A 72,089-nucleotide genomic window follows, 5' to 3' on the forward strand; every position below is an offset into this window, starting at 1 on the left:
AGACCTCTCTGAATACGGCGAGCAATATGCTCGCCGTATTCAGCATTGCACCAGCAGCTCACCAGACCGCCAGCAGGGGGGTGTCAATCAACACGATCGTACTCGATCAGGTTGGTTTCCGGTGATGTCTGTCCGCCTGCTCAGAGCAGGCGGACAGGTTATGGAGCAGCGGTCTTTGTGACCGCTGCTTCATAACTGCTGTTTCTGGCGAGCCTGCAGGCTCGCCAGAAACACGGGGCATCAAGCTCCATTCGGAGCTTGATAAATATGCCCCTATACCTTTAACTTGACTTGTACATCTGTTACCAATCCTGAGTTTATGAGATTTTTGGTGTTTTTTGTGTACATGAAAAATTCATGACATCTGCTTCCCAGTATTAGCTATGCAATTGTTAACCAAGTGAACATTTTCACACTGATTAAAATAAAGAACACAATTCCAAATACAATACTCTTTATTACATTTTCTGACTGCTTTAACACTGAGTCAATCCATGACCCAGCAAAATATAATGGGCTAGATTACAAGTGGAGCGCTAATTTATCGCACACCAATAAATGGGAAAATTCGCCTGTTTACGGGCACGCAATAAATAACCAGGCATTATATTAGATCTCTGGTTAATTTTAAAAAGTGCCCCAATTGGCCCCAAACTTTAGTGTTTGTTAGTGTTAGCATCTTTATTTATTTTTATTTTTAAGTTGTATGAAGCAGTTTTATGGGGTAAAATGTGTGGGGTGTATACACATATTAACACATAAATATATATGTATATAATCATATACATATATATTTATATTTGCTGCCCATTGCTGCGCTACATACCCCCTTCACTGCGCTAGTTCTCATGTTGTGTCACGGCTCCCATTGGAGCTCGTGAGCGCAAAGCTTCCGTGCAATATGATTGCAAGGTCGCATTCGCATTGCACCTAACTTGTAATACCAGCACACATTTGCGTGGGCTGGTATTACTAAGTTTAGCTCAAATATCTCATCCTATTGGCTGATTTGAAAATGTCAGCCAATAGGAATGCAAGGTACCCCATATTTAAACGGGTACCTTGAATTCAATTCTCAGTGTGCGGCGGTGATTGTACAAAGAGGATCTCCACGCTCGATCGCTCCGTGTCGCCGGTCTTCTGTTCCGTGGTCACCTCCACTCCGGCTTGGTCCTAGATGAAGATAGAAGAGGTCACTGTGATAGAAGAATATATCGCCGCTTGGAAGACTTTCTCCGCCGGACTTCAGGAACGGTGAGTACCAATTTGGGCGATAGATTTAGGATTTATTTTTTTTTTTTATTTTTTTTTTATTTTTTAGATTAGGGATTTCATGGGTACTCGTAAAAGAGCTGAATGCCCTTTTAAGGGCAGTAAAAAAGCTGAATGCCCTTTTAAGGGCAATACCCATACAAATGCCCCTTTAGGGGCAATGGGTAGTTTAGGTTTTTTAGTGTTAGGTTTTTTATTTTGGGGGTTTTGGTGGGTGCGAGTTTTAATGTTAGGGGGGACTTAGTATTTATTTAATATAAAATAGCTGTTTAACTTAGGGCAATGCCCTACAAAAGGCCCATTTAAGGGCTATTGGTAGTTTAGTTTAGATTAGGGGGTGATTTTATTTTGGGGGGGTTTATTTTCATATGGATTAGGATTATTTTTTTATTTTTTGATAATTTGGTTTATTATTTTCTGTAATGTTAGACTTTTTTATTTTTTGTAATTTTAGATTAATTTAATATAAACTTTTTTTTTTTTTTAAGTAATGTTATACTTTTTTAATTTGAATTGTAACTTAGTATTTTTTTATTTTAGGTATGTGGGGTTAATTTAGGGGGTGTTAGGTTAGGGGCCTAGTAATTTTAATTAGTTATTTGCATTGTGGGGAGTTGGCGGTTTAGCGGTTAATAGTGTTGATAGGTAGTTTGCGTTATGGGGGGTTGGTGGATTAGGGGTTTTTAGTTTTATTAGGTAGATTGCAATGTGGGTGAATGGCGGATTAGGGGTTAATAGTTTTATTCGGTAGTTTGCGATGTTGGGGTTGGCGGGTTAGGCTTTAATAGCGTAATTAGGTAGTTGGCGTTGTGGGTGAATGGCGGATTAGGGGTTAATACATTTATTAGTTAGATTGCGATTTGGGGGAATGGTGGATTAGGGGTTAATAGTTTAATTAGTTAGATTGCGATGTGGGGGGTTGGCAGATTAGGGGTTAATACATGTATTATTAGTTCCGATATAGGGATGATGGTGGATATAGAGGTTTTACGTGTCGGGTTTATTTTTGGGAGACGGGTTAGACTTTTACAGGAGATTTGCCATTTTTTAATTTTCTTAGGCGCCGGCAGTTTCTTAAGTGCCGTAAGTCACTGGCGACTCCAGAAATGTGTATTAACGCACATTTCTGGACATCGCTAGTTTATCCGATTTACGGCAGTTTATGAACTGCCGGCAGGATTTATGTGATTCCTCGATGTGAAATTACGGGCATCGTGGGGTTCAGCAGTTACACTGAAGCCTGCGGCTGCCCCGCATATGTAATCTCACCCAAAATTGACAGGCCCTTCATCATAAACTCTCTCCTGTCAATCTCTAACAGGAGGGACCCCCAAAATAAGAAAATTAGTACCTCTGAGGGCAAGCACTCTGCCAACCCTCTGTTACTTAATCTCCTCAGTACTTTGGGGAGTGTCTTCTTGCACATTTACCTTCTAATTGCCAGCAGCTTCAATTTCCCAGACCTTAAATGGACAAACAGCTAATTATATCATATTCAAATTTGTGCAGAAAAACCCTTTCAAATATGTTGGACTCCATCTACTACTCCCACTGGGGTTGATTTGTGATGCTGCCTCTTGTTTATTTAGCTTTTTCTTATCAATACTGCAGTACTGAAGTTTTTAATAGATGAGGCAGATTCAGCAGGCAAAAGCAATTATTCCAAAACACAAACTAAAGATAAAGGTGCTGTATGTAAACAGTTTAATATAGGTATGTGCAAAATACATTATTTGGATATTTGTTTGTCAAATTAATTCCAAATATGGCCACGGGTAGCAGCATTCTGCTGTTTCGGCGCTGGATATATTAGTGTTAAAGTGCAACACAAAAATCTGGATTTTTGTTTGACACATGGAAATCCGAATAACGAATTTTGCACACACCTACTTTAAAGGGACACTGAACCCAAATTCTTTCTTTCGTGATTCAGATAGAGCATGACATTTTAAGCAAATTTCTAATTTACTCCTATTATCAAATTTTCTTTATTCTCTTGGTATCTTTATTTGAAATTCAAGAATGTTGAATGAGTGTTGGGTTGTCCTTGCTGATTGGTGGATAAATTCATACCCAATAAAAAAGTGCTGTCCAGAGGTCTGAACCAAGAAAAAAGCTTAGATGCCTTCTTTTTAAAATAAAGATAGCAAGAGAACGAAGAAAAATGGATAATAGGAGTAAATTAGAAAGTTGCTTAAAATGGCATGCTCTATCTGAATCACAACAGAAAAAATTGGGTTCAGTGTCCCTTTAATACATTCTGGCCGTAAAATGAAATATTTAGGAACATATTAAAGCGAAGAAAATTTAACAGTACCCCTTGACCATCAACAGGGCCTACATGGGAGTATAAAAACAAAATTTCCTCATACAGGGTTGACTTTTACAGCATTGTGACTAGGGGGTGTTGTTGCAAAACTAAAAATTTGCACTGACTGGAAAAAAATCTGATTATCATATACAAGAGCTGACTATCTACAAACCTCTCAGATCTACAGATCATCTGGTTTCAACTTTGCAGCTTTTGATAAACCAACTTACAAATGTAAGCGTCAAATTCATAACTGCAAGGTTTATTTGTTTTGACAGTGAACAAATACAGGTGTCAATACTTATTAGGGCTATTTGGTCAGTGAGAGGAAATTAAATACAATTATTAAACTCACACTCAAACGTCTAGTATATTGGTTAAAATGGCCGGTTTCAACCAATTTTTACTGGAATAGCTATGACCATCATTTAGCGTCAATTTATCAATTTTGCCTAGTCTTATTGGCTCACCCTGTGATTTCAGCTAGCTCCCAGTAGTGCATTGCTGCTCCTTCAACAAAAGATACAGAGAGAATGAAGCACATTTTATAATAGAAGTAAATTGTATCTGTAAATGTGTGTCATTGTTAAAAGGACAGTAAAGACAAAATTAAACTTTCACGAGTCAGACAGAGCATGCAATTTAAAACAACTTACCTATTTACTTCCATGATCTAAATTGCTTTGTTCTCTTGGAATCCTTTGTTGAAAAGAATACATAGGCAGTGTCAGGAACAACAGTGCACTACTGGGAGCTAGCTGCTGATTGGTGACTGCACATATATGCCTTTTGTCATTGGCTCACCCTATGTTTTCAGCTAGTAGTACATTGATTAAAAATGATTAAATAAAATGATTAAATAAAATGATTAAATAAAAAAAAGAAACTGGCAGTGGAAAATGAATTATCAAGAGGTATATTCACACACAAAGGTTCAACTTTCCAAAAATTAAAGAGTAAAATTACCAATATTTGATATATACAGAAGTACAGTGGTCTGAGTTTGCTACCACAGACGGCTTTTATTTCTGCATTTCTGAAAAACTAGATTGCTAGACAAAATATACAATACCTCTCAAACAAAAAAATACATAAACTTCCACTAATAAAAAATAAAACATATATTTGTTAATGCATAAGTAAAATAAATTAAAAAAACAACCTATGGTATTACAACCATTTGCCTTAAAGGGACATGAAACCCAAAAATTTTTAGGTAGAACATACAATTTTAAACAACTTTCCAGTTTACTTCAATTAACATATTTGCATCATTCTCTTGGTATCAATTCTTGAAGGAGCAGCAATGCACTACTGGTTTCTAACTGAACACATTGGTGAGCCAATGACAATCGATATATATATATATATATGCAGCCAACAATCAGCAGCTAGAACCTAGGTTCTTTGCTGTTCCTGAGCTTTCCCAGATAAACCTTTCAGTAATGGATAATAAGAGAACAAAGCAAATTAAATAATAGAAGTAAATTGGAAAGTTGTTTGAAATTGTATGCTCTGTCTAAATCATGAATGTCTAATAATGACTTTACCGTCCCTTTAATGACTGCTTTAACTGTGGCATTACGTCTACAAGTATGTGCAGAACTTTACAGACCACATTATTCCAGCGCTCCTTTAGAACATTCCAGAGAGACTCTAGAGATGTTATAGATGAGTCCTTTGTATTTTCCCTTTTCGAAAGTTCTTAAAGATGTTCAATGGAGTTTAGATCTGATGGTTGTGAAGGGAGCTAGGAAAGCAATGCAAGTTAGCACTACTTTCTCCTTCTTGAACTTTAGATACATGTGGCACAGCTTGAATTGTTGGCTCTCTAGTAAATTAATTCTCTTCCACACAACGTTATGCCCAAAGAAATGGCATGTACTCCTCTTTCGTCAAAGTGTAGTTGATCTTGTGCAAGTTTCCAAAACACCAGAATAAGCTAAGGGGGCGATTTATCAAGCTGAGGCGGACAGGAGCAAACATACACGCCCCGGTCCGCCTCAGCTCGCCTCTGGCTGGCTGAATTCCCCTGGCAGAATTAAGCATTGCACACGAGCGCTATTTTGTGCTTGCGTGCAATCCCGTCCCCTGCCCGCGCACAGCCAATCACATGTGGGCAGGAGCTATCAATCTCCCCGGTCGGGCTAGACCGCGGAGATTGAATTTCGCCACTTTAGAGGTGACGAAAGATTAGGGAAGCAGCGGTCTGATGACTGCTGCTAGTTAAAGGGACAGTCAACACCAGAATTTTTGTTTTTTTAAAATATAGATAATCCCTTAATTACCCATTCCCCAGTTTTGCATCACCAACACTGTTATATTGATACACTTTTTACCTCTGTAATTACCTTGTATCTAAGCCATTGCAGACTGCCCCCTTATTTCATTTCTGATGACAGACTTGCATTTTAGCCAATCAGTGCTCACTCCTTGGTAAATTCACATGCATGAGCTCAATGTTATCTATATGAAACACATGAACTAATGCCCTCTAGTGGTGAAAAACTGTCAAAATGCATTTAGATTAGAGCCGGCCTTCAAGGTCTAAGAAATTAGCATATGAACCTCCTAGGTTTAGCTTTCAACTAAGAATACCAAGAGAACAAAGCAAAATTGGTGATAAAAGTAAACTGGAAAGTTGATAAAAATGACATGCCCTATTTAAATCATAAAAGTTTTTTTGGGCTTGACTGTCCCTTTAAATTCGGCATACAGGTTCTCTTGTAAGAACCTGCAGCCGTAGTGGGTCGAAAGGCTTACAAAGCCTTTGATAAATTGCCCCCTAAGTATCCCTGCACCTGAATCTCTCCGCCATCATATTTCATACTGTGGTGTTAGCCTCTCAGGCTAACATTAACAAGAACTCTGCAATTGCCACCAAACATGTCAAATTTATATTCTTCACTGAACGAGACATTTTTCCAATCTTATACTTTGACATTTCTTTATAGTTTGGTGCATCTTAAACATTTCACACTTTTTTTTCTACTACTCATAAGACCCTACTTTTTCTTATCGCGATAGGACATTCCTGGTTAAGATGGGCATGTGTTGTGGATTTTAATGACCTTCTATTCAAGAATGTTGTTGGTTTGATATGCTGGTCTTCCGATGGAGAGGTCACTTTTGGACTCCATGGTCTGCCTTTAGATGAAAATGTTGCGAATTTTGAATATCTCCAGTGGGCATTGTACTGCCCCCTTTAAAAGTATTCAACTTAGCAGCAATTCGGCTCTGTGAAAGATTTTCATCACACTTTTGAGAACACTTTGTTCTCAAATTATTTTGCTAAGCTTCTTTGACATAGTTACAAAATGCATTTCTACTAATGTCCATATAGATATATATATAATCCTAAAAATAGCAGCCATGTTCCTAATATAATTTGACACAATTATTTTAATACAACTATTAATTTCACCCACAGTACACCCCATATTGTTTATTGTCATTCAAAATATTGATGTTGTTGTACCTAGCTACAATGCTCATGCTCAGGAGAGTGACAAGCTTGGAGATGCACATGACAGCTTGAGCGTGAAGAGCTTGCCCTCTGTTACATCAAGGTCCCTTTATCTGTGTCAATGAGAGATGCTTTTTTCTCTAAAGTAATAAAAAAGACAGGTACATCCGCTATTAGTGAACCATGCACTGACCCCTTATTAAGAGAACTTAGCACAAATGCCATTATTAATTTGTTGATAGGACCAATATGGCGATGCTTTGGAGATAAAGAAAGGGGTCTATTCACAAAGGTCAACTGAGAAAAAGTCAGATGAGGTCAATTGAAGATGGACACTTCTAGTCAGACAAAAGCAACATTATTTCTAAACAGACGATGATTTAAAAAAAAACAAAAAAAAACACCTGGCTGCACCAATTACAAATGACCTGTTCACCGACTATAATTAGGACATAGGTTTCCCCTAAACTTGAAACTGACTTTAAACTATTCAAAATCATTTCAATTTAATAATTGTATTTAATTGTCACTCCCTGCTCTATTTACCCAAATAGCAATAGACATCTGTATTTGTCCAAAAGAAAGTTCCACAGCACCAAAAGTTATCTTCAAGTATTATTCTTTTATTTTACCATACATCATGCAATGTTTCAGCCTTAATCATGCATGGCCAGTGGGGCCGAAATGCCGCATGAAGTATGGTAAAATAAAAGAATAATACTTGAAGATAACCTTTGGTGCTGTGGAACTTTGTTTTGGACATTTGTATGATTTAGGGATAAACAGTAATCCCTTTGTGCACCTTTTTAAGAATCTTGTGGAATATCTAATATAGTGCTGAGCGCTGTATTTGCTTGCTGACAAAACAAATACAATGTAGATATGGACTTGATATGTAAATGGAACATTTTTAAAAACAAACATGCAACTTGATGTGAAGTCTATTGTGGGTTTGTTATAATAGGTGATTTAGCATTGGACTTTTCTTTAGTAAATTGTCAATTTGGAGATTTTAATCCAAGTTGTTATGCCGTCGATCCAAAGTTGTACCTTCGTGAATAGACCCTCCTCTCTCTTGTTCCGACATTAGATTGGTTTATATGATTACACTGAAAGCATATGGAGATTCTGCTCAAGAAATACATTTTTAGTAGAAAAGCTATTTAAAAAATCTTATTAATAAAAAAACTAAACTATTTTAGTAAATAGCAAATACACACAACATAAAAAGGATGCATATGAGTGCGCCAGGCAGTACTTGCTGGGATATTTTAAGTAGGTTTTTTTTTATTCTCAGCATGAGGTTAATCACACTGAGTTAAAGGGGAGGAGAATTTGGACAATCAAGTGAACATTGAATTATTGCATTTGTAAGCAAACACCCCAGGTGTTTAGTAAACAGAGGATTTTTTTTTTTTTTTGTAATTCTAAAAATGGAACATTTGTTAAATAATCTAAAGTTTGGTTGGTGGGGGGGAGACAACAATGTTATCTTTCAAGTTTGGGCATGTCCTAATACATTATATTATGTGAACTGGGTGAGGATGAGCAATTCTACCTTTACTTAAAGGGACAGTCTACACAAAAATTGTTATTGTTTAAACAGATAGATAACGCCTTTGCTACCCATTTGACATCTTTGCACAACCAACATTGTTAGATTAATATACTTTATAACATTTAAACCTCTAAATTTCTGCCTGTTTCAAAGGCTCTATTGACAGCCTCTTAATCACATGCTTTTGTATTTGCTTTTCACAACAGGAGACGGCTAGTTCATGTGAGCCAAATAGATAACAATGTGTTCACGCCCGGGGAGTTATTTAAGAGTTATCACAACACCATACTAAATGCAACTCAATAGATAATAAATACTAAGTCATGTGATCAGGGGGCTGACAGAAGATGCTTAGATACAAGGTAATCACAGAGGTAAAAAGTATATTAATATTGCTGTGTTCGTTATGCAAGACTGGGTAATAGGTAATAAAGGTATTATCTATCTTTTAAAACAATAAAAATTCTATTGTAGACTGTCCCTTTAATATTTTACACTAACAACATAAACTTTATTTGAGATTATGGTAATATCTAATGACTTCTCTTTTTCTAAAACTAATGTTTTTTTTACATACATCCAAAACCAAAAGGATAGGAAATATAAAATGATTGCATGATTTAGATAGAGCATGTAATTGTAAGACACTTTTAAATTCACTTCTATTTTTGAATGTGCTTCTTTCTTTTGGTATCCCATGTTGAAAAAGAATACGCACATATCCTACACTAGTGGAAGCTTGTTGCTGATTGGTGCCTGCACACACTTGACTTTTGTGATTGGCTAATTAAGCTAGGTGCTAGCAGTGCAATGATGCTATTCAATTTATAACACATATTTACATATTGCAAATATTCCTCTAAATTACAGCAAACTAAACAAAGAGAGATGCTCCAAAAAATAATATATATATACAGTGGATATAAAAAGTCTACACACCCAGTGGCGTAGCGTGGCTTCTCAGCGCCCAGGGCAAGGCAAGAATTGCGCCCCCCTAATCCATTAGCACTGACTGAGTCTCTTCCACCAGTACAGTAGGGATTGGCAAATTTGCTTTGAATCTAGGAGACAGCTCAACAACTTAGGAGACAGGTTTTTGTTTTAAAACAAACAAAGCTTTATTTTAACAACAAAAATATATACTATATATATATATATAGAATTCTAAACTCTAAATTCATCCTTAAAAATTAGGATTCAATATGGTTGCAGGCAGCCATTACTTTATTATATACATTAAGTAAGTACATTACATAACTTAACAATTACATTTTTTATGGTTTAATATTTAAACATGCAATTTCATTTTTAAAATACATCTGAGCCAGCATGCCAGAGTGTGAGAGTGATCTATGCTGCTTTAAAGTGAAAGCCAGTTATTATTTTTTTTAAATTCATTTTTAACCTGGGTAAAACATACAAGATGTAGATCATCTACATTTTGTATGTTTTATTTTACCCAGGTTAAAAATGAATTTGAAATAAAATAACCAGCTTTCACTTTAAAGCAGCATAGATCACTCTCACACTCTGGCATGCTGACTGGCTCAGACTCTGTGTCCTTTGGAAGTTGGAACTCGGCTGGCTGGCTGGCCCTGTGACGTCACCTGGGTAACGGTAGAGGCTAAGCTGCATTTTGCGTGCGTTGCCATTTCCAATCCCTATTCCCCAGGGTCCAGGCAAAAACAGGGGCTATAATAATTTAATTATAATTCTGGCTGGCAGTGGCACTGGTGGTCTGGTTCTGATACGGACCCGGTGATGAGTTTGGTAATTTCTGTAGACACTATGTGTCAAAACGTGGTTTAGAAAGGAGCGCCAAATCTTGGCGAGGTCTGGTGCGGTATAGGTGTGAAAATATGGTATTCTGTCTGAGAAATTGTATAGCGCTATAGCTCAGCTACAATTATGGTAGTTGTGCTGTATAGATGTATAGGTTTTGATATCTAGATATAAGATCTAAGAGTGGCACAGTTGATACATAAAAGCATTTAATACATATTAAACATATAAAACAAGGGTGTCGTTTAAAATATATTTTAACAGAATGGCAAGAAATAATGTGTAAAAACACATAAACACATAAATATCTATAAAAACACGCGTGTTTTGCTTTTTAGCTGTATGTATAATGTCTCATAAAATTCGTCTCATATATAGTTGTGTTGGCATAAATCTGAAAATAATAAACAATAAAAAATAATAAAAAACAATGAAAAGTAAATAATGTCCAATAATCCCTTCTCAAAGTTAAGAGATATATAAAAAAAGGTTAAGTAGTGTCCAAAAATCCCTTCTCAAAGTTAAGAGATATAAATAGATTTTCACATGTGTATCCAAAAAATAAACTGTCCAAATTTAAGTGTTGTCCAAAAACGTGGTATAAATGAATAGTGCAAATCCAGCAGATTCAAAAGTTCTATTAAAAAAGCTTTGCAAAAAACATTTCAAAGAGACATTTAAAAAACATCAAAATGAAGGTAGAAAAAAAGGTCTATCAAAATATGGTGACAAAGAATAATCCGTGAAGTCAATCCAAAATAGTGATAAAAATAGTGATAAAAATAAGTCCAAAAAAGATGTAAAATATCCAAAAGATAAAAAACAAAAAATAAATGATTAGTATGTGCACAAACTAGTGAGAGTGATCCCAAAAAGGGGGCTTATGTGGAGGGGTTATGTTTCCATGTAGAAAAATTATTTGCTGTATAAAAAGAAAAAAGAAAAAATAAAAATAAGCAAAAATACAAAAATATAAATAAAAATAATCCTAGGGAATCTTCAAACCCTGAAAATAAAAGATAATAACAATAGTGTAATACTGTATTATAATTCAACAATCAAGGAATAAATAGCTCACCATAGCTCTGTCAACGCGTTTCGGCCCTCAAGAGAGGCCTTTATCAAGACTATAGTATGGTGTGGGTGAGCTGAAGACTTTATACCTTTCTCTAACCAATCAAATTGCATTGAAATTGCGCCAAATTTTTGCGCCAAAATTTCGCGCCAAAATTTCGCGCCAAAAATGTGGTACCGGAAGTGTTGAGCCGGAAGTGCTCATCTGTATTAAAAAAAAAAAAAAAAAAAAAAAGTTCACATTTGTCTCTGTATCATTTAGATAAGGCTTTTATTTAGAGTTTGTCTATGTCTATGTTTATTAAACATTGTCTATGTTGTTCCTAATGTGTTTATTCGTGTTATGTGCCTTAGTAGTTAGCTGTGGGGTCAAATGTTATGGTTTGCCGGTGTTTTTTTTAACCGGAAATGGCCGCTGAGATGTAAACATCCGGTTAAGCTATATCGGATGTTATGGGTGAGGCGGAAGTGGTATTTACTCTGTACCAATCAGATCCGGAGGGGCAGAAAGCAGTTATCCCACATGTAGAGCCAGTTTTACAACTTGGCATGAAATATATGACAAAATACCGGTACGTTTCTGAACCGGAAGTAGCCGGAAAAAGTAAGATACTTTAACATCCGGTAAGATTGAGCCGGATGTTGCACCTTACCGGTCATGGTTAAACCGGAAGTGGTGTGTATCCTAGCCTATTCAAATTCAAAGGGACAAAAAGTGTTAACCTTGGTATTTGTCTAGTGAACAAAATCAATGTAGGGATCACGATACAGAGAGTGTATATTGTAAAATACACAGTTTATATATATTGGAAAATATATATATATATCGAAAAATACATAATCTAATAAATAGAGATCTAAAAACCTTAAAGGAACTTTTGGAAACTTTCTAAAAAACTTTTTAGGATAAAAATATAAAAGATATGTAGTATAAAGAAAAACTTTTTTACAATGCATCTATGATTGGTTAGAAAATCTATAGAAGGAGTACATTTGTATCAACCTGTATTTTCTTTTTGTCATGTGCAATATTGGGTATTGGAAGTCTTATTTTCTATCTAAATGTGCCTGGTATAAAAATTAGTTAACCATGTGCGCACTATGATAGGAGTTTTTTGAAATCTGATGTGGATATGAAGGAAACTTGTCTCATACAAGTATATGAATGTATTTATGTAGATTGTGAGATCAATGGGTACTTTTATCGATCTAATTGATTAGTTGTCTTTTGGGGAATTGTGAATTTAAATTTGTTATGAGGTGTAATCATGTTGTTGGTATTGGGATTATGTTACCTCTATACACATTTTAAATTGTGTTTATATTCTTATGAAGAGTCAGGCTTCGGTTACTTTCTAACTTATTCTGTTAGATATTTCCCAGATGGAGAGGTTGCTAAGTCAAGTGTCTCTTATGCTGTTGACATATTATGGGATCATATCTTGTTAATATTATTGGCATCTCATATGCTGTTGACATATTAGGGGATCATATCTTGTTAATGTTATTGGCATCTATATAGTCTCTCTGTATGTGTAATAAGGTTTGTTGGAACTCATCTTATGGCTATTTGAGTAGAGCAATAAAAATAAAGATGATTAGATTGGCTTTAGAGATCCTAATATAGATCTTTGTGTGGATCTATGCAGGACATCTTCATTAGATATATTTTGTTCTTGTCGTGTCATATATTGACCTCGTTATGTTTTCTTTATTGTTTTCCTTCTGTATGAGGGCAGCAGTGTTTTCCGAATAGATATTCAGAAGTCAAATTTATGTGTGTTTCAAGCTTAAAAGATGTGAGAGGTCTTCCTTGTTGTTCAGACCCTTCGGGTAGAGACAATCCAGCTCAAATATCCATCTGGATTCCGCGATTAGGAGCTTCTTTTCATAGTTGCCTCCCCTCCAATTAGGCTTTACTATCTGGATACCATAGAAGTTTAGATCCTTGATGTTTCCTTTGTGTTTAATAGAAAAGTGTCTATACAGTGCGGTGTCTGTGCTGCCATGTTCAATCTGTAGCACATGTTCCCGTATTCTGTCTTTTAGGCATCTCGAGGTTTGTCCGACGTATTGTAGTCCACATTTGCATTGTATGATGTAAATTACCCCCTTGCTGCTGCATCTGATCAGATCCTTTATTTCATGTTTGATACTGGAGTTGTGCGGTGAAAAGTTTTTGATTTTCAAGCCTCTCTTACACGCCTTGCAGCTCGGGCATGGGAAAAAACCTTTTATGGGTTTCCCGGATATATCTCTCGTCTGAGGTGTTGTTGGGCGTGGAATGCTAGGAGATAGAATGTTCTTAAGGTTATCTGATTTTCTATAGATAAATTTCGGTCTGTTGATGAGTGTTTCGCCAATTGTGTCGTCATCCTTCAGTAGATGCCAGTGCTTTTCTATTATTTTCTCGATGGTTCTCCTGTTTTCGCTGTACTGCGTGATAAAGGCAACCTCTATGGAGTCGGTGTTCATGTCTCTCCTAATTCTCTTGTCTTTATACTTGAGAAGTTCCTTGCGATCCTTTTGCCTGACTTCTTCTATATCTTTGTGGAGTTTTTCCTCTTCATATCCTCTCTCAAGAAAGCGTTTTTTCAGTTCTTCCGCCTGGGTTTCCCATAAAATGGGGTCCGAACAGTTCTTTTTCAATCTTAGTAACTGTCCCTTTGGTATATTCTCCTTCCATTTGAAATGATGGCAGCTGTCCCTGTGGACATAGTTGTTACAATCCACAGGTTTAAAAAATGTTGAAGTCTGAAGTTTCCCATTTTTGATGGTAATTTTTAGATCGAGGAATGTGATTTCCTTGTCACTGATCTCGTAGGTAAATTTCAGGTTGTTGGTGTTGTTATTCATAACCCTTATAGTGTGTTCTAAATCTTCTTTGGAGCCTTTCCATATCAGGAGGATGTCATCTATGTACCTGTAGTAGGAGACTAGGTCCGCGCCGGCTGGGCACGACTCCCAAAATATGTGTTCCCATTTGCCCATGTAAAGGTTCGCATAGCTCGGCGCGAACCTAGTCCCCATGGCGGTGCCGCACAGCTGTCTATAAAATTTCCCATCGTGGTGGAAATAGTTGTGCGTTAGAATATAGTTAATCCCTTCCAGAATGAATGTCTTCTGTAGTGCCGGCACTGTGTGGTCCTTCTTGAGAAAGTACTCTACAGCTTCTCGACCTCCTTTGTGTGGTATGCAGGTATATAGGGAGGTGACGTCACAGGTGGCAAGTAGGTAGTTCTCTTTCCATTCTGTATTCTCCAGACTGTTCAGAATCTGTGTGGAATCTCTCACGTACGATGGTAGTTGTGTCACATATTTCTGTAAGTTCTTATCTAGATATTCAGACAGATTACTGGTTAGAGACCCTATGCCGGATATGATGGGTCTTCCCGGAGGGTTGTGGAGGGTCTTATGGATTTTCGGGAGGTAGTAGAAGACGGGAGTGATGGGATGCTCCACGCTTATGTATCTGAATTCTTTATGGTTCAGTATTTTGTTGTTATGTGCCTCTCCTAGAATCCTGTCCATTTCCTTCTTGAAACCATCTGTGGGGTTGTTCCTCATAATTTCGTAGGTCTTGGTGTCTGACAAGATTCGTCTGCATTCTGTGTAGTAGTCTTCTTTATCCAGGACTACTATGCCGCCCCCCTTGTCGGCGGGTTTGATCACTAAGTTTCTGTTCTTTTCCAGTGCTTTGATGGTTAGCATCTGGCTCTTAGATAGATTTTGTTTGTGTTTCATTAGTTGATTCTGACTGATTTTCTTCAAGTCGTTGCATACCATCGTCTCAAAGATTTCGATGGCGTTGCCCTTGCTGGATGTAGGGTAGAAGGATGAATTGGGTTTTAAGTCAGTGTGTTGGTATGAATCTGTGGGTCTATTGTCATATTCGAGAGGTGACTTCATAAAATGCCGTTTCAGTGTTAGCTTTCTTGTGAATTGTTTGATGTTGACAAATGTGTCAAATTTGTTGAGGCCTTTGGATGGGGCAAAGGAGAGGCCGTAGCTTAAAATAGATTTTTCTTTGTCCGTTAGAGTAATAGAGCTGAGGTTGTATATTCCCTTGGTATTCACTTCATTCTCTGGACTGTTTGTATGTTCTTTCTCAATTTTGCCATTTATTCTCCTTCCGCCCCTCTTTCCTCTGTGCTTATTCTTTTTTCCATAGGGTGTTGGAATTCGTCTGTGTTGGAATTCTTCCTCTTTATGGAGGTTCTTTCTAGTTCTTTGGTCGTCAATTGGTGATTCACTAAAAAATGACTGGAATTGGAGGCTGTGGGAACGTCATTGTGGTTGACGTTAGAAATAATGTTAGTGGATGTAGGGTTTAACTGTCTTTGGTCGACTTGTTTGTTTGCCCGGTTTTCTTTGTTGTCACTTGGCTTCGACCTGTTGGTGTTGGGTGTATTTCTATACCCTTGATGTTCCATTCTGAAGTTATGTTCCATCCTATTGTGATAGGAATTGTGGGAGTAGTTGGTGTGGTTGGGCTGAAATGTATTCTCGTAAGTTCTATTTGGTGTGTGCATTTGCTCCTCATATCCAAAGTTGTGTTGTCTCCTGTAATGTTGTTGGTCATAGTCCCTTCTGTAGTATGGTCTATCATAGTTTCTCCATCTTGGATATTGGTTTCTTCTATATGTGAATTTTTCATTGAAATTCCACCTTGGAGAGTTGAAACCTTCCTTAAACTGATGTGGTCTTTGGGAATGATGGTAGTCCGATTCCTTGTGAAGAAAAGGATCCTCTTTTCGGTTATTCCTGTGATTCATTACTCCATTTGGACGATAGTGGTATCCCCATTGACCCTCATTGCCATATGCTTGGTTGCGTCTTTCCGGGTTCCACCTCTGGTAGTTGTTATATTGTCTTTGTCCATATTCATTGTTTTTATCTTTTGGGGTATGTGGTTCATATTCATAAGTATGTTCCCCTCTATTGTGGAATCTCGGTTTTTGTCTGTTCTTTTTGTAGGAAACTGTTGTCCATTCTTCTTCGTTAGCTGATGGTCTTTGGTTCGAGTTATCGGGGCAAGGGGTTTCCATGTTGTTGTCCTCAAAGGTGTTGTTTTCATTAGTGTCCTTGTTTCTGATGAGGTTTAGTTCTCTGTTCAATTTCTTACTTTTTTTGTTTGTGATGTCCTCTCTAATTTTCGATATTTTCTTATCTAGGTGTTCTTTTTTCTCTAGAATCTCTGTGGTTTCTATTAATTGGCCTTCTGGTCCAATCAGATCATCTTCATTTGTTTTTATCTCTATATCTACCTGTTTCAGGATAGATTCTCTATGTTCGATGATGGCTTCCATGAGGGACTTTGATGCTGTGATAAGTATGTTACCCCATTTGTTAATAAACTCTGGGTTATCTGATTGAAATGCACATTCTTTTTTGATTAGCAGCCCTTTCGGGATGATGTTTAATTCTAGACATTTCCTTAAGAATATAATTTCAGCCTTATATTTCACTTCTTGAATTAGCAGCCTCTCTAAATTTTTGAATATGGATGTGTAATCGATTCGCCCTGTTCCCTCCTGATTTATAGACATCGATGTGTCATTAATCTCTAGGGTGATTTCTTTCCTTAATGATTTAGTGAAATTCATTATTATTATGGTTATGGGATGACACTCGTGTTACCCTTTCTGCAGCTGAAAGATATGTGGGGAAGATTAGATGATAGATTCAATGTTTTCTTACAGCGCTGAAAGTGTGGACCTATAGCTCCTGTCTATAGTGGGTCCCCAGGTGCCCACTTTTAGAAAATATGTGTCAAAACGTGGTTTAGAAAGGAGCGCCAAATCTTGGCGAGGTCTGGTGCGGTATAGGTGTGAAAATATGGTATTCTGTCTGAGAAATTGTATAGCGCTATAGCTCAGCTACAATTATGGTAGTTGTGCTGTATAGATGTGTAGGTTTTGATATCTAGATATAAGATCTAAGAGTGGCACAGTTGATACATAAAAGCATTTAATACATATTAAACATATAAAACAAGGGTGTCGTTTAAAATATATTTTAACAGAACGGCAAGAAATAATGTGTAAAAACACATAAACACATAAATATCTATAAAAACACGCGTGTTTTGCTTTTTAGCTGTATGTATAATGTCTCATAAAATTCGTCTCATATATAGTTGTGTTGGCATAAATCTGAAAATAATAAACAATAAAAAATAATAAAAAACAATGAAAAGTAAATAATGTCCAATAATCCCTTCTCAAAGTTAAGAGATATATAAAAAAAGGTTAAGTAGTGTCCAAAAATCCCTTCTCAAAGTTAAGAGATATAAATAGATTTTCACATGTGTATCCAAAAAATAAACTGTCCAAATTTAAGTGTTGTCCAAAAACGTGGTATAAATGAATAGTGCAAATCCAGCAGATTCAAAAGTTCTATTAAAAAAGCTTTGCAAAAAACATTTCAAAGAGACATTTAAAAAACATCAAAATGAAGGTAGAAAAAAAGGTCTATCAAAATATGGTGACAAAGAATAATCCGTGAAGTCAATCCAAAATAGTGATAAAAATAGTGATAAAAATAAGTCCAAAAAAGATGTAAAATATCCAAAAGATAAAAAACAAAAAATAAATGATTAGTATGTGCACAAACTAGTGAGAGTGATCCCAAAAAGGGGGCTTATGTGGAGGGGTTATGTTTCCATGTAGAAAAATTATTTGCTGTATAAAAAGAAAAAAGAAAAAATAAAAATAAGCAAAAATACAAAAATATAAATAAAAATAATCCTAGGGAATCTTCAAACCCTGAAAATAAAAGATAATAACAATAGTGTAATACTGTATTATAATTCAACAATCAAGGAATAAATAGCTCACCATAGCTCTGTCAACGCGTTTCGGCCCTCAAGAGAGGCCTTTATCAAGACTATAGTATGGTGTGGGTGAGCTGAAGACTTTATACCTTTCTCTAACCAATCAAATTGCATTGAAATTGCGCCAAATTTTTGCGCCAAAATTTCGCGCCAAAATTTCGCGCCAAAAATGTGGTACCGGAAGTGTTGAGCCGGAAGTGCTCATCTGTATTAAAAAAAAAAAAAAAAAAAAAAAAGTTAACATTTGTCTCTGTATCATTTAGATAAGGCTTTTATTTAGAGTTTGTCTATGTCTATGTTTATTAAACATTGTCTATGTTGTTCCTAATGTGTTTATTCGTGTTATGTGCCTTAGTAGTTAGCTGTGGGGTCAAATGTTATGGTTTGCCGGTGTTTTTTTTAACCGGAAATGGCCGCTGAGATGTAAACATCCGGTTAAGCTATATCGGATGTTATGGGTGAGGCGGAAGTGGTATTTACTCTGTACCAATCAGATCCGGAGGGGCAGAAAGCAGTTATCCCACATGTAGAGCCAGTTTTACAACTTGGCATGAAATATATGACAAAATACCGGTACGTTTCTGAACCGGAAGTAGCCGGAAAAAGTAAGATACTTTAACATCCGGTAAGATTGAGCCGGATGTTGCACCTTACCGGTCATGGTTAAACCGGAAGTGGTGTGTATCCTAGCCTATTCAAATTCAAAGGGACAAAAAGTGTTAACCTTGGTATTTGTCTAGTGAACAAAATCAATGTAGGGATCACGATACAGAGAGTGTATATTGTAAAATACACAGTTTATATATATTGGAAAATATATATATATATCGAAAAATACATAATCTAATAAATAGAGATCTAAAAACCTTAAAGGAACTTTTGGAAACTTTCTAAAAAACTTTTTAGGATAAAAATATAAAAGATATGTAGTATAAAGAAAAACTTTTTTACAATGCATCTATGATTGGTTAGAAAATCTATAGAAGGAGTACATTTGTATCAACCTGTATTTTCTTTTTGTCATGTGCAATATTGGGTATTGGAAGTCTTATTTTCTATCTAAATGTGCCTGGTATAAAAATTAGTTAACCATGTGCGCACTATGATAGGAGTTTTTTGAAATCTGATGTGGATATGAAGGAAACTTGTCTCATACAAGTATATGAATGTATTTATGTAGATTGTGAGATCAATGGGTACTTTTATCGATCTAATTGATTAGTTGTCTTTTGGGGAATTGTGAATTTAAATTTGTTATGAGGTGTAATCATGTTGTTGGTATTGGGATTATGTTACCTCTATACACATTTTAAATTGTGTTTATATTCTTATGAAGAGTCAGGCTTCGGTTACTTTCTAACTTATTCTGTTAGATATTTCCCAGATGGAGAGGTTGCTAAGTCAAGTGTCTCTTATGCTGTTGACATATTATGGGATCATATCTTGTTAATATTATTGGCATCTCATATGCTGTTGACATATTAGGGGATCATATCTTGTTAATGTTATTGGCATCTATATAGTCTCTCTGTATGTGTAATAAGGTTTGTTGGAACTCATCTTATGGCTATTTGAGTAGAGCAATAAAAATAAAGATGATTAGATTGGCTTTAGAGATCCTAATATAGATCTTTGTGTGGATCTATGCAGGACATCTTCATTAGATATATTTTGTTCTTGTCGTGTCATATATTGACCTCGTTATGTTTTCTTTATTGTTTTCCTTCTGTATGAGGGCAGCAGTGTTTTCCGAATAGATATTCAGAAGTCAAATTTATGTGTGTTTCAAGCTTAAAAGATGTGAGAGGTCTTCCTTGTTGTTCAGACCCTTCGGGTAGAGACAATCCAGCTCAAATATCCATCTGGATTCCGCGATTAGGAGCTTCTTTTCATAGTTGCCTCCCCTCCAATTAGGCTTTACTATCTGGATACCATAGAAGTTTAGATCCTTGATGTTTCCTTTGTGTTTAATAGAAAAGTGTCTATACAGTGCGGTGTCTGTGCTGCCATGTTCAATCTGTAGCACATGTTCCCGTATTCTGTCTTTTAGGCATCTCGAGGTTTGTCCGACGTATTGTAGTCCACATTTGCATTGTATGATGTAAATTACCCCCTTGCTGCTGCATCTGATCAGATCCTTTATTTCATGTTTGATACTGGAGTTGTGCGGTGAAAAGTTTTTGATTTTCAAGCCTCTCTTACACGCCTTGCAGCTCGGGCATGGGAAAAAACCTTTTATGGGTTTCCCGGATATATCTCTCGTCTGAGGTGTTGTTGGGCGTGTAATGCTAGGAGATAGAATGTTCTTAAGGTTATCTGATTTTCTATAGATAAATTTCGGTCTGTTGATGAGTGTTTCGCCAATTGTGTCGTCATCCTTCAGTAGATGCCAGTGCTTTTCTATTATTTTCTCGATGGTTCTCCTGTTTTCGCTGTACTGCGTGATAAAGGCAACCTCTATGGAGTCGGTGTTCATGTCTCTCCTAATTCTCTTGTCTTTATACTTGAGAAGTTCCTTGCGATCCTTTTGCCTGACTTCTTCTATATCTTTGTGGAGTTTTTCCTCTTCATATCCTCTCTCAAGAAAGCGTTTTTTCAGTTCTTCCGCCTGGGTTTCCCATAAAATGGGGTCCGAACAGTTCTTTTTCAATCTTAGTAACTGTCCCTTTGGTATATTCTCCTTCCATTTGAAATGATGGCAGCTGTCCCTGTGGACATAGTTGTTACAATCCACAGGTTTAAAAAATGTTGAAGTCTGAAGTTTCCCATTTTTGATGGTAATTTTTAGATCGAGGAATGTGATTTCCTTGTCACTGATCTCGTAGGTAAATTTCAGGTTGTTGGTGTTGTTATTCATAACCCTTATAGTGTGTTCTAAATCTTCTTTGGAGCCTTTCCATATCAGGAGGATGTCATCTATGTACCTGTAGTAGGAGACTAGGTCCGCGCCGGCTGGGCACGACTCCCAAAATATGTGTTCCCATTTGCCCATGTAAAGGTTCGCATAGCTCGGCGCGAACCTAGTCCCCATGGCGGTGCCGCACAGCTGTCTATAAAATTTCCCATCGTGGTGGAAATAGTTGTGCGTTAGAATATAGTTAATCCCTTCCAGAATGAATGTCTTCTGTAGTGCCGGCACTGTGTGGTCCTTCTTGAGAAAGTACTCTACAGCTTCTCGACCTCCTTTGTGTGGTATGCAGGTATATAGGGAGGTGACGTCACAGGTGGCGAGTAGGTAGTTCTCTTTCCATTCTGTATTCTCCAGACTGTTCAGAATCTGTGTGGAATCTCTCACGTACGATGGTAGTTGTGTCACATATTTCTGTAAGTTCTTATCTAGATATTCAGACAGATTACTGGTTAGAGACCCTATGCCGGATATGATGGGTCTTCCCGGAGGGTTGTGGAGGGTCTTATGGATTTTCGGGAGGTAGTAGAAGACGGGAGTGATGGGATGCTCCACGCTTATGTATCTGAATTCTTTATGGTTCAGTATTTTGTTGTTATGTGCCTCTCCTAGAATCCTGTCCATTTCCTTCTTGAAACCATCTGTGGGGTTGTTCCTCATAATTTCGTAGGTCTTGGTGTCTGACAAGATTCGTCTGCATTCTGTGTAGTAGTCTTCTTTATCCAGGACTACTATGCCGCCCCCCTTGTCGGCGGGTTTGATCACTAAGTTTCTGTTCTTTTCCAGTGCTTTGATGGTTAGCATCTGGCTCTTAGATAGATTTTGTTTGTGTTTCATTAGTTGATTCTGACTGATTTTCTTCAAGTCGTTGCATACCATCGTCTCAAAGATTTCGATGGCGTTGCCCTTGCTGGATGTAGGGTAGAAGGATGAATTGGGTTTTAAGTCAGTGTGTTGGTATGAATCTGTGGGTCTATTGTCATATTCGAGAGGTGACTTCATAAAATGCCGTTTCAGTGTTAGCTTTCTTGTGAATTGTTTGATGTTGACAAATGTGTCAAATTTGTTGAGGCCTTTGGATGGGGCAAAGGAGAGGCCGTAGCTTAAAATAGATTTTTCTTTGTCCGTTAGAGTAATAGAGCTGAGGTTGTATATTCCCTTGGTATTCACTTCATTCTCTGGACTGTTTGTATGTTCTTTCTCAATTTTGCCATTTATTCTCCTTCCGCCCCTCTTTCCTCTGTGCTTATTCTTTTTTCCATAGGGTGTTGGAATTCGTCTGTGTTGGAATTCTTCCTCTTTATGGAGGTTCTTTCTAGTTCTTTGGTCGTCAATTGGTGATTCACTAAAAAATGACTGGAATTGGAGGCTGTGGGAACGTCATTGTGGTTGACGTTAGAAATAATGTTAGTGGATGTAGGGTTTAACTGTCTTTGGTCGACTTGTTTGTTTGCCCGGTTTTCTTTGTTGTCACTTGGCTTCGACCTGTTGGTGTTGGGTGTATTTCTATACCCTTGATGTTCCATTCTGAAGTTATGTTCCATCCTATTGTGATAGGAATTGTGGGAGTAGTTGGTGTGGTTGGGCTGAAATGTATTCTCGTAAGTTCTATTTGGTGTGTGCATTTGCTCCTCATATCCAAAGTTGTGTTGTCTCCTGTAATGTTGTTGGTCATAGTCCCTTCTGTAGTATGGTCTATCATAGTTTCTCCATCTTGGATATTGGTTTCTTCTATATGTGAATTTTTCATTGAAATTCCACCTTGGAGAGTTGAAACCTTCCTTAAACTGATGTGGTCTTTGGGAATGATGGTAGTCCGATTCCTTGTGAAGAAAAGGATCCTCTTTTCGATTATTCCTGTGATTCATTACTCCATTTGGACGATAGTGGTATCCCCATTGACCCTCATTGCCATATGCTTGGTTGCGTCTTTCCGGGTTCCACCTCTGGTAGTTGTTATATTGTCTTTGTCCATATTCATTGTTTTTATCTTTTGGGGTATGTGGTTCATATTCATAAGTATGTTCCCCTCTATTGTGGAATCTCGGTTTTTGTCTGTTCTTTTTGTAGGAAACTGTTGTCCATTCTTCTTCGTTAGCTGATGGTCTTTGGTTCGAGTTATCGGGGCAAGGGGTTTCCATGTTGTTGTCCTCAAAGGTGTTGTTTTCATTAGTGTCCTTGTTTCTGATGAGGTTTAGTTCTCTGTTCAATTTCTTACTTTTTTTGTTTGTGATGTCCTCTCTAATTTTCGATATTTTCTTATCTAGGTGTTCTTTTTTCTCTAGAATCTCTGTGGTTTCTATTAATTGGCCTTCTGGTCCAATCAGATCATCTTCATTTGTTTTTATCTCTATATCTACCTGTTTCAGGATAGATTCTCTATGTTCGATGATGGCTTCCATGAGGGACTTTGATGCTGTGATAAGTATGTTACCCCATTTGTTAATAAACTCTGGGTTATCTGATTGAAATGCACATTCTTTTTTGATTAGCAGCCCTTTCGGGATGATGTTTAATTCTAGACATTTCCTTAAGAATATAATTTCAGCCTTATATTTCACTTCTTGAATTAGCAGCCTCTCTAAATTTTTGAATATGGATGTGTAATCGATTCGCCCTGTTCCCTCCTGATTTATAGACATCGATGTGTCATTAATCTCTAGGGTGATTTCTTTCCTTAATGATTTAGTGAAATTCATTATTATTATGGTTATGGGATGACACTCGTGTTACCCTTTCTGCAGCTGAAAGATATGTGGGGAAGATTAGATGATAGATTCAATGTTTTCTTACAGCGCTGAAAGTGTGGACCTATAGCTCCTGTCTATAGTGGGTCCCCAGGTGCCCACTTTTAGAAAATATGTGTCAAAACGTGGTTTAGAAAGGAGCGCCAAATCTTGGCGAGGTCTGGTGCGGTATAGGTGTGAAAATATGGTATTCTGTCTGAGAAATTGTATAGCGCTATAGCTCAGCTACAATTATGGTAGTTGTGCTGTATAGATGTGTAGGTTTTGATATCTAGATATAAGATCTAAGAGTGGCACAGTTGATACATAAAAGCATTTAATACATATTAAACATATAAAACAAGGGTGTCGTTTAAAATATATTTTAACAGAACGGCAAGAAATAATGTGTAAAAACACATAAACACATAAATATCTATAAAAACACGCGTGTTTTGCTTTTTAGCTGTATGTATAATGTCTCATAAAATTCGTCTCATATATAGTTGTGTTGGCATAAATCTGAAAATAATAAACAATAAAAAATAATAAAAAACAATGAAAAGTAAATAATGTCCAATAATCCCTTCTCAAAGTTAAGAGATATATAAAAAAAGGTTAAGTAGTGTCCAAAAATCCCTTCTCAAAGTTAAGAGATATAAATAGATTTTCACATGTGTATCCAAAAAATAAACTGTCCAAATTTAAGTGTTGTCCAAAAACGTGGTATAAATGAATAGTGCAAATCCAGCAGATTCAAAAGTTCTATTAAAAAAGCTTTGCAAAAAACATTTCAAAGAGACATTTAAAAAACATCAAAATGAAGGTAGAAAAAAAGGTCTATCAAAATATGGTGACAAAGAATAATCCGTGAAGTCAATCCAAAATAGTGATAAAAATAGTGATAAAAATAAGTCCAAAAAAGATGTAAAATATCCAAAAGATAAAAAACAAAAAATAAATGATTAGTATGTGCACAAACTAGTGAGAGTGATCCCAAAAAGGGGGCTTATGTGGAGGGGTTATGTTTCCATGTAGAAAAATTATTTGCTGTATAAAAAGAAAAAAGAAAAAATAAAAATAAGCAAGATTGAAAAAGAACAGTTCGGACCCCATTTTATGGGAAACCCAGGCGGAAGAACTGAAAAAACGCTTTCTTGAGAGAGGATATGAAGAGGAAAAACTCCACAAAGATATAGAAGAAGTCAGGCAAAAGGATCGCAAGGAACTTCTCAAGTATAAAGACAAGAGAATTAGGAGAGACATGAACACCGACTCCATAGAGGTTGCCTTTATCACGCAGTACAGCGAAAACAGGAGAACCATCGAGAAAATAATAGAAAAGCACTGGCATCTACTGAAGGATGACGATACAATTGGCGAAACACTCATCAACAGACCGAAATTTATCTATAGAAAATCAGATAACCTTAAGAACATTCTATCTCCTAGCATTCCACGCCCAACAACACCTCAGACGAGAGATATATCCGGGAAACCCATAAAAGGTTTTTTCCCATGCCCGAGCTGCAAGGCGTGTAAGAGAGGCTTGAAAATCAAAAACTTTTCACCGCACAACTCCAATATCAAACATGAAATAAAGGATCTGATCAGATGCAGCAGCAAGGGGGTAATTTACATAATACAATGCAAATGTGGACTACAATACGTCGGACAAACCTCGAGATGCCTAAAAGACAGAATACGGGAACATGTGCTACAGATTGAACATGGCAGCACAGACACCGCACTGTATAGACACTTTTCTATTAAACACAAAGGAAACATCAAGGATCTAAACTTCTATGGTATCCAGATAGTAAAGCCTAATTGGAGGGGAGGCAACTATGAAAAGAAGCTCCTAATCGCGGAATCCAGATGGATATTTGAGCTGGATTGTCTCTACCCGAAGGGTCTGAACAACAAGGAAGACCTCTCACATCTTTTAAGCTTGAAACACACATAAATTTGACTTCTGAATATCTATTCGGAAAACACTGCTGCCCTCATACAGAAGGAAAACAATAAAGAAAACATAACGAGGTCAATATATGACACGACAAGAACAAAATATATCTAATGAAGATGTCCTGCATAGATCCACACAAAGATCTATATTAGGATCTCTAAAGCCAATCTAATCATCTTTATTTTTATTGCTCTACTCAAATAGCCATAAGATGAGTTCCAACAAACCTTATTACACATACAGAGAGACTATATAGATGCCAATAACATTAACAAGATATGATCCCCTAATATGTCAACAGCATATGAGATGCCAATAATATTAACAAGATATGATCCCATAATATGTCAACAGCATAAGAGACACTTGACTTAGCAACCTCTCCATCTGGGAAATATCTAACAGAATAAGTTAGAAAGTAACCGAAGCCTGACTCTTCATAAGAATATAAACACAATTTAAAATGTGTATAGAGGTAACATAATCCCAATACCAACAACATGATTACACCTCATAACAAATTTAAATTCACAATTCCCCAAAAGACAACTAATCAATTAGATCGATAAAAGTACCCATTGATCTCACAATCTACATAAATACATTCATATACTTGTATGAGACAAGTTTCCTTCATATCCACATCAGATTTCAAAAAACTCCTATCATAGTGCGCACATGGTTAACTAATTTTTATACCAGGCACATTTAGATAGAAAATAAGACTTCCAATACCCAATATTGCACATGACAAAAAGAAAATACAGGTTGATACAAATGTACTCCTTCTATAGATTTTCTAACCAATCATAGATGCATTGTAAAAAAGTTTTTCTTTATACTACATATCTTTTATATTTTTATCCTAAAAAGTTTTTTAGAAAGTTTCCAAAAGTTCCTTTAAGGTTTTTAGATCTCTATTTATTAGATTATGTATTTTTCGATATATATATATATTTTCCAATATATATAAACTGTGTATTTTACAATATACACTCTCTGTATCGTGATCCCTACATTGATTTTGTTCACTAGACAAATACCAAGGTTAACACTTTTTGTCCCTTTGAATTTGAATAGGCTAGGATACACACCACTTCCGGTTTAACCATGACCGGTAAGGTGCAACATCCGGCTCAATCTTACCGGATGTTAAAGTATCTTACTTTTTCCGGCTACTTCCGGTTCAGAAACGTACCGGTATTTTGTCATATATTTCATGCCAAGTTGTAAAACTGGCTCTACATGTGGGATAACTGCTTTCTGCCCCTCCGGATCTGATTGGTACAGAGTAAATACCACTTCCGCCTCACCCATAACATCCGATATAGCTTAACCGGATGTTTACATCTCAGCGGCCATTTCCGGTTAAAAAAAACACCGGCAAACCATAACATTTGACCCCACAGCTAACTACTAAGGCACATAACACGAATAAACACATTAGGAACAACATAGACAATGTTTAATAAACATAGACATAGACAAACTCTAAATAAAAGCCTTATCTAAATGATACAGAGACAAATGTGAACTTTTTTTTTTTTTTTTATACAGATGAGCACTTCCGGCTCAACACTTCCGGTACCACATTTTTGGCGCGAAATTTTGGCGCGAAATTTTGGCGCAAAAATTTGGCGCAATTTCAATGCAATTTGATTGGTTAGAGAAAGGTATAAAGTCTTCAGCTCACCCACACCATACTATAGTCTTGATAAAGGCCTCTCTTGAGGGCCGAAACGCGTTGACAGAGTTATGGTGAGCTATTTATTCCTTGATTGTTGAATTATAATACAGTATTACACTATTGTTATTATCTTTTATTTTCAGGGTTTGAAGATTCCCTAGGATTATTTTTATTTATATTTTTGTATTTTTACTTATTTTTATTTTTTATTTTTTATTTTTATACAGCAAATAATTTTTCTACATGGAAACATAACCCCTCCACATAAGCCCCCTTTTTGGGATCACTCTCACTAGTTTGTGCACATACTAATCATTTATTTTTTGTTTTTTATCTTTTGGATATTTTACATCTTTTTTGGACTTATTTTTATCACTATTTTTATCACTATTTTGGATTGACTTCACGGATTATTCTTTGTCACCATATTTTGATAGACCTTTTTTTCTACCTTCATTTTGATGTTTTTTAAATGTCTCTTTGAAATGTTTTTTGCAAAGCTTTTTTAATAGAACTTTTGAATCTGCTGGATTTGCACTATTCATTTATACCACGTTTTTGGACAACACTTAAATTTGGACAGTTTATTATTTGGATACACATGTGAAAATCTATTTATATCTCTTAACTTTGAGAAGGGATTTTTGGACACTACTTAACCTTTTTTTATATATCTCTTAACTTTGAGAAGGGATTATTGGACATTATTTACTTTTCATTGTTTTTTATTATTTTTTATTGTTTATTATTTTCAGATTTATGCCAACACAACTATATATGAGACGAATTTTATGAGACATTATACATACAGCTAAAAAGCAAAACACGCGTGTTTTTATAGATATTTATGTGTTTATGTGTTTTTACACATTATTTCTTGCCGTTCTGTTAAAATATATTTTAAACGACACCCTTGTTTTATATGTTTAATATGTATTAAATGCTTTTATGTATCAACTGTGCCACTCTTAGATCTTATATCTAGATATCAAAACCTACACATCTATACAGCACAACTACCATAATTGTAGCTGAGCTATAGCGCTATACAATTTCTCAGACAGAATACCATATTTTCACACCTATACCGCACCAGACCTCGCCAAGATTTGGCGCTCCTTTCTAAACCACGTTTTGACACATATTTTCTAAAAGTGGGCACCTGGGGACCCACTATAGACAGGAGCTATAGGTCCACACTTTCAGCGCTGTAAGAAAACATTGAATCTATCATCTAATCTTCCCCACATATCTTTCAGCTGCAGAAAGGGTAACACGAGTGTCATCCCATAACCATAATAATAATGAATTTCACTAAATCATTAAGGAAAGAAATCACCCTAGAGATGAATGACACATCGATGTCTATAAATCAGGAGGGAACAGGGCGAATCGATTACACATCCATATTCAAAAATTTAGAGAGGCTGCTAATTCAAGAAGTGAAATATAAGGCTGAAATTATATTCTTAAGGAAATGTCTAGAATTAAACATCATCCCGAAAGGGCTGCTAATCAAAAAAGAATGTGCATTTCAATCAGATAACCCAGAGTTTATTAACAAATGGGGTAACATACTTATCACAGCATCAAAGTCCCTCATGGAAGCCATCATCGAACATAGAGAATCTATCCTGAAACAGGTAGATATAGAGATAAAAACAAATGAAGATGATCTGATTGGACCAGAAGGCCAATTAATAGAAACCACAGAGATTCTAGAGAAAAAAGAACACCTAGATAAGAAAATATCGAAAATTAGAGAGGACATCACAAACAAAAAAAGTAAGAAATTGAACAGAGAACTAAACCTCATCAGAAACAAGGACACTAATGAAAACAACACCTTTGAGGACAACAACATGGAAACCCCTTGCCCCGATAACTCGAACCAAAGACCATCAGCTAACGAAGAAGAATGGACAACAGTTTCCTACAAAAAGAACAGACAAAAACCGAGATTCCACAATAGAGGGGAACATACTTATGAATATGAACCACATACCCCAAAAGATAAAAACAATGAATATGGACAAAGACAATATAACAACTACCAGAGGTGGAACCCGGAAAGACGCAACCAAGCATATGGCAATGAGGGTCAATGGGGATACCACTATCGTCCAAATGGAGTAATGAATCACAGGAATAACCGAAAAGAGGATCCTTTTCTTCACAAGGAATCGGACTACCATCATTCCCAAAGACCACATCAGTTTAAGGAAGGTTTCAACTCTCCAAGGTGGAATTTCAATGAAAAATTCACATATAGAAGAAACCAATATCCAAGATGGAGAAACTATGATAGACCATACTACAGAAGGGACTATGACCAACAACATTACAGGAGACAACACAACTTTGGATATGAGGAGCAAATGCACACACCAAATAGAACTTACGAGAATAAATTTCAGCCCAACCACACCAACTACTCCCACAATTCCTATCACAATAGGATGGAACATAACTTCAGAATGGAACATCAAGGGTATAGAAATACACCCAACACCAACAGGTCGAAGCCAAGTGACAACAAAGAAAACCGGGCAAACAAACAAGTCGACCAAAGACAGTTAAACCCTACATCCACTAACATTATTTCTAACGTCAACCACAATGACGTTCCCACAGCCTCCAATTCCAGTCATTTTTTAGTGAATCACCAATTGACGACCAAAGAACTAGAAAGAACCTCCATAAAGAGGAAGAATTCCAACACAGACGAATTCCAACACCCTATGGAAAAAAGAATAAGCACAGAGGAAAGAGGGGCGGAAGGAGAATAAATGGCAAAATTGAGAAAGAACATACAAACAGTCCAGAGAATGAAGTGAATACCAAGGGAATATACAACCTCAGCTCTATTACTCTAACGGACAAAGAAAAATCTATTTTAAGCTACGGCCTCTCCTTTGCCCCATCCAAAGGCCTCAACAAATTTGACACATTTGTCAACATCAAACAATTCACAAGAAAGCTAACACTGAAACGGCATTTTATGAAGTCACCTCTCGAATATGACAATAGACCCACAGATTCATACCAACACACTGACTTAAAACCCAATTCATCCTTCTACCCTACATCCAGCAAGGGCAACGCCATCGAAATCTTTGAGACAATGGTATGCAACGACTTGAAGAAAATCAGTCAGAATCAACTAATGAAACACAAACAAAATCTATCTAAGAGCCAGATGCTAACCATCAAAGCACTGGAAAAGAACAGAAACTTAGTGATCAAACCCGCCGACAAGGGGGGCGGCATAGTAGTCCTGGATAAAGAAGACTACTACACAGAATGCAGACGAATCTTGTCAGACACCAAGACCTACGAAATTATGAGGAACAACCCCACAGATGGTTTCAAGAAGGAAATGGACAGGATTCTAGGAGAGGCACATAACAACAAAATACTGAACCATAAAGAATTCAGATACATAAGCGTGGAGCATCCCATCACTCCCGTCTTCTACTACCTCCCGAAAATCCATAAGACCCTCCACAACCCTCCGGGAAGACCCATCATATCCGGCATAGGGTCTCTAACCAGTAATCTGTCTGAATATCTAGATAAGAACTTACAGAAATATGTGACACAACTACCATCGTACGTGAGAGATTCCACACAGATTCTGAACAGTCTGGAGAATACAGAATGGAAAGAGAACTACCTACTCGCCACCTGTGACGTCACCTCCCTATATACCTGCATACCACACAAAGGAGGTCGAGAAGCTGTAGAGTACTTTCTCAAGAAGGACCACACAGTGCCGGCACTACAGAAGACATTCATTCTGGAAGGGATTAACTATATTCTAACGCACAACTATTTCCACCACGATGGGAAATTTTATAGACAGCTGTGCGGCACCGCCATGGGGACTAGGTTCGCGCCGAGCTATGCGAACCTTTACATGGGCAAATGGGAACACATATTTTGGGAGTCGTGCCCAGCCGGCGCGGACCTAGTCTCCTACTACAGGTACATAGATGACATCCTCCTGATATGGAAAGGCTCCAAAGAAGATTTAGAACACACTATAAGGGTTATGAATAACAACACCAACAACCTGAAATTTACCTACGAGATCAGTGACAAGGAAATCACATTCCTCGATCTAAAAATTACCATCAAAAATGGGAAACTTCAGACTTCAACATTTTTTAAACCTGTGGATTGTAACAACTATGTCCACAGGGACAGCTGCCATCATTTCAAATGGAAGGAGAATATACCAAAGGGACAGTTACTAAGATTGAAAAAGAACTGTTCGGACCCCATTTTATGGGAAACCCAGGCGGAAGAACTGAAAAAACGCTTTCTTGAGAGAGGATATGAAGAGGAAAAACTCCACAAAGATATAGAAGAAGTCAGGCAAAAGGATCGCAAGGAACTTCTCAAGTATAAAGACAAGAGAATTAGGAGAGACATGAACACCGACTCCATAGAGGTTGCCTTTATCACGCAGTACAGCGAAAACAGGAGAACCATCGAGAAAATAATAGAAAAGCACTGGCATCTACTGAAGGATGACGACACAATTGGCGAAACACTCATCAACAGACCGAAATTTATCTATAGAAAATCAGATAACCTTAAGAACATTCTATCTCCTAGCATTCCACGCCCAACAACACCTCAGACGAGAGATATATCCGGGAAACCCATAAAAGGTTTTTTCCCATGCCCGAGCTGCAAGGCGTGTAAGAGAGGCTTGAAAATCAAAAACTTTTCACCGCACAACTCCAGTATCAAACATGAAATAAAGGATCTGATCAGATGCAGCAGCAAGGGGGTAATTTACATAATACAATGCAAATGTGGACTACAATACGTCGGACAAACCTCAAGATGCCTAAAAGACAGAATACGGGAACATGTGCTACAGATTGAACATGGCAGCACAGACACCGCACTGTATAGACACTTTTCTATTAAACACAAAGGAAACATCAAGGATCTAAACTTCTATGGTATCCAGATAGTAAAGCCTAATTGGAGGGGAGGCAACTATGAAAAGAAGCTCCTAATCGCGGAATCCAGATGGATATTTGAGCTGGATTGTCTCTACCCGAAGGGTCTGAACAACAAGGAAGACCTCTCACATCTTTTAAGCTTGAAACACACATAAATTTGACTTCTGAATATCTATTCGGAAAACACTGCTGCCCTCATACAGAAGGAAAACAATAAAGAAAACATAACGAGGTCAATATATGACACGACAAGAACAAAATATATCTAATGAAGATGTCCTGCATAGATCCACACAAAGATCTATATTAGGATCTCTAAAGCCAATCTAATCATCTTTATTTTTATTGCTCTACTCAAATAGCCATAAGATGAGTTCCAACAAACCTTATTACACATACAGAGAGACTATATAGATGCCAATAACATTAACAAGATATGATCCCCTAATATGTCAACAGCATATGAGATGCCAATAATATTAACAAGATATGATCCCATAATATGTCAACAGCATAAGAGACACTTGACTTAGCAACCTCTCCATCTGGGAAATATCTAACAGAATAAGTTAGAAAGTAACCGAAGCCTGACTCTTCATAAGAATATAAACACAATTTAAAATGTGTATAGAGGTAACATAATCCCAATACCAACAACATGATTACACCTCATAACAAATTTAAATTCACAATTCCCCAAAAGACAACTAATCAATTAGATTGATAAAAGTACCCATTGATCTCACAATCTACATAAATACATTCATATACTTGTATGAGACAAGTTTCCTTCATATCCACATCAGATTTCAAAAAACTCCTATCATAGTGCGCACATGGTTAACTAATTTTTATACCAGGCACATTTAGATAGAAAATAAGACTTCCAATACCCAATATTGCACATGACAAAAAGAAAATACAGGTTGATACAAATGTACTCCTTCTATAGATTTTCTAACCAATCATAGATGCATTGTAAAAAAGTTTTTCTTTATACTACATATCTTTTATATTTTTATCCTAAAAAGTTTTTTAGAAAGTTTCCAAAAGTTCCTTTAAGGTTTTTAGATCTCTATTTATTAGACTATGTATTTTTCGATATATATATATATTTTCCAATATATATAAACTGTGTATTTTACAATATACACTCTCTGTATCGTGATCCCTACATTGATTTTGTTCACTAGACAAATACCAAGGTTAACACTTTTTGTCCCTTTGAATTTGAATAGGCTAGGATACACACCACTTCCGGTTTAACCATGACCGGTAAGGTGCAACATCCGGCTCAATCTTACCGGATGTTAAAGTATCTTACTTTTTCCGGCTACTTCCGGTTCAGAAACGTACCGGTATTTTGTCATATATTTCATGCCAAGTTGTAAAACTGGCTCTACATGTGGGATAACTGCTTTCTGCCCCTCCGGATCTGATTGGTACAGAGTAAATACCACTTCCGCCTCACCCATAACATCCGATATAGCTTAACCGGATGTTTACATCTCAGCGGCCATTTCCGGTTAAAAAAAACACCGGCAAACCATAACATTTGACCCCACAGCTAACTACTAAGGCACATAACACGAATAAACACATTAGGAACAACATAGACAATGTTTAATAAACATAGACATAGACAAACTCTAAATAAAAGCCTTATCTAAATGATACAGAGACAAATGTGAACTTTTTTTTTTTTTTTTTTTTTTTTTTTTTTAATACAGATGAGCACTTCCGGCTCAACACTTCCGGTACCACATTTTTGGCGCGAAATTTTGGCGCAAAAATTTGGCGCAATTTCAATGCAATTTGATTGGTTAGAGAAAGGTATAAAGTCTTCAGCTCACCCACACCATACTATAGTCTTGATAAAGGCCTCTCTTGAGGGCCGAAACGCGTTGACAGAGCTATGGTGAGCTATTTATTCCTTGATTGTTGAATTATAATACAGTATTACACTATTGTTATTATCTTTTATTTTCAGGGTTTGAAGATTCCCTAGGATTATTTTTATTTATATTTTTGTATTTTTGCTTATTTTTATTTTTTATTTTTATACAGCAAATAATTTTTCTACATGGAAACATAACCCCTCCACATAAGCCCCCTATTTGGGATCACTCTCACTAGTTTGTGCACATACTAATCATTTATTTTTTGTTTTTTATCTTTTGGATATTTTACATCTTTTTTGGACTTATTTTTATCACTATTTTTATCACTATTTTGGATTGACTTCACGGATTATTCTTTGTCACCATATTTTGATAGACCTTTTTTTCTACCTTCATTTTGATGTTTTTTAAATGTCTCTTTGAAATGTTTTTTGCAAAGCTTTTTTAATAGAACTTTTGAATCTGCTGGATTTGCACTATTCATTTATACCACGTTTTTGGACAACACTTAAATTTGGACAGTTTATTTTTTGGATACACATGTGAAAATCTATTTATATCTCTTAACTTTGAGAAGGGATTTTTGGACACTACTTAACCTTTTTTTATATATCTCTTAACTTTGAGAAGGGATTATTGGACATTATTTACTTTTCATTGTTTTTTATTATTTTTTATTGTTTATTATTTTCAGATTTATGCCAACACAACTATATATGAGACGAATTTTATGAGACATTATACATACAGCTAAAAAGCAAAACACGCGTGTTTTTATAGATATTTATGTGTTTATGTGTTTTTACACATTATTTCTTGCCGTTCTGTTAAAATATATTTTAAACGACACCCTTGTTTTATATGTTTAATATGTATTAAATGCTTTTATGTATCAACTGTGCCACTCTTAGATCTTATATCTAGATATCAAAACCTACACATCTATACAGCACAACTACCATAATTGTAGCTGAGCTATAGCGCTATACAATTTCTCAGACAGAATACCATATTTTCACACCTATACCGCACCAGACCTCGCCAAGATTTGGCGCTCCTTTCTAAACCACGTTTTGACACATATTTTCTAAAAGTGGGCACCTGGGGACCCACTATAGACAGGAGCTATAGGTCCACACTTTCAGTGCTGTAAGAAAACATTGAATTTCTGTAGACACTACTTACCTTATCATTGCTGGCGCGGCGTGCTAGTCAGTCTGACTCCACTCTGGCTCTGCTGCTCTGACTTCTTCCTCCCTCCTGACATGTGCGCTGGGAGTGGGAGTGGACCGTGCTAACTAGTGGCGTAAACACTAGTCTAGCAGCAGGTAACGGTCGGATAGGATTACACTCATAAAATTATGATAATTAAATCATTACACAGCACGTCTTGACTTCAGAGTAGTAGACAGTTCACTTGAGAGACAGAACGCTGGGCGCAGGCGCCTGTCAGATTTTTTAGCCTCCATGTAGCGCCGCTGGGAGTGGGAATGTGACTGTCTACTGTCTTGAGATGGTGGGGACTGGGGAGGCTGGGAACCAAGCATTTTGCTCCCCTCAGAATTTTGCGCCCGGGGCAACCGCCCCTGTGGCCCCCCCCCCACGCTACGCCACTGTACACACCCCTGTTAAAATGTCAGGTTTCTGTGATGTAAAAAAATGAGACAAAGATAAATCATTTCAGAACTTTTTCCACCTTTAATGTGACCTATAAACTGTACAACTCAATTGAAAAACAAACTGAAATCTTTTAGGTAAAGGGAAATAAAAATAAAAAACTAAAATAATATGGTTGCATAAGTGTGAACACCCTTAAACTAATACTTTATTGAAGCACCTTTTGATTTTATTACAGCACTCAGTCTTTTTGGGTATGAGTTTTTCAGCATGGCACATCTTGACTTGGCAAGATTTGCCCACTCTTCTTTGCAAAAACACTCTAAATCTGTCAGAATACGAGGGCATCTCCTGTGCACAGCCCTCTTCAGATCACCCCACAGATTTTGAATTGGAATCAGGTCTGGGCTCTGGCTGGGCCATCCCAAAACTTTAATCTTCTTCTGGTGAAGCCATTCCTTTGTTGATTTGGATGTATGCTTTGGGTCGTTGTCATGCTGCAAGATGAAGTTCCTCTTCAGTTTTCTAGCAGAAGCCTGAAGGTATTGTGCCAATATTGTCTGGTATTTGGAACTGTTCATTATTCCCTCTACCTTGACTAAGGCCCCAGTTCCAGCTGAAGAAAAACAGCCCCAAAGCATGATGCTGACACCACTATGCTTCACTGTGGGTATGGTGTTCTTTTGGTGATATGCAATGTTGTTTTTGCGCCAAACATATCTTTTGGAATTATGGCCATAAAGTTCAACTTTGGTTTCATCAGACCAGAACACCTTTTGCAACATGTTTTTGGGAAACTTCAGATGCGTTTTTGTAAAATTTAGCTGGGCTTGGATGGGAAAAGTCTTCCGTCTTGCCACTCTACCCCATAGCCCAGACATATGAAGAATACGGGCGATTGTTGTCACATGTACCACACAGCCAGTACTTACCAAATATTCCTGCAGCTCCTTTAATGTTGCTGTAGGCCTCTTGGCAGCCTCCCAGGCCAGTTTTCTTCTCGTCTTTTCATCAATTTTGGAGGGACATCCAGTTCTTGGTAATGTCATTGCTGCACCATATTTTCTTCACTTGATGATGACTGTCTTTACTGTGTTCCATGGTATATCGAATGCCTTGGAAATTCTTTTGTGACCTTCTCCTGACTGATACCTTTTAACAATGAGATCCCTCTGATGTTTTAGAAGCTCTCTGAGGACCATGACTTTTGCTGTAGGATGCGACTAACAAAATGTCAGGAAAGACCTGTTAGAACAGCTGAACTTTATTTGGGGTTAATCAGAGGCACTTTAAATGATGACAGGTGTGTACTGACTACTATTTAACATGATTTTGAATGTGATTGCTTAATTCTGAACACAGCTACATCCCCAGATATAAAAGGGTGTTCACACTTATGCAACCATATTATTATTTTTTATTTTTTTTATTTCCCTTTACCTAAAAGATTTCAGTTTGTTTTTTAATTGAGTTGTACAGTTTATAGGTCACATTAAAAGGTGGAAAAAGTTCTGAAATGATTAATGTTTGTCTCATTTTTTTACATCACAGAAACTTGACATTTTAACAGGGGTGTGCAGACTTTTTATATCCACTGTATATATATATATATATATATATATATATATATATATATATATATATATATATATATATATATATATATATATATATATATATATATATATGAGAGAAAAACAGACACAGTGAGTGAGAGAGAGAAAGAGAGAGAGAGATAAAGAGACATAGAGAGAGAGAGAGAGAGAGAGAGAGAGATAACGATATATATATATATATATATATATATATAGAGAGAGAGAGAGAGAGAGAGAGAGATAGAGGGAGAGAGAGAGAGAGAGAGAGAGAAAGAGAGAAAGAGTGAGAGAGATAGAGAGAGAGAGTAAGAATGAGAGATAGAGAGAGAGAGTGAGAATGAGAGATAGAGAATGAGAGATAGAGAATGAGAGATAGAGATAGAGAGAGAGAGAGAGAGAGAGAGAGTGAGAAAGAGAGATAGAGAGTGATAATGAGAGATAGAGAGTGAGAATGAGAGATAGAGAGAGAGTGAGAATGAGAGATAGAGAGAGCGAGAATGAGAGATAGAGAGAGTGAGAATGAGAGATAGAGTGAGAATGAGAGATAGAGAGTGAGAATGAGAGATAGAGAGAGAGTGAGATTTAGAGATAGAGAGAATAATAATAAGAATAAGAGTGAGAGTGAGAGAGAGAGAGAGAGAGAATCATTTAATTTTTGCCAGTGCTAAAGCTAAAATGAGAATACAACCCACTGTGCGATAGGCTTAGGGATACCAGTGGATGCAACCGAATACCCCACCCTAAAACCAGCAACAAATTTGAATTTGAATTTTTTCAGGCTCTAACATCCTCGTTGAACGTAGTGGATATCTGTCGTAAATTAAACCCAGATGGAAAAGATTACACTTGAATCTCTCGGGCCTCACCTACTATGTCTCGCATTGACGTATTCATGATCTCTAACGCCTTAATCCTCCAAATCATAGATGCCAAGATTGGAGAAGTGGTTGTTTCTGACCATGCACCCATAGGACTCTTTCTAGACACATTACTGCCCTCGGGTAACAGACAGACTTTTAGATTCTCACAATACTTAGCTACATCTCAGGAATTTCAGCAATACTTGGTGGAATGTTGGGATGATTTTCAGGCTAATAACGCACAACATCTAACAACCCCAGAACTTTTTTGGCACACAGCAAAAGCGGTCCTCACGGGAAACATTCTAGCTTATTTGTCTCGTAGGAAAAAAACACACACAGAGAGGTTAGAGAGGCTGAGGGAAGATCTGGCTGCCTCCTATCTTAACTATCGCAATACACCCACCTGGATCAATCATCAAAAATATATTACTACCAAAAATGAGTATGACGCTTTATTGGCTTATCAAGCCTCTCAAACACTTTTAAGAACTAGGGGTAGGTACTATAGTTACGGAGATATGTCGGGTAGACTGTTAGCTTCTTTGGTTAACTTAAAAACATCTACAAGATATATTGCTGCACTCAGAGATAGAGGGAAACTTACCAAAGACTCTAAGAATATTGCGGAGGCATTATACTAAATTATATGCCAGATGGGTTGCCCATAGAATTTTATAGAATGTTAAAAACACAAGTCACCCTGGTTCTCACAGACCTTTTCTCAGACTATTTCTCCAATGATGGTAAACCAGCAAATACATTTTCGGCTGCGTACATCACTCTTATCCCTAAATCCGGAAAGGACGCTCTTGTCCCGGAGTCGTATAGGCCAATCTCATTATAAAATTCGGATTACAAAATTCTAACTAAAGTTGTAGCAGAACGCCTCAAATTTATCTTACCAGATCTGATTCATGAGGATCAGACGGGTTTTATGCTCGCAAGATCGTCAGTGGTCAATGTGCGTCGGGTATTACAAGTACTTCAACACTATTGGTATAAGAAACAATCTGGGTCGGATACGCTGGTTCCGGAGGCCTTTCTGTTGTTCTTGGACGCAGAAAAGGCCATTGATAGGGTTGAATGGAGACATCTCTTCTCCACCATGAGCGAATTTAATTTCTCGGTTCCTTTTCTCCCATTTATTCTGACTCTTTATTCTTCGCCAATTGCCAACATTTGTGTCAATAATCTGTTCTCTTCTGCAGGTCCCAGGTGCAAGAATCTAAGAAGGGCCCTGTGGTTTGAATTTGATAAATATCTTCTTTTTTTTTAACATTTAACACAGAAAAAAAATGTGAATCAGATTACATGTCTGCAAAAGGAGGTACCCTGTGCCCACAGACTGTGAGATGGTCTGACCCCCTATTACTGTTTATAGTGACACTGTTTAACCCACCAGTACTGTATATAGTGAGTTAGTGACACAGTCTGTAATCTGCCGGTGAGATGGCTGGCTTGACCCTACCCGTCCCAGTACTTTATAAAGTGACCAAAGTAGTCTGTGACATGGTCCAGCCCCCTATACTGTATATAGTGGTACTGTATAGTGACACTGCTTACCCCCCGCCCATACTGTAGTAACAAGGTCTGTAATTTGCTGGTTCCACAAACATACACACATACATGCATAAATACACACACAGTCACATAAATACATACACACATACACACACACACACATTAACACCAATGGGTAAAACAGAAACACTAACCCCTGTAGTCAGAGACAGAGACACTAGTGAAGTATCATGTCACACTCACATGATATCAGTGCAGGCAGTGGCAGGTCAACGGTTTTTATTGGGGGGGGGAATTGCGACCTCTGCACCCCCTGTAGTTCCACCCCTGCTCTTCTGATGTCACTTTACAATGAGGCACAAGACAAGGATGCCCTCTGTCTCTGCTGCTATTTAATCTGGCTCTAGAGCCTCTATCTATCAAACGTCTGCAACTATTCCCGGGTATTGATGTTGTAGGAGACCCCCAACACCTGGAATTATATGCAGATGACATGATGCTATTCGTCCAAGATTCCAAAATTTAGATTACATCCATTTTATAAGCCTTACAGGATTTCGGATCTTTCTCAGGCTATAAGGTCAATATGCAGAAATCTGAGATCCTGTGGTTACATAGAGACAATAAACAAGATCATAATTATCCATTCACGATAGCAAACCATATGATAACATACCTTGGTATTCAGATCCACGTTAACGCCAACAAGTTTTACTCTACTAACCTGGCACCTATGAGCGCTAAACTTTGTAGCTTGATGAAAAGCTGGAAATCTACTCCCATTTCACTAGCAGGTAGGATTAGCCTCCTTAAAATGGTGGTTCTTCCCCTCCTTCTGTATCCACTGCTTATGCTGTCTTTATTGCTCACTAATAATGATGTGAAATCCTTAAACTCTGCAGTACGATACTTTATATGGAAAGGAGGCAAACCTTGGGTATCTAATGATAAACTAAATATGACCTATCTTAATGGCGGTCTATCCCTGCCAGACTTTAAATTATACAATTGGGCAGCTCTGATTCGTTTGGTCTTAGACTGGGAGGTTGGCACACAGCATTTCTATAAACATAGTATGGATCGTGCAGTTTTGGGTGGCATTCCTTTGACATACCTACCACATATGCCAAAATCAGGGAGTGCTAAATTAGTAGGCTTAAATCTTTTGTACCGAGACCCAATGCTGACCTGGCATCAAGCTCACAGATTTTTGAAAAAAACGTGTCATAGCTCAGCCTTCTTACCAATTAGTGGTAACCCAGACTTTCCGGCAGGCATGGATACAAGACCATTTTACAATGGGAATAACTAGGTTTATAAAATGTTGGCTTATTAATGGATCAATTGACATGCTCACTGAAAACTTTTTCCTCGTTACAGAGAGAACATAACCTCCCAAATAGTTATTTTTATGCTTATTTACAGATATGTCACTATGTGGGGGCATTGGTCAGAGATAACCCAGATTTCTGGGAGGGCTCGCCCTTTCCATCTTAATCAGTCCCTTTTTAAGATGGGTAGATTCTCCCTATCATAAATATATCAAGTTCTCTTAAAAAAATCCTGCAGCAAGTACAACCGACCCTACTGGTGAGATGGGAAAGGGAGGGTGTCCAGGGGATTACATGGGATGAGGTCCGAGAGGGGCTAGAAAAGATTAGGAAGGCCATTTTGAGAGAGACTCAGACTAGATTTTTACACAGGGCCTAATTGACGCCTAGAGGATTGGCCAAGTGGATTCCCGATTGGCCTAACAAATGTTCCAAATGCTCTGTGGAGTCCCCTGGCCTGTTGCACTATATGTGGGCTTGTCCACTGATAAAACAATTCTGGAGTAAACCTCAATATTTGATTAATAAGCAGTTGAAACTTCCAATTATTTTGGAACCAAATAATATATTGTTCATGAATTGGGAAGCACAATATAGGCAATTTGACTCAGTTTTTACTTTGATTATTCTATTAGCAAGGAAATGTATACTTAAGCAATGGACTAAAGCTGCAGCACCCACTGTTGCTTGCTTTCGCAGTATGTTAAAGGCACAACTGTTTGTGGAACAGGTAGACGTTAGAGTAGATGTACAAAATAGACTGAACCTATTTTTACGAAAATGACGTAGATTAATCTTAACATTCGAATTGGAAGTCCAAAGACAAGTTCTCTTCCCATTTGGAAACACTAGTATCTTTTTAGAAGACTCCCTGCACAGGGATCTTATTTACTCATGAAGGACGGAGAAGCTAGGGGGAAGGAGAATATGATTTTTTTTTTCACTTTGCTGGATCCTCGATGCTGCTAAATACATACGTAAATTGATTGATGGTCTTCAATCTTGCTCACTCAGGTACTGTTTAAGTTTAATGTTATATTGTTAGTATGTTTTAGTTAGTGATTAGTTGAGAGAAGTAGTCTTCTCTAGGTTGAAAATATAAAATATGAGAGAATCCTTACATGTGAAAAAATATGTATGCTATGTTCATAAAATAAACATACGCTGCCATCTTGGTGCTGGAAAATGAAGATTTGGGATTTGACTCTATCTAAATGTAATAAGTTGCTTCTTTTGCTGTTACAATTTTTACAGCTGGTCGTGATTCCTTCCTCAATGTATTACCATTTGCAATGTAAATAAGGTGACGTCTATGTATACACATGTATTCTCTCAATAAAAAGAATTAAAAAAAATGAGAATACAAATTCAGTTATATAAGCTGCACATGATTTTACAACTGTCTGAAGGTCTGGAATGTAGTATCTCAGATGCTCTCAAACGCTCAATAGAAATAACATAGTTGAGATGCCTTGCTAAATGTGCAAAAGAGATGAACAGAAGAGACAGGAATGCAGTTTTTTTTTTTCTTTTCAAGAACACCTGGAGGAAGAATCTACTTTTTCTTAATTATTGTAAAAGGTTTTTATTAAAACACCTGCATACTGTGTTAAATAGGTTTGTAAATCATGTACCGGACTGTAAAATATCCAACTCACAATATGGCAAAAAAATACAATAATGCCAGGCTTTAAAGGGACACTGAACCCAATTTTTTTCTTCCGTGATTCAGATAGATCATGCAATTTTAAGCAACTTTCTAATTTACTCCTATTATCAATTTTTCTTCGTTCACTTGCTATCTTTATTGGAAAAAGAAGGCATCTAAGCTTCTTTTTTGGTTTAGTACTCTGGACAGCACTTTTTTATTGGTGGATGAATTTATCCACCAATCAGCAAGAATAACCCAGGTTATTCACCAGCAATGGGCCGGCATTTAAACTTACATTCTTGCATTTCAAATTAGGATACCAAGAGAATGAAGAAAATTTGATAATAGGAGTAAATTAGAAAGTTGCTTAAAATTGCATGCTCTATCTAAATCACAAAAGAAAAAATTTGGATTCAGTGTCCCTTTAAGTTCCCAAACAAATGTAAAAAACATGGAAATTCTAAAATTAAAAACTCCCCAATCAAAGGGGTCTGAAAAGGTTCACTGTAGATCCTGCATTTAGTTTATGAGGAAGTGTTTATAGTATCAGAAGCTGTAATATATAGTTATTCTTTATAAAGGACACACATCGGAATGGTGGGACAGGTCATACAGGAGGCAGGGAATACAGAGGGAGGTGAATAAGGGGGCTGGGGCTGGGCTGGGCTGAGGGGGTCCAGAATTTGTCTTGCTCAGGGCCCCACAAAAGCTAAGAGTATTCAAAAGATACAAAGTACAACAGGGATCTTTGGAGCTGCTTTTATCTTTTAACCATTAAAGGGTCAAAAATGAAAAGCACAGATTAATGATATCTTTAAATAGAAACACATTCGTCATATATATGTATTGGCAAAAAAAAATTCTAATAAAAATGATCACTGTTTTAGTGTTAATTTTTCTCTGCACGTGCATAGCTAGATATTCTCAGTCCACCACTATTTAAAATACTGCAGCTGCTCAGAGCACCAGTGGGGATTGTATTATGTCAGACATTAACAAATTGAGTCATTACCAGATGGTACAAGCACAATAGGCTCTCTAAACAAGAACTGTGTTTAAAATGCTGGCGCATGGTACAACCATAAATACACTTTTAAAACAGCTATAGCTTTTATTAGAAGCATTTTTGCTATTACATGAATTTTACAAAAATGCTTCTATTCAAAACTGAAATGCATCCAAGTGAATTCCAATTTTGGCTGAATTGTACCTTCAACTTTCTGCAGCACTGAACAACTTCAGCTGTCAAGGATACAGGCATCACAAAAAAAGTTTTTACAAAAATTAGAAAATAAATTAATACAAATAAAAAAACAACAGTCTTTTATATAAAAAAAAGTCCTCTCTAACAAACACACAATAGAAAACTTTAAAGAAGTTAAAGAAAATAAAAAAGAGACAACATCTTGTTGATATAGTGAGACAAGTAACTTCAGAGAGGTAATCATTTTAAATCCCATATTTAAAGTTGCGGCTTAAAGGGAAAATCGACTGCACTACAGAAACCAACACCATTCTATCTATATATGTTAAAGGGACAGTTAAGTCAAAACTAAACTTTCATGATTTAGACAGAGCATAGAATTTTAAACAACTTTCCAATTTACTGCTATCATCAAATTTATTTTGTTATCTTAGGCCTAGATTTGGAGTTTGGCGGTAGATGGGTTGTTAACGCTACGCGGGCTTTTTTCTGGCCGCACCATAAATTTAACTCTGGTATCGAGAGTCCAAAAAAATGCTGCGTTAGGCTCCAAAAAAGGAGCGTAGAGCATTTTTACCGCAAATGCAACTCTCGATACCAGAGTTGCTTACGGACGCGGCCAGCCTCAAAAACGTGCTCGTGCACGATTCTCCCATAGGAAACAATGGGGCTGTTTGAGCTGAAAAAAAACCTAACACCTGCAAAAAAGCAGCGTTCAGCTCCTAACGCAGCCCCATTGTTTCCTATGGGAAACACTTCCTACGTCTGCACCTAACACTCTAACATGTACCCCGAGTCTAAACACCCCTAACCTTACATTTATTAACCCCTAATCTGCCGCCCCCGCTATCGCTGACCCCTGCATTATATTATTAACCCCTAATCTTCCGCTCCGTAAACCGCCGCAACTTACATTATCCCTATGTACCCCTAATCTGCTGCCCCTAACCCCGCCGACCCCTGTATTATATTTATTAACCCCTAACCTGCCCCCCACAACGTCGCCGCCAGCTACTTACAATAATTAACCCCTAATCTGCCGACCGCAAAGCGCCGCCACCTACGTTATCCTTATGTACCCCTAATCTGCTGCCCCTAACACCGCCGACCCCTATATTATATTTATTAACCCCTAATCTTCCCCCCTCAACGTCGCCGACAGCTGCCTACACTTATTAACCCCTAATCTGCCGAGCGGACCGCACCGCTACTATAATAAAGTTATTAACCCCTAATCCGCCTCACTAACCCTATCATAAATAGTATTAACCCCTAATCTGCACTCCCTAACATCGCCGACACCTAACTTCAATTATTAACCCCTAATCTGCCGACCGGAGCTCACCGCTACTATAATAAATGGATTAACCCCTAAAGCTAAGTCTAACCCTAACACTAACACCCCCCTAACTTAAATATAATTTACATCTAACGAAATTAATTATCTCTTATTAAATAAATTATTCCTATTTAAAGCTAAATACTTACCTGTAAAAGAAATCCTAATATAGCTACAATATAAATTATAATTACATTGTAGCTATTTTAGGATTAATATTTATTTTACAGGCAACTTTGTAATTATTTTAACCAGGTACAATAGCTATTAAATAGTTAAGAACTATTTAATAGTTACCTAGTTAAAATAATAACAAAATTACCTGTAAAATAAATCCTAACCTAAGTTATAATTAAACCTAACACTACACTATCAATAAATAAATTAAATACAATTCCTACAAATAACTACAATGAAATAAACTAACTAAAGTACAAAAAATAAAAAAGAACTAAGTTACAAAAAATAATAAAATATTTACAAACATCAGAAAAATATTACAACAATTTTAAACTAATTACACCTACTCTAAGCCCCCTAATAAAATAACAAAGACCCCCAAAATAAAAAAATGCCCTACCATATTCTAAATTAATAAAGTTAAAAGCTCTTTTACCTTACCAGCCCTGAACAGGGCCCTTTGCGGGGCATGCCCCAAGAAAATCAGCTCTTTTGCCTGTAAAAAAAAACATACAATACCCCCCCCAACATTACAACCCACCACCCACATACCCCTAATCTAACCCAAACCCCCCTTAAATAAACCTAACACTAAGCCCCTGAAGATCTTCCTACCTTGTCTTCACCTCAACAGGTATCACCGATCCGTCCTGGCATACGGTGCTGAAGAGGTCCAGAAGAGGCTCCAAAGTCTTCCTCCTATCCGGCAAGAAGAGGACATCCGGACCGGCAAACATCTTCATCCAAGCGGCATCTTCAATCTTCTTCCATCCGGTGCGGAGCGGGTCCATCTTGAAGCAGCCGACGCGGATCCATCCTCTTCTTCCCGCGTCTCCCGACGAATGACGGTTCCTTTAAGGGACGTCATCCAAGATGGCGTCCCTCGAATTCCGATTGGCTGATAGGATTCTATCAGCCAATCGGAATTAAGGTAAGAATATTCTGATTGGCTGATGGAATCAGCCAATCAGAATCAAGTTCAATCCGATTGGCTGATCCAATCAGCCAATCAGATTGAGCTCACATTCTATTGGCTGTTCCGGCGTTAGGAAGATCCCATTGAAAAGATAGGATACGCAATTGACGTAAGGGGATCTGCGGTATGGAAAAGTCGCGGCTGAAAAGTGAGCGTTAGACCCTATTTTGAGTGACTCCAAATACCGGCGGTAGCCTAAAACCAGCGTTAGGAGCCTCTAACGCTGGTTTTCACGGCTACCGCCAAACTCTAAATCTAGGCCTGTGTATTCTTTGCTGTAGACCACACCTAGGTAGGCTGTTAGGAGCTTAGGAGTGTGCACGTGTCTATAGCAATCTATGGCAGCAGTGTTTGTAACTATGCATAACATTGTTATAAGCTTTGTTGCAAACACTGCTGCCATATGGCTAAAGACACGTGCACACTCCTGAGCTCACTTAGGATTACTCTTTAACAAAGGATACCAAAAGAAAAATTGATAAGTAAATTGGAAATTTGTTTAACATGTGATGCTCTGTCCAATCTATTTAAGTTTAATTTTGACTTTACTGTCTCTTTAATGTCATGAATTCCCACAGGTGAGCAGCTAGAAAATATATGTGTAATGAGTCTCAAAGAATTTCGAACATTATCTTGGCTGAACAATGAGACCCCACCCTCAGCAGCTTAAAGGGACACTGTAACCAAAAATTTTCTTTCGTGATTCAGATTGAGCATGAAATTTTAAGCAACTTTCTAATTTACTCCTATTTTCAATTTTTCTTCGTTCTCTTGATATCATTATTTGAAAAAGAAGGCATCTAAGCTTTTTTTGGTTTCAGTACTCTGGACAGCACTTTTTTATTGGTGGATGAATTTATCCACCAATCAGCAAGGACAACCCAGGTTGTTCACCAAAAATGGGCCGGCATCTAAACTTACATTCTTGCATTTCAAATAAAGATACCAAGAGAATGAAGAAAATTTGATAATAGGAGAAAATTAGAAAGTTGCTTAAAATTTCATGCTCAATCTGAATCATGAAAGAAAAAATTTGGTTACAGTGTCCCTTTAATGAGCATCTATGAGTCTAGCCCAGTCAAAATGAGAATTGGATGTGGGGTAGGAGAGAAATGAGAGAAATGGGAGAAAAGAAAGGGGGGGAGGGATCAAACAAAAATAAGAGACAGAATATCATAAGAGAGAGGGATGTGAAGAATTCCTAAATATTTAATGATCAAGAAAAAAAAAGGGAAAAGTAAAGAGCCAGTATACACCTTGTAATTACAAGACATTTCTGTTGTTTAGCTATAGAATAACATATCATATTGCAAAGTTGTTTCATTACCTATAACTAAGCATGTTATATAAAAATCTCAAGGTTTTTACTGACCCTTTATGAGGATGAACAAAGTGCAGGAAAGTATCAAACAGAACAGGATCCATGCTCAGAAAGGAGAGGCTGCAAATGTAAAAGTAATTTTAGAATATATAACTGGCAATAAACTAGTGTGCACATTGGAATTGTTTTTCTATAGCAGTGGTATCAAGTACCATTTGAGGTTTATTAGAAAAATATGGCTTTGAAAGTCAAGTAGTTCTTTAATGGGTGTTTATGTTTAGTAAATTGTTTACTACATTTTTAAACAACATTGAGAAACTAAGGCAATACAATATAGAACACCATAATGTGAGTCTTCAGCCTTTATTTAAAATAAAATATGAGTTTTATTCATGCTACACTTTGAGCCAGATTACAAGTGGAGCGCTAAATATCGCTTTCATAAAAGTGATATTTGTGCTCCAATTTGTAATACCAGCGCATGCTACTGTGCTCTGGTATTACAAGTTGTCAGCAATGTGAACGGGACCTCGCATTCGCATTGCTGGGAAGCATTGCGCTCATGAGAGCGTGCTTCCATAGGCTCCTATGGGAGCCTCGTTCTGATGCCGTCACAGATGGCATCAGAACCTCAGCGCAGAGAAGGGGGTAAGTAGCACAGCGATGGCAGCATTTGTAAATATATATGTATATGATTATATACATATGTATGTATGTGTTAATTTGTGTATATGCACATATTAACACATACAGTACATATATACTGTATGTATATAAGCATATACATACATATTTGCTGGGAACACAAAGTTATTATATTATATTTTTTTCTAACACCCCACTCCTACCAACTTTAGCCCCAAAATACTGCCTAAAGCAGTACTCTTATTAAAAAATAAAGATGCTGCCATCCTTATTTATTAATACAATACACTACACAGTATTTTGGGGCCATTTGGGGCAGATTTATAAAATTAACTAGAGATCTAATCTATGGTTAATTTTATAAGCCACTTGTAATGGCTGATTAATTATCATGCGCCCGATAACGGGCAAAATTGCTCGTTTGCAGGCAAGCGATAATTTAGTGCTCCACTTGTAATCTAGCCCTTAGTATTTGATGGCAAATAGTTTTATTTTAGTTTTTGTTTTAGTTTTTAGTTTAAATTCTAACTATACTTGTATGCAAAACAGGAATTCTAAAGCTGATAAAACTCATTTCGTGAAATGAGAGTGTTATTCACTATAGACGTCAGATTTTAATTTTAATTTGTATAGTGTGTAGTAGTTAAAGGGACAGTCAAATCAGCATTACACTTTCATGATTCAGATAGGGCATGCGATTTTAAACAACTTTCCAATTTACCTTAATAATGAAATTTGCTTTGTTCACTTGGTATTCTTTTTTTAAAGCTAAACCGAGGTAGTTTTAAACTAATTTCTAATTTGTTGAAGACCGCCTCTTATCTCAGTGAATTTTGACAGTGTTTCACAGTTAAACAGTGCCAGTTTACGTGTGTCATATAGATAACATTGTGCTTACCCATTACGCAAAACTGGGGAATGGGTAATAGGGATTATCTTTTTAAACAATAAAACATTTCAAGTAGACTGTCCCTTTAAGAGAACACACTTTGAATTCATATTCCTTATTGTGTAAAATAACTCTGGCAGTGTAAGCAAGTAGGTTTAACAGGGGCATTATTTGGAAGTGTTTGAAGTTGTCTAGCAACAATCAGTATATTGAAAATGGTTTTTACCCCCTGAAGAACTTGCTGAGCTGTCTCTCACTTTTATTATTTGTGAGGTTATCATAACATATGTACCAGACTTTGTTATATAATAGAAATTAGATTTGATGCATTCAATATTATTATGTATTGGACACCTCGTGCAACTATACTGTAGATATGAGGCCGGAATACCCACAAAAGAAATGCTAGAACGTAAAGGTCAAGCAATGCTCAATATATTTACAACATTATGGGTCAGATTACGTGTGGCGCACTAACAGTTCCGAGCAAGCGATATAGGGTATATGACGGCTGTTTGCACGTGTCGGATGTAGCGCTAGTATTACTAATTGAAAGTAAACGTGATCGCGTGAGCACAATTTAGCGTGTATCGGAATAGCACAACCTCAGAGCTCTGGATAACTGTTTCACAAAACATAAAAGTACAATTAAAAGTACAGTTACATTCATAACAACACTATCTAATAAAAATTATTATCAAAAATATTACACAAAAAAGTTATAAGGACACAAAGATATGAGGTCTCAGGTGTTAGAAAAAAAGTAGCAACGTTCTTTAACATAGAGATACATACATATATGTCTAAATATGTATATGTATGTATATATTTATATACTGTATATATATATATGTTTATACAGGGAGTGCAGAATTATTAGGCAAATGAGTATTTTGACCACATCATCCTCTTTATGCATGTTGTCTTACTCCAAGCTGTATAGGCTCGAAAGCCTACTACCAATTAAGCATATTAGGTGATGTGCATCTCTGTAATGAGAAGGGGTGTGGTCTAATGACATCAACACCCTATATCAGGTGTGCATAATTATTAGGCAACTTCCTTTCCTTTGGCAAAATGGGTCAAAAGAAGGACTTGACAGGCTCAGAAAAGTCAAAAATAGTGAGATATCTTGCAGAGGGATGCAGCACTCTTAAAATTGCAAAGCTTCTGAAGCGTGATCATCGAACAATCAAGCGTTTCATTCAAAATAGTCAACAGGGTCGCAAGAAGCGTGTGAAAAAACCAAGGCGCAAAATAACTGCCCATGAACTGAGAAAAGTCAAGCGTGCAGCAGCCAAGATGCCACTTGCCACCAGTTTGGCCATATTTCAGAGCTGCAACATCACTGGAGTGCCCAAAAGCAAAAGGTGTGCAATACTCAGAGACATGGCTAAGGTAAGAAAGGCTGAAAGACGACCACCACTGAACAAGACACACAAGCTGAAACGTCAAGACTGGGCCAAGAAATATCTCAAGACTGATTTTTCTAAGGTTTTATGGACTGATGAAATGAGAGTGAGTCTTGATGGGCCAGATGGATGGGCCCGTGGCTGGATTGGTAAAGGGCAGAGAGCTCCAGTCCGACTCAGACGCCAGCAAGGTGGAGGTGGAGTACTGGTTTGGGCTGGTATCATCAAAGATGAGCTTGTGGGGCCTTTTCGGGATGAGGATGGAGTCAAGCTCAACTCCCAGTCCTACTGCCAGTTTCTGGAAGACACCTTCTTCAAGCAGTGGTACAGGAAGAAGTCTGCATCCTTCAAGAAAAACATGATTTTCATGCAGGACAATGCTCCATCACACGCGTCCAAGTACTCCACAGCGTGGCTGGCAAGAAAGGGTATAAAAGAAGAAAATCTAATGACATGGCCTCCTTGTTCACCTGATCTGAACCCCATTAAGAACCTGTGGTCCATCATCAAATGTGAGATTTACAAGGAGGGAAAACAGTACACCACTCTGAACAGTGTCTGGGAGGCTGTGGTTGCTGCTGCACGCAATGTTGATGGTGAACAGATCAAAACACTGACAGAATCCATGGATGGCAGGCTTTTGAGTGTCCTTGCAAAGAAAGGTGGCTATATTGGTCACTGATTTGTTTTTGTTTTGTTTTTGAATGTCAGAAATGTATATTTGTGAATGTTGAGATATTATATTGGTTTCACTGGTAAAAATAAATAATTGAAATGGGTATATATTTGTTTTTTGTTAAGTTGCCTAATAATTATGCACAGTAATAGTCACCTGCACACACAGATATCCCCCTAAAATAGCTATAACTAAAAACAAACTAAAAACTACTTCCAAAACTATTCAGCTTTGATATTAATGAGTTTTTTGGGTTCATTGAGAACATGGTTGTTGTTCAATAATAAAATTAATCCTCAAAAATACAACTTGCCTAATAATTCTGCACTCCCTGTATGTTTATATGTGTGTACAGATGTTTTTATGTATTTATATGTGTATATATGTATTTACATATATTTCTACAGACATAGATACACATATTAACACATAAATATATATGTACACACATATATATATATATATATATATATATATATATATATATATATATATATATATATATATATATATATATATATATATATATATATATATATATATATATGTCATGAAAAAACAAGAAAAGATTCCAGGAACGAAATCCTGGTATAAAAGACAGGGATTTCAGCACTCTTTTTTCAAAAAACTCACAGACTTTTTATAACATTAATATATAATTTTAATCGTGAAAAAGCAGTTCCTCTACACCGGGAGGGCACAGTCATGCACGTGGTCTAAGTAATAGTATTCATATGTTATAATAGATTCAGTTCAAACCCAATGATGATAAAATAACGTAAAACCTGACCGGTCAGGGGTACACGCAAATATGGCAAGAAAAAAGAGTACCTCCAATATTTCACAAATATCACAGAAATATATTAGCCTGCTACACCCTGCTGCACACAGAACCCCCTATAAAGGGAACCAGGAGGTATATCCTGGGCAGGAATTAAATGGGATCTAAGAGGCTAAAAGTATAGAATCTGTGAGGAAATTAACAAATAGTTATATACTTATTTATACAGTGTATATTTGTAGGTACAAAGTATTTGTATATTTATCAAGGGAGACCACCTCTAGTCCAACTACACCCTGCTGCTTACAGCACCCCTAGATTGGGGGGTATAGCGCTGTGCAGGTACGTATATGGGATCTAAGTCGACAGGCAAGTGGGCCCTCTAAATATGTACATAACGAGACAAGTATGCACCAAGTTACAAGTACTAAGTTTTATATACTCGTTATTTTTTATATAGCAACATTGTATCATACATGCATAGCTCAAAGAGAAAGCCTGAAAGCAAGATTATTAGAGCAAGATACAGGCAGTATGTCGATGTTGCAAAGTTTGGGCAAGCGTAAGCAAGAGCGAGTTCATTAGTGCAGAGTCTTAGCCAGAAATGTATGATCCCAAGCAGAGACTTGTTCATCCAAAATTCAATTGGTTATGTCGAGAACTACGCACAAAACCATGTCAATACCAATTGTGACTCAGATACCAAAGATTCCCTCGATAGGGAGATCCATCAACAGTATTGTGATTTTGGGTGTCAGCAATTGTATGTTCATACGACCTTGCTTAAGGAAACTTTATCCCAAGTGTCCACGTAACTCCATGCTTGTCTCTTTCTTGTGAGGTTCCATTCCAACAACGATTTCCATAACCGGGACCAGACGGTTGCGGTATTTGCGTGCGTCACGTGACCTGGTCGGCCTAACTAATGGCGACGCACGTTTCACCCGCTCGTCTGAAATTCAGACCGGGCTTCGTCAGGGCGATAATATTGAAATATTGGAGGTACTCTTTTTGCTTGCCATATTTGCGTGTACCCCTGACTGGTCAGGTTTTACTTTATTTTATCATCATTGGGTTTGAACTGAATCTATTATAACATATGAATACTATTACTTGCATGACTGTGCCCTCCCGGTGTAGAGGAACTGCTTTTTCACGATTCAAATTATATATTAATGTTATAAAGAGTCTGTGAGTTTTTTTAAAAAAAAGAGTGCTGAAATCCCTGTCTTTTATACCAGGATTTCGTTCCTGGAATCTTTTCTTGTTTTTTCATGACATAAAACTTTAAAGGGTCTGCACCACATCGTAATTTCCATATTGCATTTGGTAGATGTGCCAAATAGCAATTGATCTAACTAAACTCAAATAGCATTTGCGTCCTCTCCGTATTGTTGATTATATATATATATATATATGTGCATTGGAGCCCTTTGCAGTCAAGTATATGAAAACAAGTTAAAGCATATTTATGCAATATTCATTTTTAATGAAGTGTCTGTGTTTGTACTGTAAATATTTCAAATTCCAATGTTCTTCACATAGGGGAATATGTTTTAAGTGTTTATAAATAGATATTTCTCTATACCTATATATAATTATATACCAGTATATATATATATATATATATTTATGTATATACCAGTATATATATATATATTTATGTATATATTAGTATATATATATATATTGGTATAGATATATATTGTTCCATCACATATAAAGAAATATGTATTTATGAATAAATAGAACATATTTTGCTATGTGAAGAACATTTTAAGCAAAACATTACTATTTTCATGTGGGGTTTCTATGGAGGAATACGTTAACGCGGTTGCGACAACCTGACTTCGGCTTTTTGCATGCATCGGGTTAGCGCACGAGCGAAAACTTTTAAAATACCGCTCCATTTGTAATCTGGCCCTAGGTTGCCTTTATGAAGTCCCTTGGCAAAATCACAAACATCTATGAATCCATTTTGAGTACAATTACTCCTGTGCCTATTTCTAAAGAATCTGTTGATGCTTTACAAAAATAGGATAATTATAAATGAATAATTATAATAATATAGCAATATGCACTACACAGAACAGTAAGAAAAGTATTATATACTGCACTCATATGATGTTCACAAAATGTCTGATGCTAATTCTCTGCTCTGATTAACCAGCCTGTAGGACGTGAAAACATTTCATGTTTACAGGTTATGTTTTTCACTCACCCAGAAATGAAAGGGTGAAAGCATTAACTGAAAGGTCTTTTGTTTAGAGAAAAGTAGCCATGAAAAACACACTGCACCGTTGGAATAACCATTGAAACATTTATTCCTGAAAAGCCTGTAAATCAGAGAGCAGGTGCTGGCTGGAATGTTCTGGTTGCTTCATCTGTTTTGTACGACTTTAAACCGCCTGTGTGCCTGTCACCAATATACAAGAGATTGTTGTGTGTCTGACAATAAAAAAAAAAGAGAACTATTTTCATTCAGAATTAGATTCTGTATCTGGCTCAGATTCAATGCCTGGAGACTCATGTAATATTGTTTTAGAAGAAATATAGCACACCCAGTAATAGTCATGCTTTATGGTATACAGCACTTGTGCTACTTAAACATGGTACAGTCATTTAAAGGGACACTGTGCTAAAAATTAGACATGTGCGTTTCGTTTCGTTCCAAATCGAAATTCAGACAAATTCGCCAAATTCGGAGATTCGAATCGATTCGAATTTCCGAATTACCCTAGCAACTAAACTAAACTAATCCGAATGCATTTTTAATGAATAAATCCAAATTAGTTTGGATTTATTTGTTACATTTGAATTGCCAGGGACTAATCACAATTCAGTATAAAAATTAAATTTAGTGAGATAAAACAGTGAAATAATTCCGTTTGTGTAACTTGGAACCATCTGAATCAACATAACACATACCGAACTACCGAATTTACGAATCAAATCCGAAACGAATAATCCGAATACATCTGAATTTATTTGAATCCAAATGAAGCCGAAACGAATACCTTCAAATGTATTCGAATTCGAAACGATCCAAAACGAAATTCGAAAAAATCTGAACTGGTCCAAAACAAAACAAATTTTTCCCCTGCGCACATGTCTACTCAAAATTTTCTATTATGTATATGAAAAAAGAAGCACTTAACCCCGTCGCTGCTGAGTCAATTCACACCCCAGAGCTGAGCAGTTTTTGAGTTTTTAGATGCATTTAAAGGAACGCAAAAATCTGAATTAAACTTTTATGATTCGGATAGAGTATGCAATTTTAAGAGATTCTCCAATTTACTTTTATTATCTAATTTTGCACAGTCTTTTTATATGCACACTTTTTTAGGCACCAGTTAATACTGAGCATGTGCACAAATTGACAGTGTATATGTATATTAGTCTGTGATTGGCTGATAGCTGTCACATGATACAGGGGGGCTGCAAATTGGGGGAAAATAAATTTGGCAGACAAATCTACTGCTTATTTGAAATTCAGAGTATTATTGCATTGCCTTTTTATTATGCTCATGTTAAATATGCAATTCTACTGCATTTAATATTCCTTTAAGCATTAATGTAGGTCATTTTTAACTGTGAAAATTATTTTTATTTTTTGTTGTTTTTTTTTTCATTAGGCCCAGCAGTCACAAAGGATACCATTATTATATGTATATATCATGACATTTGACAATTATACAACAAAAAAAATTAGAAAAATGCAAATTTTTATTTAAATTGTAATAATCTAACTTAATAATTGATTTTTAATAATAGTGTGTGTGTTTTTTTTTTTTTTTAAAGTGATTGTAAAGTTTATTGAATAAGTGCCCTGTATCTAAAAATAATCTTAAAAACGGGCACTTTTATTCATTCAACTTTACAAACACGCTTACTTATTAAAATACAAACCTGTCCTTTGCGTTATGGTAAACATAACGCTGATCCTCCGCCCGCAGCTCCTGCTTTCTTTAGCAGATCGATGACGAATCCTGCTTCATCCAATCGTTGTGTGCCCTCTTTGGCGTCCATCTCGTGGGGCATGCAACCACTGGAGGAAGCTGGATCGTTATCGATATGCTAATGAAAGCAGGCGCTGCGGCGGAGGACCAGTGTTATTTTTACTATAACGCAAAGGCAAGTATTTTAAAAAATAAGCCTCTTTGTAAAGTTAAATGAATGAAAGTGCCCTTGTTTTTAAGATTATTTTTAGATACCGGGCACTTATTCATTAAAGTTTACAATCACTTTAACTATATGGTTTTATTAGGAAACCTTTCCAAAATTAGCAGAAACTGAAAATAAATCATGGTGTTTTTCTATAGATATAATAACAAATCAAAAGGAAAATCATTTTTTTGTTACATTTCAGCACATTGCATTTTATGCATACAATAAATATTTAGCAAAATAAGGAGTCTTGTGCCTTTTTGATTATTTTTTTTAAACACATAGAAACCTTCTTTCTACAACCTTTTTTAATTTTATTTTCAAATAATGTTTATATGTGTCAAAATAAAATGTATACATATCAAGAACACATTGACCATAACTATTCAGTTTCCTCGTTAATCTCACTTATGCTGTATATATAAAAAATAGTAGCAAAATTGGTTGAGAGATTTACAATGTTATGAATAGTTCCTGCTATTGAGTCCTATAAATCCAAATTAAAGAGAATGTAACCCCTTTGTAATTACAATACATTTCCATCTAGCTGTTAAAGAATAATATATCAGGCGAAATTAAATAAATAATGAAAGTATATTGCAAAGTAGTTTTATTACACATAACTAAACATGTGAAATACTCAAGCAGGCCCATTTATCAAGCTCCGTATGGAGCTTGAAGGGCCGTGTTTCTGGCGAGTCTTCAGACTCGCCAGAAACACAACTTATGAAGCAGCGGTCTAAAGACCGCTGCTCCATAACCCTGTCCGCCTGCTCTGAACAGGCGGACAGGAATCGCCAGACATCAACCCGATCGAATACGATCGGGTTGATTGACAGCTCCCTGCTGGCGGCCGATTGGCCGCGAGTCAGCAGGGGGCGGCGTTGCACCAGCAGCTCTTGTGAGCTGCTGGTGCAATGTTAAATGCGGAGAGCGTATTGCTCTCCGCATTTAGCGAGGTCTTGCGGACCTGATCCGCAGTGTCGGATCAGGTCCGCAAGCCCTTTGATAAATGGGCCTGATTGTATTTATTGTCCCTTTAAATCCCAAGCCATAAACATGAATAATAACAAAACAAAAACAAGGGCAAAACAAGATTATGTATATAGCACTTACAGACATCTATACTATAATTGCGTTTGTAACGTGTCCGTCGCCAGTTGCGCACGCATCCTCAAAAGAATTTTGGCTGCGCGCGCAACCAAAAGAATCCACCTGGATGCAACAAAGCTGCATCCCGGTGGATTCCAAAATGGCATGGTGGTGAATCCCTATGAAAATAAAAAAGCCCCCCCCCAAAATAAAAACACCCCCTAATCTAAATTATCAACCCTTAAAAGGGCCTTTTGTAGGGCATTGCCCTAAATTAAACAGCTCTTTTACATTTAAAAATGACTAAATCCCCCCTAACATTAAAAAACCCCACCCACCAAATCCCCCAAAATAAAAATAACTAACACTAAAAAAACCTAAACTACCCATTGCCCCTAAAGGGGCATTTGTATGGGCATTGCCCTTAAAAGGGCATTCAGCTCTTTTACTGCCCTTAAAAGGGCAATCAGCTCTTTTTCAAGCCCATTAAATCCCTAATCTTAAAAATAAAAAAAAAAAACAAAATAAAAAAGAAATCCTAAAATTAAGCTCCAAATAGGTACTCACCATTCCTGAAGTCCGACGGAGAAGGTCTTCTTACAGGCAGCTCCATCATCTTCTACCTTCATCTGGATTGAAGGCGGCACAGAGCCGAGGTGCGGAGCTGGCTTCCCAGATGCACGGATCCTCAGCGGTGGTCCTCAACAGCGGCGGTCCTCAGCGGTGTGGAGGCTCCTCTTCATGTGATCGTCCGTCACACACTGAAGATTGAATGCAAGGTACCCAATATTAATTGGGGTACCTTGAATTCCTATTGGCTGAAATTTTGAAATCCGCCAGTAGGATGAGAGCTACTGAAATCTTATTGGCTGATTTGAACAGCCAATAGGATTTCAGTAGCTCTAATCCTATTGGCTGATTTCAAAATTTCAGCCAATAGGAATGCAAGGTACCCCAAATTGAATGCGGTACCTTGCATTCAATTTTCAGTGTACGACGGACATCGGATGGAGAGGAATGCCGTCGCTGCCGCTGAGGACCTCCGCCGAGGAGCCACGCATCGGGGAAGACAGCTCCGCACAGCCTTCATTCTTTTTAACTTTTTGGGGTGGCTTTGTTTTTTTTTAGATTAGGGTTTTTTGGGCTGGAAAAGAACTGATCGCCCTTTTAAGGGCAGTAAAAGAGCTGAATGCCCATACAAATGTCCCTTTAGGTGCAATGGGTAGTTTAGGGTTTTTTTAGTGTTAGGTTTTTTTTATTTTGGGGGGTTTGGTGGGTGGGGGGTGTACTGTTAGGGGTTAATTGGTAATTTTTGTAAGTTAAAGAGCTGTTTAACTTTGGTCAATGCCCTACAAAAGGCCCCTTTAAGGGCTATTGGTAGTTTAGTATTAGATTAGGGGGTGTTTTTATTTTGGGGGGGATTTTTTATTTTTATAGGGGTATTAGTTTAGGTTTCAGTTTTTTATTTTGGATAGCTTTGTTTATTTCTTTTTCTGTAATTTTACTTTTTTATTTTTTGTAACTTTAGCTTGGGAGGTTGTATTTGTTAAACATAGACTGCCCTCTGGGAAGGCTTATCGCCTAGTTTCTAATAAAGCAATGCTGCAGGTGATCTACTTGAACAGTATTCAAGGATACAAGAATATTGCAATTCTATTGTAAATGTCCTTTATCCAAGCGACCATCAAGATGTTTGCATCATGGATGATACTGAGGCAGTTTTATGCATACATCCTCCAAAAAGACTTAAAGGGACATTAAACACTAAATAAATATTAGATAGAATTATGCATTCAAAGAAAAGATTAGTCTGAGAATAACATGTAAATGTACTTTTTAAAGTTTCATTAGCTGTTTAAATATTGACAAAATAAGTTTAAAGTTTTAGTGTCTATAAAACAATGGGAGCTGCCATGTTGTAACTTAGGTTACTCTCTCTGCTGTGGCAATTAGGGGCAGTTATAAAAGGTAACTAGAGTATGCAGCCAATGGCTATGTGGAATATAACAGTGTTCTGAACTTCCATTTTTAACAGGAACTGAAAAGTTCAGAATTAAATTACAGGAAAAAAGGACAAAAATAAATAAATAATGAAAGTATATTGTAGACCTTTATATATATACTGTATATATATATATATATATATATATATATATATATATATATATATATATATATATATATATATATATATATATATATATATATGTGTGTGTGTGTGTGTGATTTATCATTTTATATTACCATTTCAAAGTGTTTAAAGTCCGTTTAAGTTTCAGGTAACCTAATATCAAAAATCAACAGAAGGTAGACAGAAAGAGATTAGAGATTATAATAAGAGGTGGGGGATCCATTCCGAAAGCCTCCGCCCATCTGTTGCTATTAATTTCAATTATAGTTTAGGGGGGTCCAAGGTGTACAAGCTGTGGGGGACCATGCTACTTAACTGAAAGTGATTGCTTATACATTTTTAGTCCTAAGACAAACCAATGGTGGGTCTTGTTGGTTTGTAGGAGTTAAGAGAGCTGAGATTGAGGGTTTTTTATATGTACCCCATCCAACTTTCTTCTCCATTTACAGCAGCCCTGCGAATTCTGGGTTTCAGCGTCTAAGTGATGTTAGCACGTCCTCTCACAGCAACATCACCAACATAACCTGGATTCCCAGAGTAAGGCCGAAACCGAACCCACCTTGTAAGCACCCACATATGCAGCGGAAGAACGCAATCAGGTTCAGAAATGCCCTCCCCAGAAGAAGGACACGTAGTCAGCATCCACACTCTAGTCATTGTGTGGATGACGACTATATGTGTCAGTCTATTATTAGCATTTTAGGAGTTAAACATGCTGATTTTATTTATTTTTTGCCAGAAAAATAGTGACACAGAATCTGTTTAAATTTAAACTGAAACTAGTGCAGCAGTATCAATTGTCAACTATGTGTTAATGTTCACTGTATCTATCAACCAACTAGGAAGTGCCAAGCAGCCAACAATCATTAGTAGTAAGGAGCTACTAGACAACAAATATTAGTATTAAATAAACTGACAACACTGCCATATTAGTTAACTTCTCATTTTTTTTAGGCAAAAGGAAAATGTCAACATCTTTAAATACAGCTCTATTATATGAATGATAGAATACAATTGAGTACAATGTCTTTTTAATGTTCAAACCAAATTCTGTTAATGGATACGCGACCATGAGAAAAGTGATGCGTACTCACTCTTCCATATAAGCAAAGCAAGTTTTATGAACAAAGACCAAAAATTCCTGTGTTAGTAATTACAGTTTCCGACCTGAACAACTTTCCCATGGTTTCAGGTACAACTAGAAAAACCTGTATGGTGATTGCTGAGAGATTTTCTAGAAATTAATAAAATTAAGCAGGAATTAACGAGTTGGATTACCGATAATTACATGGTTATAATTACTTCAATGAATATGAGGGAATACATTAAAAAAATGTAATTGTTAAAAATGAATGTGTTTAGAGAGAGAATGGAAGAATATATGCTGCTTTTTTGTAGAGTATAAACTATCGCTCCACCCTACAAAATAGCTTTATTTTGTCTTTGCTCATGCAAAAGAAAAAAACTGACCAGTGTGCTGTTGGGTCAGATTGATCATTATTATATTTACTGATAAAATATGGGTCTATTTTGCTTAAAGGGACACTCAGGTTAAATTAAATGTTCATGATTCAGATACAGCATGTAATTTTAAACAACTTTTCAATTTACTTCCATTAAAAAAAATGTGCACAGTCTTTTATATTTACACTTTTTGAGTCACCAGATACTACTGAGCATGTGCAAGAATTCACAGACTATACGTATATGCATTTGTGATTGGCTGATTGCTATCACATGGTACAAAGGGAGTGGAAATATACATAACTTTGAAATTTGTTATAAAAAAAATCTACTACTCATTTGAAGTTCAGACTAAGTGCTATTGCATTGTCTTTTTATAGTGCATTTGTTGATTATGCAAATCTAATGTGTTGACTGGTCCTTGAGGGAAAGAAGCTTCAAGGCTCCAGTGGGCTAATTTTCAGTTTGAATTTGTTAGCCTCCATCTTAATAGTTTTTTCAGCAGTACCTGACATTTAGAACTTATGTTTGCTGCTGATTTATCTGTTTAAGGGGCTGTTATATACAGTAGACTTGCATAATCTTTTAGTGCATAATAAAAAGACAATGCAATAGCACTTACTCAGAATTAAATGAGCAGTTGATTATTTTCTGACAAATTTAAAAATTTGCTTCAATTTGCTGGCCCCGTGTGTCATGTGACAGCCATCAACCAATCACAGATTTGTATATGTACACACTATTAACTCTTGCACATGCTTAGTAGAAGCTAGTACCTCAGAAAGTGTGCAAATTAAAAGAATTTGAACAAATTGATAATGGAAGTAATCTGAAAAGCCTCCTAAGACTGTTTTCCCCCGTGCTAAAAAATATAGATTTTTTTTTTCCCTTTTATTCTTGTGCTTATGGTGCTTGTCGCTATTTAGCAATAGAAATGTGGGAGTCTTCTTTATCAGCAAGCCAAATATATTCTCCTACAGATTAACTATGTACAGACTTCCCCTTTAATCAAAATCAACAGCACAATAAATAGAATTAAAGGGATACTAAACCCCCAAAAAATATTTTATTATTCAGGTAGAGAATACAATTTTAAATAACTTTCCAAATTACTTCTATTATCTCATTTGCTTCATTCTTTAGATATCCTTTATTGAAGAAATAGCAATGCACATGGGTGAGCCAATCACGCGAGGCATCTATGTGCATCTACCATTCAGCAGTTACTGACCATATCTAGATATGCTTTTTAGCAAAGCATACCAAGAGAATGAAGCAAATTAGATAATAGAAGTAAATTAAAAAGTTGTTTAAAATTACTTGCTCTTTCTAAATCATGAAAGAAAAAATTTGGGTTTCATGTCCCTTTCATTGCAAGCTAGATACAAATTTAAAAAAGAAAATACAACATATTAGGGACGTTTCACTAAAATGTAAGGTTCATATTTATTAGAGTCCCACTTTGGAATGACTGGATACAGACTTTGTTTAACTTGAGTGAAATAACAGCTTACTAGAAATAAGTCTCTTGCACTTTTCACTGGTAAATGTGTGCTAGTGTCGACTAACGGATGCACACTGGCATGTTTTGATACAAGAGGGCAGAATATTATTTTTTCATACATTATGGATACAGCCTTTTAAAGGAAATGGAAGAGACAAATAGATTAAATTAATTCAAAAATATTTAGCATTAGGCTTCGTGCAGCTAAAGTTAGTCCCTTCCTGTCTTTGGTTAGAGGGTTAGAGTGAAAGTATCACATTTAAAGTGTCAGTAGGTTGTCATTTCCTCATTTAATTACTAAGCTGCTATCCTGCACATATCACTGTTTCATGTAATCTTACAGGCTATAGTTACTAGAAAAGGGTAATTGTTTGTTTTTGGTTTTGTTTTTGTAAGAAATTCTTTCTGTTATAAATGTTAGAAAATTGTTCCTCTCTACAGGAAGTTCCAAAATACACATAAAGGAAATTGGTGAATTCCTAAAGGAATGTTGGGAAAAAAAGGAAACTGGAACTTATTCAGCACTGTCTCTTTATTTCATTATACATTATATATATATATATATATATATATATATATATATATATATATATATATATATATATATATATATATATATATATATATATATATATTTATATATATATATATATATATATATATATATATATATATATATATATATATATATATATATAATTTCCAAATGCTTTTTGTGCAGTAAGTTGTACCTTTGAACAAAGAGGCATAGTAGCAATTGCAAAGTTTGAGGTGGTGCCCCCTCAAAAACCCATTCTATATAAAATTATTTTCACATGCATAAACTCATCCACATGTTTAACAGAGGTGGAAAAATCATGGGAGCAAAGGCTTCTAACATTTTCCTTGTGTTTCTGTTCCTTTTTTTATATATATATATACAGGTAGAAACCCCTTTTTTTGCTTCTGTAAAATGGGACAGTTTGGAGATGTGATGGGACCAAGTGTAAACAACAATAATTAGGCAATATTTACTTGTCATAATACAGATTAAACATGTAACTTAAAGGTAGTTTTATATAATTCTGTATACATAGTGCCCTCAGAAAGAAGTACAGTACTATCATTAGAAAGGTAATATTTGTTGTTTTAAATAAATATAGACTATTCTTTGTATTTTATAAGACAAAAACTAAACCAAAAACACAGGCAGAGAAGATTGTGACTTACAGGCAGTAAAACAATAATATTTTTGATAATTTCATATTTTCTTAAATATTAATTAAAAAGTTTGGATTTCAAAATAAATTTGGATTTTGGAATTCCAGATTTGGGGATTTGTATCTGTATTGCCTTAACAACCAGGAGTATTTTGCTTCTCAAACATCTCATTTTAGTTCTTTAGCGTGGAATATTTGTTTCAGCCTCCCTAATTGATTTAGGGGCAGTAGGGACAGCCCAAAACAAGGCAGCTGATTGAGTCCCTGCACAGATTCTGTAGATCTGTGTGTTTAACTGGACACTGCAGTCTAATTTTTTTTCCATTGTTTCCTCCAAGCAAGGGAGTTTCAAGATGTACTTCAGTTTTTGTTTTTGATTGTTTGTTTAAAAACTCATGCTCCTGCCCTGAATAACTCAATGTTTTTGTGTCATACTTGTAGAGGCATCTCCACCAATGAAGCGAAAGCAGTTGTCCTTATCAGCCAATGAGAACAGGAATTGCAAAAACAATACTGCAGTATTAGTTTAACTATAAATTTAGATTCTACCTAACATTTTTTTTCAAGCAAAAAAAAATAATATATACATATATATATATATATATATATATATAATATATTTATTTTTTTTAACATGCTAAAATGCTGTTTTTTTCATATGCATGAAATTTCAAAATATATGAAATAGGATTCTTTTTAGGTACAATGTCCTTTTAAACCTCCAGGAATGCATTTGCATATATGGAAAAAAACTGTGTATTTTCTTTTTCTTTTTTTTTTTCTGAAGATAGGTTAGATGGATTATAAAATAAAAAAAAAATGTGCTTAAATTTGGATTGCCGGATTTAGATTAATATTTGTTTTCATATTTACCTTTAATTTTATGTGGTCAGAACAAGTGACATGTACAAATTTCATGTTTATAGTTTCTTTATATTATTGTAAATTCATTATACTATGAAAACCATAATAAAAAAGATAATTATAAAAAAAAAAACTCCATAAATGCTTGACATATGATATGTCTAGATTGGAGCCAATCGGTTAATGTGAAATATCTTTTCTTGCACTTCTAAACGTTTTGTTTCAATACAAATATTCAGGCTGATTAATATGATGTATTGTAAAGAGTTAGTATCCTTATATGGCTATTATTATAGCTATTCTTATCTAGGATTTTATTCTAAGGGGCCGATTTATGAAAGTGCAAGCAGACATGATACGATATAGCGTATCATGTCCTCTGCATATCGATACATGCCAACAGCCTACGCTGTCGGTATTTATCATTGCAAAAGCAATTTTTGTGAACTGCTTGTGCAATGCCGCCCCCCGCAGATTCGCAGCCAATCGGCCGCTAGCAGGGGGTGTCAATCAGCCCAATCGTATAGGATCAGTCGGATTGATGTCCGCAGCCTCAGAGCAGGCGGACAAGTTATGGAGCAGCGGTATTTAGACCGCTGCTTTATAACTGCTTTTTTCGGAGAGCCTGAAGGCCCCTAAGAGTAGATATAAAAAAGCACTGTTGTGTAGCTCTTGATATTTTGACATAATTCAGGACCAAGTATCTTATCCACCCAGGAATAGATTCTGGGCACTCTCAGGCAGATCCAATCAATCTGGTGAAAGAATCTGGATGGGGGGTGCTTTAGGTGGTCCATGGTTTAAATGAAAGAAGTTGTGACAAAAAAGGAGGGGCAGCAGATCATAACAGCCAAATCTGGACCATCCAAGCAAATTACACAATGACTGGGAGCTCTGCTCTTGGTTTTTGTATGTGTGTATATATTCTGTATATAGAAATATATATATATATATATATATATATATATATATATATATATATATATATATATATATATATATATATATATATATATATATATATATACAGAAATATATATTTATATTTACATATATATTTACAGTGCCCTCCACTAATATTGGCACCCTTGGTAAATATGAGTAAAGAAAGCTGTAAAAATTGTTTTTATTGTTTTACCTTTTGATCTTTTGTCCAACAAATGCACAAAACTACTATGCTCTCTAGGATAACAAACAATTGGAAACACAACACAAGTCTATCCCCAAAAAAATCTTTGTTAAATATATGTGTGGCACAATAATTGGCACCCTTTTCAATACTTTGTGCTACCTCCCTTTGCCAAGATAACAGCTCTGAGTCTTCTGCTATAATTCCTGATTAGGTTGGAGAATACATGGCAAGGGATCTGAGACCATTCCTCCATACAGAATCTCTCCTAATCCTTAAAATTTCGTGGTCAATGCTGGTGGACTCTCATCTTCAGTTCACCCAACAGATTTTCTATGGGGTTCAAATCAGGGGACTGAGATGGCAATGGCAGGACCTTGATTTTGTGGTCAGTAAACCATTTTTCTGTTGATTTTGATGTATGTTTTGGATCATTGTCCTGCAAGAAGATCCAACCATGCCCCATTTTAAGCTTTCTGGCAGAGGCAGTCAGGTGTTCATTTAATATCTGTTGATATTTTATAGTGTCCAGATGCCATGTATCCTAACAAAATGTCCAGGTCCTCTGGCAGAAAAACAGCCCTAAAATATTAAATCATAATTAATGGAGCCTATATTAATGGAGGGCACTATATGTGTGTGTGGGTGTATGTATTATTTTTTCGGTTTTTAGGTCTCTTTATTAAGATAAAAACAGAAAATACAGGAAATATGTAAACAAAATATAAAAAAACACACGTCTAGATTACGAGTTTTGTCGGTAAAGACCCGCGGTGCTAACAAGCCTTTTTTTCCAGCGCACCCTTAAGACAACGCTGATATTGCGAGTTGTCTGAATGGCTGCGTTAGCCTCAGATAAGTGAGCGTGGAGCCAAATTTAGCTCCACTTCAACCCGCATTTCCTCATAGGAATCAATGAGGCTGAACTGACTGAAAAAAAAAAACACCTGCAAAAAAGCAGCGTTCAGCTCCTAACGCAGCCCCATTGTTTCCTATGGGGAAATTAATTTTATGTCTGCACCTAACACCCTAACATGAACCCCGAGTCTAAACACCCCTAATCTTACACTTATTAACCCCTAATCTGCCGCCCCCGCTATCGCTGACACCTACATCATATTATTAACCCCTAATCTGCCGCTCCGGACACCGCCGCAACCTGCATTATCCCTATGAACCCCTAATCTGCTGCCCCTAACATCGCCGACACCTATATTATATTTATTAAACCCTAATCTGCCCCCCCCAACGTTGCCGCCACCTACCTACACTTATTAACCCCTAATCTGCCAACCGGACATCGTCGCCAATATAATAAAAGTATTAACCCCTAAACCTCCGCACTCCCGCCTCGCAAACACTATAATACATTTTATTAACCCCTAATCTGCCCTCCCTAACATCGCCGCCACCTACCTACAATTATTAACCCCTAATCTGCCGCCCCCATCATCGCCGCTACTATAATAAAGTTATTAACTCCTAAACCTAAGTCTAAACCTAACACCCCCCTAACTTAAATATAATTTAAATAAAACAAACTAAAATTACTATCATTAAATAAATTATTCCTATTTCAAACTAAATACTTACCTATAAAATAAACCCTAATATAGCTACAATATAACTAATAGTTACATTGTAGCTATTTTAGGATTTATATTTATTTTACAGGCAACCTTGTATTTATTTTAACTAGGTACAATAGCTATTAAATAGTTAATAACTATTTAATAGCTACCTAGTTTAAATAATTACAAAATTACCTGTAAAATAAATCCTAACCTAAGTTACAAATACACCTAACACTACACTATCAATAAATTAATTAAATAAATTAACTACAATGATCTAAACTAAAATACAATTCAATAAACTAAAATATAATACAAAAAAAAACAAACACTAAATTACAAAAAATAAAAAAAATTACAAGAATTTTAAACTAATTACACCTAATCTAAGCCCCCTAATAAAATAAAAAAGCCCCCCAAAATAATAAAATTCCCTACCCTAAACTAAATTACAAAGTAATCAGCTCTTTTACCAGCCCTTAAAAGGGCTTTTTGCGGGGCAATGCCCCAAAGTAATCAGCTCTTTTACCTGTAAAAAAAAATACAATCCCCCCCAACATTACAACCCACCACCCACACACCCCTACTCTAAAACCACCCAATCCCCCCTTAAATAAACCTAACACTACCCCCCTGAAGATCACCCTACCTTGAGCCGTCTTCAGCCAGCCGGCCACCAATGGGCCAGAAGTGGACATCCGGAGCGGCAGAAGTCTTCATCCGATCGGGGCAGAAGAGGTCCTCCAAGCGGCAGATGTCTTCATCCAAGCAGCATCTTCTATCTTCAATCAAAGGGAGCGGAGCTGAGCCATCTTCTATCCATCCGACGTGGAGCCATCCTCTTTTTCCGATGTCCTAAGGCCGAATGAAGGTTCCTTTAAATGACGTCATCCAAGATGGCGTCCCTCGAATTCTGATTGGCTGATATGATTCTATCAGCCAATCGGAATTAAGGTAGGAAAAATCCGATTGGTTGATGTAATCAGCCAATCGGATTGAACTTCAATCCGATTGGCTGATTGGATGAGCCAATAGAATGCGAGGTTAATTCTATTGGCTCATCCAATCAGCCAATCGGATTGAAGTTCAATCCGATTGGCTGATTACATCAACCAATCGGATTTTTCCTACCTTAATTCCGATTGGCTGATAGAATCCTATCTATCCATCTCTCTCCTTATGTGCTGTTCTCCCCCATGGTCTCTTTCTCTCTCTCTCTGTCTCTCTTCCTCCCCCTCTGACTCTCATCCCTTATGTAATGAAAGAATCTATAAGCATAATTTGCAGCATTAAAGTAAAAAGTATGTTTTAAACATATTTTAATGGGCATGGATTTCTAGATCTCATAATCAGAGCAAGCATTGTGTTATCTGGCAAGAGTTTCTGTTACAATCCTTTAAACTAAAATCAGATGTTTACTAAGTTGAACAGTTTTCCAAGACACCATTTAAAGGGACATGAAACCCATATGCAAATTTAAATAACTTTCCAATTTACATCAGCTGATTGGTGGCTGCACATAGATACCTCATGTGATTGGCTCACCCATGTGCATTGCTATTTCTTCAACAAAGGATATCTAAAGAATGAAGGTGTATCCTGCCACTGCCTCACCAGCCTCTGACGTCACTGCACGTCACTGCTCTTCTGCCCCGATCGGATGAAGACTTCTGCCGCTCCGGATGTCCACTTCTGGCCCATCGGTGGCCAGCTGGCTGAAGAAGGCTCAAGGTAGGGTGATCTTAAGGGGGGTAGTGTTAGGTTTATTTAAGGGGGGATAGGGTGGTTTTAGAATAGGGGTGTGTGGGTGGTGGGTTGTAATGTTGGGGGAGGGGATTGTATTTTTTTTTACAGGTAAAAGAGCTGATTACTTTGGGGCAATGCCCCGCAAAAAGCCTCTTTAAGGACTGGTAAAAGAGCTGATTACTTTGTAATTTAGTTTAGGGTAGGGAATTTTATTATTTTGGGGGACTTTTTTATTTTATTAGGGGGCTTAGATTAGGTGTAATTGGTTTAAAATTCTTGTAATATTTTTTTATTTTTTGTAATTTAGTGTTTGTTTTTTTTGTATTATATTTTAGTTTATTGAATTGTATTTTAGTTTAGATCATTGTAGTTAATTTATTTAATTAATTTATTGATAGTGTAGTGTTAGGTGTATTTGTAACTTAGGTTAGGATTTATTTTACAGGTAAATGTGTATTTATTTTAACTAGGTAGCTATTAAATAGTTATTAACTATTTAATAGCTATTGTACCTAGTTAAAATAAATACAAAGTTGTCTGTAAATTAAATATAAATCCTAAAATAGCTACAATGTAACTATTAGTTATATTGTAGCTATATTAGGGTTTATTTTATAGGTAAGTATTTAGTTTGAAATAGGAATAATTTATTTAATGATAGTAATTTTAGTTTGTTTTATTTAAATTATATTTAAGTTAGGGGGGTGTTAGGTTTAGACTTAGGTTTAGGAGTTAATAACTTTATTATAGTAGCGGCGATGATGGGGGCGGCAGATTAGGGGTTAATAATTGTAGGTAGGTGGCGGCGATGTTAGGGAGGGCAGACTAGGGGTTAATAAAATGTATTATAGTGTTTGCGAGGCGGGAGTGCGGAGGTTTAGGGGTTAATACTTTTATTATATTGGCGACGATGTCCGGTCGGCAGATTAGGGGTTAATAAGTGTAGGTAGGTGGCGGCGACATTGGGGGCGGCAGATTAGGGGTTAATAAATATAATATAGGTGTCGGCGATGTTAGGGGCAGCAAATTAGGGGTTCATAGCTATAATGTAGGTGGTGGCGGTGTCCGGAGCGGCAGATTAGGGGTTAATAATATAGTGTAGGTGTCAGCGATAGCGGGGGCAGCAGATTATGGGTTAATAAGTGTAAGATTAGGGGTGTTTAGACTCGGGGTTCATGTTAGGGTGTTAGGTGCAGACATAAAATTAAGGGTTCATAGGTATAATGTAGGTGGCGGCGGTGTCCGGTTGGAAGATTAGGGATTAAATATTTTTATTATAGGGTTTGCGATGTGGAGGGGCCTCGGTTTAGGGGTTAATAGGTAGTTTATGGGTGTTAGTGTACTTTTAGCACTGTAGTTAAGAGCTTTATGTTCCGGCGTTAGCCCATAAAACTCTTAACTACTGACTTTTTTTGCGGTTGGAGTTTTGGAGGTAGAGGCTCTACCGCTCACTTTCCGCAAGACTCGTAATACCAGCGTTAGGCAAATCCCATAGAAAGACAGGATACGCAATTGACGTAAGGGGATTTGCAGTAGCCTCGAGTCGCGGAAAAAAAGTGAGCGGTGAGCCTCTACCTGTCAGACTCGTAATACCAGCGTTAGATAAAAAGCAGCGTTAGGACCCCCTAACGCTACTTTTTAAAGGTAACGCAGAACTCGTGATCTAGGCGAAAGTTTTTCAGAACAAAATGGCTTCTTCAGGCAAAAGTCAGTATTTAGTGGGACCTCTCTTGGCACTAAGCACATGATATACCAGGTTTCTTTCAGCACTTCCCAGAGTTCTTCTTTAGATTTAGGTTGTCTTTTCTTTTTTTCTTTGTCCAGGTGATCCCATACTGCCTCTATAATATTCAAGTCTGGACCATGACTGTCAGTGTTTTATCATCTATTTTTCTCTCCAAATATGATTTCACTGTATAAGCAGTGTGCTTGGGATCGTTATCATGCTGAAAAATAAAACCATTCCCAATAAGGTGATTTCCAGAAGGAATGGCATGATGAATTAAAACCTCTCTGTACTTTTCAGCATTTATGATCCATCAAATCGGACAATATCGCACACCGCTGGCAGAAATGCAGCCCCAAACCAGAACAGACCCTCTAGAGTGTTTCTTCTAACATACTGTCGAAGATTAGACCCAAAAAAAAAACTTGGATTTTTCACTCCAGAATACTCTTTTCCACTGATCTTCTTTCCAATCTTTGTGAGCTTTAGCATATCTTAGCATTTTCCCCCTCTTCTCCTTCCAAAACAGTTGTTTCTTGGCTGCTACCCTTCCACAAAAACCATTCCTGATCAAGCTTCTTCGGACTGTAGAAGGGTCAACTTGGCATCCCATTGAAGCTGCCAGATGCTGAGCTAGGTCTTGCTATACTTCTTGCAGTCTCTCAAAGAAAACATTCTTAGAAACATCATTAGATTTTGAAAGTTTCTTGGCCTTCCAGTCCTATTTCTGTCCTTGACCTCTCCTGATTCTTCAAATTTCTTTATAACATCTAGAAAACCACATCTTGAGTACCCAGTTTGTTTGCCGATCTCCCTTTGAGAGTGGCCTTGCTGATGCGAAAGTTTGATTTTATGTCTGTCAAATTCTGTGATCTTTGGCATTTTGAATGGAATGATGTGATTGAAAGATGGTCTTATTAGCAAGCTTGCAATGAATTAAACTCATACCACATGTGTATGTAATGCTCAAGCGTGTCTTGCACAAACCTGGTTGTGATTAGACCTTTTTTCACAGCAGTCA

Source organism: Bombina bombina, chromosome 2 (genome assembly GCF_027579735.1).
Source record: "Bombina bombina isolate aBomBom1 chromosome 2, aBomBom1.pri, whole genome shotgun sequence".
Taxonomy (NCBI): domain Eukaryota; kingdom Metazoa; phylum Chordata; class Amphibia; order Anura; family Bombinatoridae; genus Bombina; species Bombina bombina.